A 72,089-nucleotide genomic window follows, 5' to 3' on the forward strand; every position below is an offset into this window, starting at 1 on the left:
ATAAAAGTGACAACACAAGCGGTATTGTTCCAATAATAACACAGAGATGTGTCTCCTCCTGGTTTCCCAGACAAGGCTTAAGGCTAGTCCTAGACTAAGACACGTTTAAGTTGTCTCAACTGAAAATAACTTGCATGTACAGATCTTAAAATATGCCAGTGCCAGTGATTTGTCTCGATACAAACCAGTAACATATTTTTCTGGCATGTTTATAAAAGATGCTTAAACGTTTTAATTTAACTAAGGCCTAGTCCCGGCTTTAGCTAAGCCTTTTCTGTGAAACCAGGCCTATGTGTGTTGTCCCAAAATAACACTGATCTGTTTTAAGAGAGTAGACGTTACTACTTTACTGTCTATGTGATGTCATTAACTTTGTTGAACCAACATAATTTACAAAGAACAATTCCCGCACACTATCTGCTTGCTGAAAAAAATGTATTTAATGACAGTTGCGTTGCAACGTTTCGATCAACTGATCTTCATCAGGCAACTGCAATTGTTACAAACATCATCAATTATAAATGGACAAATGTCCAATCACAATGTAGAAAAACAAATCACATGATAGGTGCATCATTCAAAATAGTCACATGATTACATCTCAATTCAATAAACTCATGATATCATTTAATATATGTAACCCGATACACAACTCATATGTAAGTCTAATACACAATTCAAAGCATCACATTAAAAAGTGCTTCATCATTTAACCCTAAAGGTGATAAAGTTTGAAGAGTATCGATCCAATAGAGTTCACGTCTCAGTAATAGTAAATCAATATCACCACCTCTAGGTGGCATATTCACCTTTTCAATTTCACAAAAGCGTAGTGAGGAAACATCATGATTAAGTGCATTAAAATGGGTCGCTACCGGGTAATTCATCCTTTCTTCTGATTGAACTTTTGTGTTCAATAATTCTTTGCTTAAGTTGACGTGTTGTTTTTCCCACATATCCCAAACCACAAGGACAGCGTATCAAATAAATCACGTGTGTAGAGACACAAGTAATTACTGACTTAATGTCAAACTTTTTTCCGGTTCTAGGATGACAAAAAAAGGAAGTTTTGAAGGTGTTGTTGCATTGTGCACAATTTCCACAGCGATAATTTCCATTAGGTAAAGGGCTAATTAATCTCTGTGAAGGACTCGGAGTATTCTTCTGAAATTGAGCATGTACAAGACAATCTTTTAAGTTCCTAGCCCTTCTAAATACAATCAATGGGGGATCTTGAAAAATGGCACTTAATTCTGAATCGGAAATCCATCCGAGCCGACCATTACCCTTCAGCGCTCTGTTACTTCAGCAGCCCGAGGAGCCGCGAGAGGAGCATCGCGCTCGCGGACACAGAGGAGAGGTGGAGTACGTATCGATCATGGATCTGATGTTGCTACGAGCAGTGATTTCACTATGGACAGTGACTCCAGCGCCCAGGATTCTTCTTCTGTTTTTTTGGACAAACGAACTCCGGGAAACAGACTATACAGAAGAAAAAATGCCGACGAGGCCGTAGAGCTTCAAAGACAGTCACGTCCGTGGACCCGCAACTTCGTAAAGAGACGGTAATTAACATTTCGGACAAAGAACTTTCTGATGATCAAAACAGTATCCTGTCTAATGTCCCGACTAGTGGAATTAATGCATTTGGCCTGAAAGTTGATTTATTTAAATGTTTCAGACAGATTAAATTGCGTTACTTCTTTTCTCAGTCCACTAGTACGTTCTCTTCTAAGACCCCTTTCAAACCTAAGAGCACTTTTTGTCCTTATGTTAATAACCATACGATTCACACCTTTTGTCGGGTTGTTGAACAAGATATTATGAAATCCTGCTCAGTGCCTAAGAAACTGTCTCACAATCTTTCTCTTCCTGAGAAAAAAGCCCTTTCTGAATTGATTAATGACCCGTCGATTATCATTAAACCAGCGGACAAAGGAGGGGCTATTGTAGTCCAAGATGTGACTAAGTATCAGCAAGAATGTCTCTCACAACTACAAAACTTGAAATTCTATAAAAAACTTCCTAATGATCCTACTAAGAGGTTCCAAACTGATGTTCAAAAGTTTTTGGAAAATGCTAAAGCGTTAGATTGGATATCTCAAGCTGAGTTTCAATTCTTGAATTGTTTACATCCTGTGATACCTGTGTTTTACACTCTACCTAAGATACATAAGAGGTTAACAGACCCTCCAGGTCGCCCCATTGTGGCACAGACTAATTCCCTATTAGCTCCTTTATCTCAGTATGTGGACTATTTCATCAAACCTTATGTACAGGCCTTACCTGCCTACATTAGGGACTCAACTGACTTTATCAACAAGATTTCTGAATTACATGATTTACCTGAGAATGCTCTGTTACTGACTTTGGACATTACTAGTCTATATACCAACATCTCACATGAGAAGGGACTAGATGCCCTGAAGTATTATCTTTCTACACGGAGTGATGTTACACCTCCGACTGATTTTTTGATCGATATGGCGAAATATGTTCTGAAATATAACTATTTCAGCTTTGAAAAGACTATTATCTTCAGATAAGTGGTACAGCTATGGGTTCGATTTTTGCCCCCAATTACGCTAATTTGTTTGTGGGTCATTTTGAACATTGTTTTGTGTCTAATCCTGAAAAAAATCCATATTGTTCTCAGATCTTGAAATGGTACAGATATATTGATGATGTGTTTTGTATTTTTTTGGGCAATCACAATGATGTTTGTAAATTTGTGTCTATCTTGAACAGCTTTATTGAGGATTTGGAATTCACTTGTGAGATCAATGACACAAAAGTACATTTTCTTGATATGTGGGTCTTGAAAAATGATGGGAAATTGATTACGACTCTATACACAAAAGACACTGATCGCAACACATTACTTTTAGCTAACAGCTTTCACCCTATCGCTTTGAAAAAGGGCCTTCCAAAAAGTAAATTCTTCAGATTAAGAAGAATTTGCCATTCTGACACTGATTTCATCGAGAAGGCTTTAATTATGAAAAATAAATTCTTAGATCGGGGATATCCCTCTAAATGGATTGACGAAGCTTTTAATGTGACTCTCCATAAGACACGCTCTGAGTTGTTAAAAAAGAAGACCAAATTATCTAAAAAACATTCTTTCCCTTTCATTACTACCCATTCTCCTCAATCTCATCTGATTAGATCGATCTTTAAAAAACATTGGCACCTTTTGTCTTCCGATTCAGAATTAAGTGCCATTTTTCAAGATCCCCCATTGATTGTATTTAGAAGGGCTAGGAACTTAAAAGATTGTCTTGTACATGCTCAATTTCAGAAGAATACTCCGAGTCCTTCACAGAGATTAATTAGCCCTTTACCTAATGGAAATTATCGCTGTGGAAATTGTGCACAATGCAACAACACCTTCAAAACTTCCTTTTTTTGTCATCCTAGAACCGGAAAAAAGTTTGACATTAAGTCAGTAATTACTTGTGTCTCTACACACGTGATTTATTTGATACGCTGTCCTTGTGGTTTGGGATATGTGGGAAAAACAACACGTCAACTTAAGCAAAGAATTATTGAACACAAAAGTTCAATCAGAAGAAAGGATATGAATTACCCGGTAGCGACCCATTTTAATGCACTTAATCATGATGTTTCCTCACTACGCTTTTGTGAAATTGAAAAGGTGAATATGCCACCTAGAGGTGGTGATATTGATTTACTATTACTGAGACGTGAACTCTATTGGATCGATACTCTTCAAACTTTATCACCTTTAGGGTTAAATGATGAAGCACTTTTTAATGTGATGCTTTGAATTGTGTATTAGACTTACATATGAGTTGTGTATCGGGTTACATATATTAAATGATATCATGAGTTTATTGAATTGAGATGTAATCATGTGACTATTTTGAATGATGCACCTATCATGTGATTTGTTTTTCTACATTGTGATTGGACATTTGTCCATTTATAATTGATGATGTTTGTAACAATTGCAGTTGCCTGATGAAGATCAGTTGATCGAAACGTTGCAATGCAACTGTCATTAAATACATTTTTTTCAGCAAGCAGATAGTGTGCGGGAATTGTTCTTTGTAATTTTGAGACTTTTTGTCGTCTTATCCTACGCACCTATTGACTTCAGGTGTGCGACGCTAATTTGTTTGAACCAACATAATTTGAAAAACAATTGTGCAAATGTTGAAAACAGTCGTAAAAGTAGTTAGTTTCTCCAGTGATGCACCGTACTATGTTAGTAAAGCAGAGAGTTACGTCATTATACAGAAAACACACACATATTTAGGGAGATAGAAAAGATTAGAAGAGCTATCAACTTGTTTGGAAGTTTGGGAGAATATTACACCGATAAGGAATATAGAATGAGAATAAACATGATTTTGGATCTTTTAGTAAAGATACAGTATCACGTGGTGTCATTCATTCATGAACAACATGATTCTGGATGGGGTGTAGAATCGCAAGAGAGATTGTAGATATATCAGTGCAGAGTCAGTGGCTAAATTGTATGCGAGCAGTAATGGCATAAACATCAGTGATATGATGTTAATCTTAAAGTTAATCTTTCAGTAGATGAACTGCAGAAATGATTCATCACTGACTGAGCTTTGAGTCTTCAGTACAGCAGTGTGTCAGTACAGAATAGGCTTTATGCCCAGCTGCACTACTTCCTGAACTTCAGCCAGCTCCTTGTTTCCTGTCTGCCATTATTGGACAAACTGATTAATCCAGGTGTGCCTGATTATTGTTGTTGTGACTACTGAGGTCAGGCACACCTGGATTAATCAGTTTGTCCAATAATGGCAGACAGGAAACAAGGAGCTGGCTGAAGTTCAGGAAGTAGTGCAGCTGCAAGCCTATTGTGATGTAATGTCAGTAATTTGTATGTTCTTGGTCCAAGTAAAAATTATGTTAAAAATACAAAATTGTAAAGCTTGCAACAAGACAAATGTATCTCAATTTAATTCACTATTTTGTACATTTTCAGCTTGTGTTAACTCCGTAAATAAATATCAAGGAGATGAATGATTCCTCGTAGACCTGCAGGTGCTGCTGGGTTACTAACAGTTAAAGAAAGATGCTTACTTAGAGTCTGGAACGGTAAAATAACAGGGTTCCCTCTGAACTGGACCAGTTTAACATTTACTTTTGAAGAAGAAATTGTACTTAAAATATGGTGGTTCAGTACGGTTATGGTAGAGAAATTTTGATTGTTTTATCTTACAGATTAGTATAAATGTTTTATATGGTATGCTTTTAATGTGTTTCATAGTTAAGGTCTACATGAATTAAGTTTTAAGTTGTCTCTCTGTCGCTTGCATATGAATGTGTTGTTCCACAGCTGGACCTGGAGGAGATAAGGGTGTCCATGGTAAGGATAGAAAATAGTTGTATGATGTGTTAGAGAACAAAGACACTGTTGATCCTCCTCTTACGCTCTGCAACATAATTAGCAGAATTGGGCATGCCTGAATTTAAAAAGAGTCCCCTACCCACATACCTTGGAGTAATTGATAAAAAATGACAAATTTTTATAGAATAATTAATATTTTGTATTGTATTTGTTAATAAAAATCAGATTTTTATTGTTTTTTGTTTGAAAGTCTATTATTTAGGATCTGTTTGGTCTATGTCCCTACAGAAAATTTCATTTGATTCCACTAGGTGTCAGTAAATCAACAAAAATAAATATATTTCTATTGCCTTCTAAACAAAAGTTATTGAAATTTAATTGAATACAGGCATGTAGAAGAAACTGAAGTTTCCTATTATTCCCATTATTCCAAGTGCAAAATAGGCTTACCTGTTTTTACCACTCAAATAGGCTACTATGTTTACTATGTATTTACTACACTGCACAAGATAATTTTCTAGACTTTATTACCAATCTTGACACATGTCTGGTAGAACTATAAATAAAATATATACATTTATATTGCAGAGAGGAGTTAGGAATTCAAAAATTATTTTATTTTATGTAACATAAATGCAAAATGTATATCACTGGTAAGAAAGCGAAGGTTCTAAGCTTTCCAGCTATCCCATATATGTCTAGTTTTGTGCTCCAAAACTTATGAATGTTTTTAAAATAAATGTGATGATGCAGTTTTGGACCCAATAATAGTCTTTCACCAAGCATTCACCTATTTACTGACAAAACAAGTAGCTTGACCAGAATCATACTCAAACTTCTGTCAAATCATGTTTTAAGCGAACTCCAGGCTAATATTAACTTGTTTTGTGTCTATTTCTTATCCTTTCACCCATGACCAACAGACTCAACTCTGGTTCAGTCTGATGCTCAACCTTGTACAGTCCACAAAATGATGACCACAGCCAGGTGACGGGAATCTGTAATAATCACAGCCTGTGTCTGAAGATCAATGACAATAGCAGACCCTACTCTTATCTTAATCTTATTTGACTTAATGTTCAACATCAGTGCCACAAAACAATGGGTATGCACAAGGACCCAGCAAACAAAATAATATGGACTTTTTTGTCTAGCTTCTACAAACATTGACACAATCCTATTGTCTTTTATTTTTACAGTTAGTAATGTATTATTAACATCCTTTGTTTATTCCCATTCAATATTTATTATCATTTGCATATGTTTATATGTCATGATTTTAATGATTTCATATAATTGTGATTTTAATGATTTTCATATAAAAAGGTATGTTTTTAATCATTGTCTTTGCCAAATGTTATTGTTAATTTATTTAATATTGAAGCAGTCATTTTACATCCATATCTCATTTTAGTAATGGTTTGTTAAATTTGCATAACCATATATTTATTTTGATGTATGTTTTAAACTTAACAATGTGATTTTAATACACATATTTGTTATTGTATGACACCTAATGAAAAAGTAAAAAAACTGTATTTATCCGATGATTTGCAGTTCTGTTAACCGTTAAACCTTATAAAGTGCTGTAAATAAAAAAGTGGATAAATAACAGAAATAACCCTGACCGTTGATAAATTAAAGGTTCTTTATAGCACCACTGAGGTTCTACATAGCACCAAAAAAAGGTTCTGCTATTGTTATTGTTTCGCGAGATAATTTTCAAAAGTATTTTTTACAATTAGAAATAGCATATTTTTTATCCATAATTGTAACAACAGATACAAAATAATAGTTTAATTAAAAATAATGCCATCAGCCTTTCGATTTACATTACCCTCAATTGTGACCCCTGGAGTGAATACGACATCATTTGCAGCAGATCAGTTTACAGCACCATAAACATTCCAACATGTGCGCGAAGGTAATTTTTATGGTTTAAGTTTATGCTATTATTTTTGTTGAAATAAAACGTTGGTTAATATCGACCAAGGAAAACGCAGGAAGGCCAGTAGAGAGGCCAGTGGAGGAGAGAGAAGAAGCAGCACCATCAGAAAGTCCAGCTTTACAATTACAGATGTTTTAAACTCATCTGCTTGAATTCATCAGATACAGTTTGTATTAGGCTGCGTTTACACTTGGCATTAACATGCGACCTGTATCCGGATGTTGTCCACATACACATTGAAAAGACAAGTGTAAACGCGTTTGTGTTCGGAATGTTATCCGATCTGTGTGTCCTGATGCAGAGGTAGTCGAGGACGCTTTGTGATCGGATCTCAGTGTAATGTAAACGCAATCCAGCCATCGTATCTGCATTTGCAGGCCAACGTCACACAAAACCCCGCCCACTATCATCTCATCTCACTGACAGCTGTCAAAAATAAAGGACGTTAGGTCATGGAGCGCAGGTGAGAGACGCACAAATTTATATTTATGGAGAAATGCTAGCTAGCTTATACGTATCTTGAAATAAATCGATATACAAAAGCATTTTAACACTGCTGACTGTATTTAACTTATTCAGTCATATGTTTAACATGTTTCCACTATTTATGGAGGGATTTAATATTTAATGGCAGAATTGAATAAATCGTTATAATGTTTGAGTTTCCATGGTGACATATCAACGTGAATGTTGCGCTTCTTTCTGGTCAGTCAGCATCTCATTTAACACATTTTAAGTTACTTGAAAACACTTACAAACCATAATAACATTAACCAAATACATTTATTCAATGTTGGTTTTATACAAAGTAAGTTACTTATAAATGTGTTTGTAAATTACATTACTATACGACTATAGAGGGAGACATGAACAGGAAATTTAGGAAATTGTTAGCTGTTTTAGTTAAATCATATTCGTAAATCATAAATCAAAAACGTATGAATTCAGGCAGACTAAAAAGTCGGGAAGGTCATCCTAATGTTTCACACGGATTTTGTTGTTGATGAAAAGCATGCGGGTGAAACTCAAGTTCAGGTAACGTTGGTGCATCCTGGCGCGGACGTTGCAGATAAACAAAGATAAAGCCTTGTAAGCTAAAAAAAAAAAGCTTAAAATGTGAACATCACGGTTTTGGGGTTTGCTAGTTATTCTCTGCTGTTTGCTTCTCAGTAACAGTGTACAATACGGGATTGCGGTTACCGCGACAACCCTAAATCATGTGGCGAAAGACAGCTGTAGCCATCTGTGATTGACAGCTATCCACCCAGCGCGCGTCTCCCTGAACGGGATCCGATCACACATCCAGATACAGAAGCCACATTTATGTGACAAATGTAAACGCGCCGTGTCCTGATATACGGATGATCGGATCTGCATGAACGGATCACCGAGATCGCATGTTAATGCAAAATGTAAACGCAGCCTTAGTGACTTCCGGTGATGCTGCTCTGTTGCGACTCGGGCTACCTCGTGCTGCTTTGTGTTTTTTGTTTTAAGTGCTTCGTTTTATTTATTTATTTGTTTTTTTTTTATCGGCATTACGCTAAACGCGGTGCTCGGATGTCACACCATGCTGTTTTTATTTAAAGACTTGTTGCTGATTTCGATTGTATGGATGATTACATGCAAAGCTATGCAGGTGGATCAGGAATTCACGTCGGAGGCGGTTTTACGCTATCCGAGACCAACTATTACTGTTCCGGCCTAGCCATACAAACATCCCCCAGTTACCAAGGGAACTAAAGGTGAGAGCATTGGCGAAAAGTCGTCGGTCACGGATACGGAAAAGGGGAAAGCGAGGTGGTGTGTGGCAGAGAGTATGGAGAAGGGCAGAAAGACCACCACTACCCTCAGTGCTTCTTTGTAACACCCTGCTTTCACACCAGCCACGGTAGAGCCGTTAAGCACGAGTCATTTCAATGTTTAGTCAATGTGAAAACGCGTTGACGCGGGTCTGGAGTTCTCGTGGTGCGAGAATGGTGCTTTTGTGCATTGAAAATTGAAAAATTTGAACTTTGGCAGATTTTCGCACCGCGTTAACCAATCTGGAGCCTGCTTGCTGCTGTGGCGGCAGCCCCGCCCGGAGTCACTTATTCAACATGAAGGAACGCTTGATATTGTCCGTGAGCTGTCACCCGGAGCTATACGACACAATTTCTTATTTCTATAGAGACGGGAATAAAAAGGACCTCGCTTGAAAGTGTGTCAGTGAGGACATTGGGCAACCTGGTAAGTTGTAAATTCACTTTTGAGTCACGTGACGTTTATTGACCCGCGGCATTACCGCCGATTTTTTTACTATTTTCCCCCATATAGTAAGGTGACCAATACAAACCGGTAACTCTCTCGATAAATGCACAGTCAACATCAACCATCTTGCAAACAGACACTGCATAGCACTTGCCCCTCCCACAAGAAGCGGAATTCGCCTCTGACGCGCCTCAAATGCTTGCTTTTTCCGCGCCTCTACTTCACTCTAGACGCGCGAATACATTCAAACTGTTCAAGCGGCAAACTAGGCACGGTAGACGCGATTTTGGCGCCTCAAACGTGGCTGGTGTAAACGCAGCATGAGTCTGAGGCCTTTTTGTCTTCCACATAAATTTGGGAATATTTCATTGTGTAGTGTTTATATTCCACCCAGTGGAAATGCTGCAAATGCAGTTAAATTTACAGCAGCCTGTGTGCACAAACAACTACAACGCACTCCTGAAGCTTCTCGTCTTATTTTAGGAGATTTTAACCATTGTGCGCTTGAAGCTGTGTTGCCTGAATTTTATCAATATGTGGACTGTAACACCAGAGGCAAAAACGTATTGGATAAATGTTATGGAAATGTTAAAAATGCTTATACAGCTGAGGTTAAACTGCCGTCAGGCTCCTTTGATCATAATGCTGTCCATTTTACTTTATAGCCAGACGTCTGTTTGTCCCTGCAAGCTTTGGCTGTCACTTCCAGTTGACCTTTGGTATTCTAAAATGTATCCAGAATGCTGCTGTCCATATGCGGTCCGAAGCTTGGGTGGTTCACCACACAAACGTCCATATCCTCATCTGATGTAGAAATTTCATCCAGAAGAAACTGGCATTTTTGAAATTCTCTACAGCAGACGGACTCCATTTCTGTGTCTGTAGGCGCACAGCGAGAGCACAGGCACAATTAGTCCCTCCCAGCTCGAGTCAGTCCAGGCTCCTCCCCTGCTACAGGCAGGCCTTCTACCTCGTCTTCTACCTTCTACAGGCAGGTCTTCTACCTCGTCTTCTACCTTCTACAGGCAGGTCTTCTACCTCGGTCTTCTACCTCCTGTTCCTCCATCTGCCTCAGCTACTCTTCCCTGTATTGTGGCTCATAAAGATAGCCATGAACATCCGATTCGAGCATCACGTTTTCGAAATCACCCTCTTCCATATCATATTGATAACCTTCCACCATTGTTGAAAAACATCAAGCCTGGCTCCTCAGCATCTGTTAGCTTAGATTCCAAAAAGATGGAAGCTGTATCATTTATTTTAGTGTATTAAGTCCCACCCACTAATCTGTAATAGGTCTATAGTGTCAGTGGGTCCCATACATAGCCCTCCCTGGAAAAATTAGTGTTTGTAGTCTTAAACCCTCAACAAAGATATAGCAATTCCTTCTTTCAATGACGCAAAATTACGATTTTTACATCATTTAAAGAAGGAAGTGCAACCCTGAAATCTGTATTTCTCCCGTCTCAGGGGAAACTGAAAATTATGCATGACCATTCAAAAACATGACTGGGTTTCTAAAGCAACAAAGCTTAATGCAAATGGATGAAGTTTCTCTTTAAAGTTGTAATAGTTGTCATCTGAGGCAATAAAATAATTAAAGTCATTTTGCTGTATTATATTTATTGTGTGACACATTTCCATTGGGAGATCAGGGTTATGTTGAAATCAAAAAGATCCCTAGACCAGTGGTTCTCAAACTGGGGTCCGGGGCCCCCAGGGGGGCCGCAGGATGGTGCCAGGGGGGCCCCAGTTTTATGACATTTTATAAAATACATTATTTATCATGAATTCTGTGAAATTAAACCTAAAAAAATAAGGCAGCACTACTTTGTATAATTTAATGTTTTGTTTAATTAAAGAGCACCTATTATGGGATACACGTTTTTAAACATCCTTTTGTGTGTAAGTGTGCATTAGTACATGCTAACGATATTCAAAAAGTACATACCTCAAAGAAAACGATGACGCGAGTTATCGTCTCTAACGTTCGAGGACTACAAAAAACACTCGGATTGTAGGCAACAGTTTACTTCCTGGGATTAGTGACGTAGATAAGACCAACATTATCATAGTTCAGCCCTCTCTTCTTTGCTTGGGTACGCCCTCAAAGACGAGGGTGGGGTGGGGAGCGCCGAGTCAGAAGAGAGCTAAAATGGCGGAGGTTGGGAGTCCCTGCTTTGACTCTGTTTGCAAACTCTTCTTTCATTGTTTAAGCGATTAAATCTCTCGAGTAGACGCTGTCTCTTTAGATGCGAGGGCAAAATAGCACTTTATGGACTTCCACAGAGGACATCATGTTTAATACGGTTCCGGAAAAATCCAGTCAGAAGTTGTTCACGGAGTTTTCACAATAACTGCTTCTCATGAACCGAAGCTGGATTTGCGCGACGTCTCCTCTTGAAAGTTGGATTACTGTGCACTTCTGGATCACAGACTGTAAGTATTCACGTTTATTATTTGCCTTTTACTGTACATTACGTAACCGGTAACCGGAGATTAACATAATGTGCGTGTAGAGCTAAGCTTGCAAGCTAATTGTTTTGTGTTGTAATACTGTATTTCATAAACAACGTACCATATTTACACACGTGTATGTTGAATTATGCAGGCTTTCGTTTTTTTTATCGATGTTGGTTTAGACATGTTTACAAACTTGCTAAGTTGCTAAGATAAATACAAATACAAATGCCAGCTAAACTGTTACCGGTAAAATTTCTCATGATCAAACTCAAGAAACTCCAAGTACAGATGATTTGTTTAAAGTTATATGTATTTTACTGTTGTATTTACTTGAAGCTTTCTTAGATTTTGAAACGAAGTAAACACGTAATGTGTGTTGCTAATGTTGGGCCATGTAATATGTAATACATTTACGTTTTAATGAATAGTCTAACGATTTATAGTCGTTGTACTCTATTGTTATAATATTTCTTTTTGACTGAATACATGTTTGTTTTATTTGTCTATATCCTAGATTCGCAGCTGTACACATCCTTCTACACTGAATGCAAACATGCAACATCATTACACACAGTACAAGGAGTCAGACTGGCATATGAGGAGCAAAGGTGTTTAACACATTATGTATTTACCTAGTGAAACCACTACCAGTCTTAGATGTATAACTGATGATGACAAAGTTTTTTTTCTCTGCATAATAATAGGAACCCAGACAGTAGCATCGTTTCACAATGTTTCCATCACCATCATCAGTGGATGCCTTTGCCGTCCGTAGCCTGAGATTTCAGATTTGCAGCAAAAAAAATTTGATTTTCTCATTTATTGGAATGCTGTGCAGGTATTTAAGTATTTTAGTAACTGTGTTAAATAAAGTAGTATTTACTTTTACAATAAATTAATTGCTTGTTTATATTTTACAGGTATTTGTACCTTGCAGCCATCCATTACAATGTCACCAAGCCGTAACAAAAGCAGGAGAGGGAAAGTACAAGGCTATGTTCCCAAAACACAAATGACATACCGTAAGCAGTAATGTTTTATTTCAAATACATTTATAATTAAAAACTTAATGTATGAAGCAGGGAAATAAATGATCAAAACAAAAGATTTATTGACTGCAATATTTCTACAGTTATGTGGATGATGTGATCAGGCTTGTGTTTGATGAGGTATTTGAAGATAAGCTGAAGGAAACCCTGATTCCAATGGACCTGGCATCACAGTTTGAGAGACCTTCAAAGGAGGACGTGATTGCATGCCATCTTCAGTGCAGGGGTCGTCGAAAGCCAAAATTCCGATCAGGAAGCTCCAAGCATATCTGGAGAACAACACACGACAGGATGATAACCCTAAAGTGTCATCTTAGATAGCATCAGCTGACAAAGCTTTGATATGCCATTTATCTGAATAGATAGCTGTAAGAAGTGAATTGAACAATTTTTGAAAGAAGAGCACAATATGGTTACTAAAGTATGTTTATTTGTATATTGTTTAACATTTAAATATATATTTGTAATAAATAAACTTTTGACTGACTACTATATTTTCTTTAAAGTTACATCTTTTGTTCTTTTGGGTACTTTGTTACTATAATGATACTTTAGTGTTATTGGTTTAAAAATGTAATAAAACTTACTCTAGTCCTGCACCTCAAAGGCTTATAGTCGGTACAAGAAATGTTCTGTGTGTAGGGATTTAGACAATTTGTGCAAAACCTGGATGATGAATCACGCAGGTAAGAGGCCCTGGAACCTGTTGCATTCTCCTTAAAACCTAGTAAGCAAAAACATAGCACAGTCCTTCATAATAAAGTTTACCATAGTAAAATAATGTAGAACTAACATTCATTTCAATTAATACTTTCTTTGTGCTACATTTGGTGTTTCCATATAGTTTGCACAGTAAAATAGTATGTACGCAGTATTTTATAATTAAGTTTACTATAGTAAAATAATGTAGAAATTACCAAGTGAAATCGTTTTATTATCATTTCAACAAATACTTTATATGTGCTACATTTGGTGTTTCCATATAGTTTGCACAGTAATAGAGTATGTAAGCAGTATTTTATAATTAAGTTTACTATAGTAAAATAATGTAGAAATTACCAAGTGAAATCGTTTTATAATCATTTCAACAAATACTTTCTATGTGCTACATTTGGTGTTTCCATATAGTTTGCAAAGTAATGTAGTACGTTATAATTACCTTTTGGATGTCTTTGCAACACATTTTCGTCTTCGTTTAGCATTCTGGCAGAGCTAAGGACACCTAAAAAAGTTAAATCCAATCGCATTCATTGACGGAGATCGTTTATATCGTAACGGCCTTCTGAACTCTCTGGATCGAGCTCGAAGTGGTAAGGCAGTACAGACACCATCGTTTATAGAGAAATATAACGCTTGTTTACGTTGCCTCTGAGGCTGTGACTCTCAGTCAGAATCTGTGTCAACCCACGCGTAGTCAGGGGCGTAACCTTTCAAACACACACCGAACCCAGCTGACCAATAACAGTTGAGTAGTCATCTGACCAATCCGATTACACTAGACATTTTGGGAGGCGGAGACAGGAACTAAACCGAGTGTTTTCCAGACAGTGGGAAATCGGTGAGGTATGTAAGCAATTTATAAGACTCACAATGCATTAGTTCAAGTTTTAATAACATGTATGTACTATGGGATATTACATTAAAGTGCTAACGTGCTAATTTATTAGCATAATTGGTGCTCTTTAAGATTTAACTTCACTTTAATCCATTGAATTACTAATATTTAGTTGCATAAGCATTGTTGTTAATAATCTGTGTCAAATCAAGTCAACTGACCTCTGGCACCTAGAAATGGGTATTTCAGCCCATAGAAATATCCTAGAAATGGGATTCACAGTTCCTGTCAATTTAAAGGTTTTGCTTCAGAACTGCATTTTTAACGTCACCCCACAAGTTTTCAATTGGGTAAAGATCAGAGGATTAAGTTGGACACTCCATAACCTCAATCCTTTTTGTCTGGAACCAAGATTTTGCCCTCTTGTGTGTTTGGGGTTGTTGTCTTGTTGAAACACCCATTTTAGGGGCATTTCCTCTTCCATGTTCCCTTGTATGCGATAATTAGGCCCAACACGGAGGTATGAAAAACATCCCAATACCATGATTTTTGCACCACCATATTTAGTCTTTTGTGCACCTTGAAATTACTGGGCAACTGTCCTTTAAAAAGACTGCAAATGCAATAGCAAAAAAAAAAAAAAAAAAAACATTAGTTAGCCTAGCAAAATCAGGTTAGTTTTACATTAGACCTGCAGTCTGTCCACGTGGCATTATGTTCTGAAGTATAAGATTAAAATGAGAACCGCTGTGAACATATTAAAAGTCACCTTTATACCGCTTCTGACACATAAACTAACGTTACACAAGACTATACATGTTGAAACAACAAATCAGTAAATAAAGATTAATTACCTACCTTTATACAATCACTGTTGTTAAATGATCCATAATTTTTCAGCAGATTCTTCTTGAAATACCAAAGCACATGCGATTGTTCACCAACAACAACACACCACCGCGCATGCGCGTAAGAGCGTCCAGTACGTAATGGATTTATATTCACTGCGCATGCGTGTTTGAACATCCACTACGTATTGGATTAATCAACTACGTCATCGCGCTGCAGCGAGGGGTGTCTCCACACATACGCAACCCAGGCCACGATGTAGGTTAGTAGACACGCCCCTTACTGCTGATTGGCTACAAGTCTGTTTTGGTACTCGGCCCGACTCCCTTTTCCAAAACATTTTTCAGAAATCGTGCACTCCGCCTTTACATTTTTATTTTGTCTTTCAATAAATGTATGTTTTAAATCCTCTATATTGTGTTCAAGTAATTTATTTATGTATTTGATATATATATTAAAACTCAGCGTGTGTTTTGATGATCGCTCTTAATGGGATCTCTAACAGAAGTCTTGTTTTTTTTTTTTTATTAAATAAAATTATTTTATTAGACTTTTGTGAAAATCATCAAAAATTCTGGTGCTGGCTGGCAATTTTTTTTTTTTTTAATGCTGTGGGGAAAGAGTTAAGGTAGCTTATTTTTATTAAAATATAGGGACTGCGAGAAAATAGTAAATATAAAGAGTGATGCTGGTGTGATGCAGGCGGCAGGGACAGCATGATTATTTCAACCCAGTGATATGATAACACACCTGCCCTTGCAGCCAAAACAGCAGCCCAGCCCACTGGGAGTTCTCTCAGTGCTTCAGATTAGCCAATCAGGGCCTGTCTTTACATGTTTGACGCAACTACCTCCTACAAAAAGTTAAAAGTGAAAGACAATTTAAACTGAAAGTATAGCTCGTATGCCGTTATTTCATTAACATGGTCCCCTGTCAGCACTGAAATATTTTTATAATAATTTAGAGTAAACATGTATATTTAAATATGTACCTGCCTTACTTCTTTTTAATTTCAACATTGATGATGATCGTTGATGGTGGTGAGTACAGCATCTGTTTACTTTAATGGTCTTAACTGCTTCACTTATTTATCTAAATGCAGACAACTTGTGTTATTTTATGCACGGCTACTTATAAATACAGTGTTTTACCTTTTTCCTAAAATCACGCCAACACATTTCCAACTCTTTCTATATTTTAGAAATAAATATATTTTAAAGCATTTATATATACATTGGAAAAAAAATGAACAGGCTTAAAAAAATAAAATATGTTTTAACTGCCAAAGTATACTTACATAGCCTACTTATAATATTTTTACTTATAGGCCTACTTTATTCATTTTATACAAACTTTTATATTTTGCCCCAAAAAACTATATTTTTTCTGTATGGGTTGTAAAATTAGAATTGTGTTCCTCCTGAAATACATTTTGAAATATATGTTAATATATGAAGGTTACAAACAAATATATTAAGCTTTATTTTCTACAACATGTATTTAACAGTTTTTGCCAGGGAAATGTATTTTTTTGCCGTATGGAATTTAAACACACAATCCACTTATTAGACTTATCAGATGGCATGTTGGTGGTGTGCCTCCAGCAACAGGGTTGGGAAACATTCCCACGTTTCCAAAGAGAGGTTTTGTCAGGTTATTCTTACTTGGGAGTACAATTTGTCTACCAAATACATAAACATTCAAAAGAAGCTTTCCTAAAGCATCTTTCAAATTTCATATATGAAAATCTGGACAAATTAGGACAAATTCGGGGTAGCTGCAGGTCGGAGGGTTGGGTGTGCCAACCGGTAGAGGGGCTGTGTCAAAGTTTATGTGATTGCACATCATAGAAGACAATGTAAGTATCTGTTAATTTTAACATTAGGAGAAAACTAGTGAATTTTCAGCTTTTTTGTGATATTTTTGTCTTCTGGGTTTAAAGGGACAGTAAGTGGGATTTACCTCCATCTAGTTGTGAAATTGTATTTTGCATTTGAATAAATAGTGCTCTCTAGCGCCTCGCTTTTCCAAATGCGTGTTGCAACTACGGTAGCCATTATGAACTCACTGACCTCTTTGTCCGTTTCAGCTAGTTCACGTGTTCTAAATGAACACTTACATTTTGATTGTTTTTATATAAAATCTCATTCAGAAGTGGTATTGCCTGAGCTGAATTTGTTAAGTACTTCAGGGACACTCTTATCATTATAAAAGAGATCTGCAGTAGCAATATATTTGTATGTGTGTAAACCAAGCGTGCCGCTCAAGCCCTGAAAAGTAAAGCCAAAACGTCTCGATTGCCCCCCAGTGACTGGTCACAGTCTAGGTCATAAACCCCGCATCCCCAATGTTATTCAGTGGGACTTGAGACCAACTAAACAATTCAATTATCTTTTTTCCGAAGCTGGTTTCTGTCATTTACTGTAGTTTTTATCACGCTGATGTAAATCTAAGTGATTGTTTTTAAAATAAGTTTGTTTTTAGTTTATTTAATGCTATAAAAACGGTGGTGTCACGTCATGATTGACAGCTGTGATATGCACATTCTGCCAGACTAGGGTGGGGCCTTGATTTCACGGATTTACTTCCTGCTCACTACTGCGCAGGACTGGTCCCAAAATCGCAACTGCGCAGACTCAAGAACCAAGATTTCAGCGCCGTATCGGGACACTGGCGGCTTCACCTTTCATCAATGGAAGAGAGCGAACGGGCGTTGTCCATCTTTTTTTACAGTCTATAGACGGTTTCATCGGACGCACGTGATACACGTCTGGATCCGAACCTTACTTCCGGTTTCGTTTTTTTAATGGTCTGACTAGTTGCTAAACTGATCTCTTGAACAAATGCCTCGTCGAAAATAAGAAATGTTTTGGTTTCCTATCTAATCTATGTGTTGTTTTTTTGCTTGTTATATAAATAAACTACGTTTAAAGTACTTTGTTGATATGTATTTTTAGCGGAGTTTACCGGAAGTTACGTGCGGACCGCGACAGCCGCTTGTTTATGTTGTTACTGCTGAAACCGTCTATAGTGTAAACAGGCGGTCTACATCATACAGACAGCTTAGGGGAGCTCTCGCATAGGTCTGCTTAGTAACGCTTTATATTCACAAATTAATGCAGAGAGAAGATAACAGTGATTCAAGATGCTCCGGGAGAAATTAATATATCTTGTTTAATATTCTTTGCAGGTAAGATTAAAGATGCAGTTTGTATTATTTTCGCCGCTAAATGGCGCCAGATCAAACAATAACAATGATGTTGTTTACTGACGCTCTGAAGCAGCGTGGAATTATGGGATTTGTAGTCTTTAACTCAACCACTGATGGCCATCAATCAGACGCGAACGAGAAATCACGAAAGGTAATCAAGTCTTATAAATGTTGCGTTTGATGACATCGTTTATTTCATTATGTAAGTTTATATGTGATGTTCAAAACGAAATTGTTAGTCATATTGATATTACAGTATTAGTCCAAATTCGATGGTAAACACAGCACAGAATTAAGTTTTCAACTTACAATCTACAATAATTTTTCACATAATGTATTGACAGTACAAATCTTATTGTGAAGTGTCTTAAAATGACCATTTATATTGCTGTACAATACCTTTTGATGTGCATATTGTCCGCGGGAAGACGCGCTGATTACAATCAACACACTAATGTTCTGATCAATATAATAGCATACGTTTTTTGAAGGGTTACGAATCAACACAACTCACCCATCGCGTAAAACACAAGCAGGATCAGAATCTCGGTCTAGTTAAATGTTGTCGTGAAGCTCTCTCCATCCAGATAATGCAACAACAAATTGATCCTCCCTCGTTTTGTTCCAAACTCTTCTTGGGTCGTTTGGTTGGCCCGTACGCTTACAGGAGCTGACACAACCAGCGGCAGACGGTGAGGACTTGTTGCCTCGCTGCCTCATGAGGACATGACTTCGGACTCGGAGCCCTGAAGGCCGCTCAGAGAAAGGCTTTCCGACGCACTTTAAAGGCAGCGTGTTTGAAATATAAACAGAGAGCGCCTTTGTGATAACTAATCACATATTTGAAAACTACAATACTAATTTCTCGCTAGAAATGCAATTAAAATGCTTAAAAAGTGAAAATATACGTTTATTTTCACTAAATTTGTGCTCCAGCTGCTTCCTTGGCCGCCATTTTATTTTCTTCGAGCTCGACCACTGTTGTCATGTGGTTTACGTCAGTAAAGGCGGTGACAAAGGGTCACATGGATATTAACGTCATTGACAGGAGACTGCACTGCCCCGTGTCAATGTTTTGAATGGAAATTTTCTCATGATTTACAAGTAGTTGAAAACATTACAGATATTGATAGTAATCAGCTGGACAAAATATATAACACTGGCCTAGTGGTTTTTGGACATTTTACTGCAAATATCTTACAAATTGCACCTTTAATACGAGTATATAACAAGTTAAAAGTGTTTTTGTATGGTTGTCATTAGTTTTTAACGTTTTAAGTGAGTTTTGAACAACAAAACTGTATTTTGAGTACTTGTGAATGTAACACAAACTGAAGTAACTGTCTTGAAAGTTTTAAAAACAAAGATTACTATTGTACACAGATATGAAAGGCCATTACGTTGTTAATGTATTATGCACCGATCGCCTTACGTTTTTTGCTGCTGGTCGCAGTACGTTTTTGAAGGAGCGCTGAGAGCGGAAAAGCAGCCAACGTCATTTGCATCTTTCCATTGTCCAATCGAATGAGGGAAGAGGCGGGCCTTACGTTGTGGTGAGGGAAGTTTACAGTTGCTTTGAAGAACCGGACTCCACTCGGTCAGAGATCAGAGCAAGCGCCCTCTTTTTAAAGTTTCTGCTAATATGACAGTTAACAGCAAAAGAGCGCTCACGCTTCAATATTTGATTGACAAGACAGCTGACTCGGTGGTTGCCTAGCAAAATAAAAAGCTGCGACGCACTGCTCTTTTTTTAAAGGCAGTGCGTCGCGCCTTGCGTTTCCAAGCATTTAAAGCACTTTTGGTGTGATTAGCCCCTAAGGCTCTTTTCTTATTTGTAGGTCAGTGTGTGTTGCATTACATCTCCAGCTCTCTATAAGGTGTGGTAGTTAACCCCGCTCGTACTTATAAATGACAGCTCTTCTCTGACCAGACTTTTCTCATGGTGACAAAATGATTTACGTAAGGTGCAGATGAGCAATTCATATCTGATCATGCATACAGTTTTCTTCATGGAGGCACATCTATTTGCATAGGAAAGGAAAAGACTTAATGGGAACGCAACCTAAAGAGTTTTTACTGCGACATGTGAACGACGTTTTAGATGCGACATGTGAACGGCCCTTTAAAAGTTCAAAATCAAGAATCAATCTAACCAATTTGAAACCAAGTAAATCTTTTTTTCTGCGGCCCAAATTATGTTATAGTAGACTGACGTCGTCATACTCAATTCTAGTCAGAATTTGAGTTTGATACCACTCCATTGGGCTATGATTATAAGGCGTGTCTCAACCGAAAAATGCCTCTGCACTCAATTGGATAGACCAATCAGAGCAACGGAGTGTGTGATGTATGTTGAAATGCCGTCTTTTGCAGCATGACCGAACTACTAGTTATTTAGCTACAATGACACTAACATTGTGATTACACTTAGTCTGAGTTAGCGAACGTACATCAACACCTACTATGTTTAAAACATTTCATTTATATCACAACATTAAGTATTTACTAAGTCATACAGTAAGACTATCTCTTACCATTTGTACGTTAGGTGAACTTCATCCACGACTATACCCATTACGTTGGCTTGAAAAATATCGGAACCTAGTGTCACAGGGTGACGATCGTTTAAACGGAAGCGTTTCTGTCTAGACGGAAGATCACTAACACCGGAACTTCCGGTAAACCCCGCAAGCGCAAAATCAGCGAATTCGTCGCAGGTGCGGCTGATTAACCGTAGCGGTTGGTGATTGGAGGAAACAACAGATCCGGGGAGTATAAAGAGATCATCTAAAAACGCAGTTAGGAGTCGTTTGCTGGAGTCTTTGTTGGTGTGTGTTGGTGTTGCTGTTGTGTTGTGTATACTCTTCAGGCTGGGCTGGCGTGGCTGTGTGGGACGAAGGAAAGCATACTGCTGGAATCTGAAATGAAACCGAGAGAGAAATCAACTTCAGAGTGAGTAATAAATGATCCGAAGGAAGCAAAAGCTACTGACATTACTGGTGTAAACATTGTGTTGTGTGTACACGCCAACTTGTCTGCTGCTGTGGATACGAGCCCGTGTGTGGAGGAGAGGCTGACAACGGAGCATACTGTACGGTGATTGTGAGTACAAACAAATACTTTTGGACACTGGTTGTTAACCCGTTGTGTGACAGGGTGTTTATTGAAAGCAGGACGGCCCTACCGCGGAGCAGTGTGGTGGGAGTGCCGGAAGAAAGCCAGCTCGGTTGACTATAGCTCCCATGAACGTAGACTGAGTCGTATAAACAACGCCATACCGAATTCCGGGAAGGAGGAGAAGACGGGGTTTCTCAGTGCTCACTTGTAGTGTGGTGTGGTGAGTCTATATTGTGTGGAACCTTTCACTTGAAGTGGTGCAGTGTCCTTTCTTTGCTGTGTGTGTGTGTATTGTCTGCCAGACCCCCGCCCCCATCCTCTGAACTGTGGAAAGACGGAAAGGCTGCCGGCGTCAGTCGCTGTATTATCCTAATCTATGCTGTAGGTGAGCCTGAGTGGAAACGCTTGTTGTGGCTGGATATCGACGGACTTCCTGTGGATTTGGGTTGTGTGACGGAGAGGTGGTGAAGCGTTTGACCACAAGAAACTGTGTGAGTAACATGAAGGATACACAATTGCTTGTATGTTGTGATTCATAACCTGTGCTTTGTGGAGTGAGGCGGAGTCGATCTCATCTGTCCCGTAGCCTCTTCCAAAGGGTGCCCCTGTCTAGCGTTCACTAGCTGACGAAGTGGAAAGGAGAGGGCAGCACTCGGCTCGGTGTGACAGAGTGAGTTGTGCCCCCGCAGTAGCAGCAGCCGTCGAGAGGTGTTGTTCCTCGACACCATCATCGTCATCTTGCCTCGAGGCCTTCGGCGAGTTGGGGAACAACGGTCACTGTAAGTCCACCTTTTTCTTCTTTCACTCACCCAAACGAAACGCATGCCTGTATCGATCGTCGACTAGCCACGTGTGAAAGTAAGGGAACTAGAGAAGAGGAGATTATACCTACCATACTTACTGTATGTCGTGTCCGCTGGTGAGGTGAGAGAAACCCCCAGTTGTGTACTTACCCATTCTGTGTGTCCCGGCCAGCAGCCCGTGTGAAGAGGGAAAGAAGGAGAGATTATATCTACCATACTTACTGTATGTAGTGTCCGCTGGAGAGGTGAGAGAAACCCCCAGTTGTGTGCTTAACCATTCTGTGTGTCCCAGCCAGCAGCCTGTGTGAAGAAGGAAAGAAGGAGAGATCATATCTACCATACTTACTATATGCCGTGTCCGCTGGAGAGGTGAGAGAAACCCCCAGTTGTGTACTTAACCATTCTGCGTGTCCTAGCCAGCAGCCTGTGTGGAGAAAGAGAAGAAGAGGAGACCATACTTACCATACTTACTGTATGTTGTGTCTGCTGGAGGGGTGAGAGAAACCCCCAGTTGTGTATTTGACTATTCTGTGTGTCTCAGCCAGGAGCCTGTGTGGAGGAAGAGAGAGAAGAGGAGGCCATACTTACCATACTTGTTGTATGTTGTGTTCGCTGGAGAGGTGAGGGAAACCCCCAGTTGTGTGCATAACCCCTCTGTGTGACCAACCAGCTACCTGTGAAGAGAGAGAGAGAGATACCCGTGATTAGGAGTACGTCCCAGACACCCACACGTTGTTGTCCCAGCATTCATTGTTGTATTCTGTTCTGCCTCCAGGAGGAAGAGGAGGGCGCCACGGGTTCACGAGCCAGGCGGAGAAGCCTGAGGCACACCCCTCCCTTTGTGAAATACGTGAAAGTCCCGGGCACGACCCCCTTCTCCCCCCCCTCTCTATTGGATCTGGGCCACGATCTACCTGGAGAACAGAATTGGAGCATTAGTTTTAAATATCCCCTTTCCCCTGCCCTTCTTAAAAGTCATTTTAATTAAATTAATAAAAGATTATTTTTATACTTATTCACGCTTGTGTTGTTTGGTCATTGGGTTGGCTTTGGGGACCTCCTCGAGGTGAAAGTTAAACAGGGGTGTGGCCTAGTTACATTTGTGGCCACCCCCGGCTTGTGACACTAGCATGTCCTTCCACTTGTTATTCAGCAGCCACGATTCCGGCTTCTGAAAAGATGCTGGCAACGACCTCTAATTATATCCATCTCATCGTGCACACCGAGATGCATCACCGTGATACACATTTCAGTTGCTTCTTTAACTTGGTCCTCCATAAACATGACCAAAGGAGAAACAACAATGACAATAGGGTTTACATGCCCCGACTTCATAGCGACCATAGCTAGCTGATAAATAAAAATTTTGCCGAATCCCGTAGGATGGATGGCAAAAACATCTTTCCGATCAACAAATGCCTTGATCGCGTATCTGTGTTCCTCTTTTAAAATTAATGCTCTGTCGATATCTTTTAGAACAGACTCAATGGCAGAATCAACACATCTGTATTCTCCAGCGCAGCCATTTCATTATAAACAGATTCAACACACGCGCTCTTTGGTGACGTGGTTGATTACGTTACTGTTGATCATCTGTCCATCATCGTATAAAGCCCGCACTGACAATTTGATCAATTTGACCAGCTTTGGGTCTAGCATAGTAGCTCCTCAACGGAGAAACCCCAGACCGATCTTCCCGTTCTCAAAATGTTGTGGGTGGGGCTAAGATCGGCTGGCACCCAGGCTAATGTTATAGGGTAGGCAGCTTGAATCCACAGCCTACACCACTGACGTAGGCTCCCCAGCTAACAATTTTTGGTTCCCAAAACGTTTTCCTAACGTTAGTTTTTGGTTCCCATAACGTTATTTTTTTAAGGTTTGTTTTTGGTTACCCAGGAAAGTTTTCTTTACAGAAATAGAATGTTATTTTTCGGTTAGTTTAACGTTCCCTTAACGTTAGAAAAACTTTAGAATAACGTTAGGAGAACATTAATTTGTAGGTTAGTTTAACGTTATTCTAACGGTATTCTAAAACAGACTCTAATAACAGTATTTATTATCACTATCCTGACTTCTAAGCTCGATCAGGCTTTATTCTATGAAAAATAAATTATCACATTACTGTAATTATATTGGTAACAATTTTTAATAATTAAGTAATGAACTAATCATGGTAATAATTTAAACAGACTCACATGCGCACACACACGCAAACACACACCAGAGTTGTGTTAGCCTAGACATTTTTCAAATTCTGCAATCAATAGGGAATGTGAAGGTGACGTCACGTCATGTTGCATAGGTCCTTTGCCATATTTGCAGGATCGCGCCCTATCCCGCTGTATTTGAGTTTGTTGAGGTTGTGTTTGGATTTTATGTTGAGATTTTAATAAACGTTGATATGATATGTTTGGTCATAACTCGAACTGCAATAGCAGGTCACACAATCATTAAGGGAGGAAACTGGACAACGCAATACGTTTTTCAGCCTTCTATCTTGGAAAAAACAAGGGAAGCCTCTGGAGAAAAATTTGTACTTTTCAAAACATCCTTGCATCAGCGAGAGTGTGTTCGCTGTCATTCAGTAATTTGTGATTAAATAAAACATTACCACCTAAATTGTCTTGTTTTTATGCTAACACTGTCAAGCTAACTTGTAAATGTAAATTATGTATTCATACATTTGTAATCAACATAACCACATAAATTACCATAAGAAGTCAATAAGACAAGCAAAATAAAACTGGGTGTGAAACTGGGGTTATCATCATCTGTGGAATCTTTACCACCGATGGGTATGCCCTGATCTGCATACACCGGAGGAAGTCGGTGAGCTGATCATCTTGGAGCAGCTGCTTCGAGTACTTCCTTATGACAGCCGTACCTGGGTGAAGGAAGACAAACCGGACTCAGTACTGGCAGCGGCAAAGTTGGCACAGCAGTACATGAATGCCCATCGCTCTGGCCCATGCACCCAATCAGCTAAAGGTAAAGTGCGGTTTTCACATTCTGATAAGTCGCAGGAGGCCTCACCTGAATCTAAGCCTGTAACATCACAAAAACTGATCTGCTTCTCATGTCAGCAGCCTGGGCACAAAGCTGCGGTGTGCCCGGCAAGTAAATCAAAGCTGACAGGATTTTGTTATGCTCCCAGAGAGGAGAACACTGAATTAGAGACTGATTTGAGTCAAAATAACAACATGCTTTTGGACATTACAGTGAATGGACATTCATTGAAAGCAATGCTGGACACTGGTAGTGCACTTTCTTTGATTAAATCATGCCATGTTTCAAATGTTGACTATGCTAATTCCACTGATGTACAATGTGTTCATGCTTTGGGACTTAATGTTACTGATTGGCATGTTCCAGAAAACATTGCTGTGCTACAAAGGGAAGATGTGATCTGAAAATCACTATTTGCAAAAGCTGAAGGGCCATGAAAGACTAATGGGGGTGAAGATGAATATGTCATTCATGAATATGTTTTGTATGTTCACACTGATGGTGTTTTAGATTTGGTGTTACAATTGTGTTGTAGACCTCTTGTCTTACAGCTTGCACATACCATTCCATGTGCAGGACATCTGGCACAGCAAAAGACATACAACCTGCATTAGTTCAGGCTTTTACTGGCCAACCATGTACACTGATGTTCAAACATGCATTACATGTTCCATTTGTCAAAAGACCAATGCTAGTCATCAGCGGGGTAAAGCCATTGCCCATCATAACCACCACTTTCCGCAGCATTGCCATGGAAATAATGGGACCACTGGAGAAAAGCAGTGCAGGAAATAGGTACATTCTGGTCATCTGCCACCCGTTACCCTGAAGCCTTCCCACTCCGTACCATCACCACAGCAAAAAGTATACATTCTCTCACCCAGCTGTTTTCCAGGGTAGGCATCCTCGACGAGAAAGGACAGGCCCATTACATCACCACCCTGGACCTGTGTAAGGGCCATTGGCAGGTGCCCTTTGAGCCAAGTTCCAGACCGATGACTGCCTTTCGAACACCTACTGGACTGTAACATTTCACAGTCCTCCCCTTTGGCCTACATGGGGCACCAGCCACCTTCCAGCGTCTAATGGACCGAGTTCTCCAGGGCTGTGAAGCATGGGCGGCTTCCTACTTGGATGATGTGGTCATCTACAGCCACAGCTGGACAGAGCACCTGGACCACCTAAAACAGACCCTGGAGAAAATCCACGCAGCGGGCCTATCCTTAAACGTCACCAAGTGCAAGTGAGTAAGGCAGGAAACCAACTATCTAGGTTACCAACTGGGCAATGGTGAACTGCAACCGCAGGTAGGAAAGGTAGAAGCGAAACAGCGTAGTCCTAGGCCTTGGACGAAGAAGGAGGTTTGATCCTTTCTCAGGCTTGTGGGCTGGTACCACAGATTCATTCCAGACTTTGCTACTCTGACGGCACCATTAATAGATTTACTTACAAAAGCAGTAAAGAACCCGGTGGAGTGGACTGAGGCCTGCGATGGGGCATTCAATGCCTTAAAGGAGAAGATGTGCTCTGAGCCAGTGTTGCAGAGCCGTAATTTTAATCAACGATTTCTAGTGCAGGTGGATGCATCTGACAAAGGAATTGGTGCGGTACTGGCCGAAGGGACTACTGGAGCAGAGAAGCCTGTGGTTTACCTGAGCAGGAAGCTGCTGCCTAGAGAAACCTGGTACCTGGTAAAGTGGGCCCTGGAAAGCCTACACTACTACCTCCTGGGCCGGGAGTTCGACCTGAAGACAGACCATCGGGCACTCACCTGGATTCACACCATGAAAGACCACAATGCACAGATTACCTGATGGTACCTAGCTAGGAGAAACCTTGTGGCCGACTACCTGTCCAGGTTTCCGGACAGTTTGCGGCCTGAAGAGGGATAAAATGATGTGAAGTAAGTTTAATTTAATTTAAGTAGTGAGATTCCTCATCTCCTTCACCACTGCAAGCGACAGCACTGGCACACATACACACACACACATACATACCCTTACTTACTCGTAGATGCCACGCTTGGAGTTGCGTGTGCACACGCATTCCCGGTAGCCTTAGGTTATACTCATCCACCATTCACACTTCCCTTCTGTCATTCATACTAAATAAATCGCACACACTCATTGTCTTGTTGTCTTGCTTTATTGTGAATTATTGTATTGTTTGTCAGAGATGGGACCAAGTCACACATGTGCAAATCTCAATTAAGTCCCAAGTTTTTTTTTCTTGCAAGTCAAGTTAAGTCACCTTATTAATGTAATTTTACCTGCAGAATCTGATCTTAATAAAGTGAAAAAACAAGGTATACAGTAAGTAACTATCAGTAAATTACAATAATTTGGATTTGCATTGTAAATACTCATGTTCAGTAAAATGCATCATGGAATCAAACAAAATTGTAACTTCATACATTGATTATTTTTCACTTTTGCCAACAGTGTTTGAAATGTTTGAAATGTTCAACATAGAGTCCATAAAACAAATAACAGCTTAACATCCAGCAGAATGGCTCTTCAAGTGACAGACGAAATTGGAGGTTGTTGTCTGGGTCAACTTTATTTTTTAAAATAATTTATATATTGTTAACTTTCGTAAGGGAAAATTCATAATGAATATATTTAAAATCATATATAAAATCTATGATTATTTGTACAGGCTTTTAAATATGTGTATTGTCGTTGAGACACATGTTGTCAGGTGTAGGGAAGACAGAACCCAAGTGCAGACAGCTCTCAACCAAAAGACTATTGTTATTATATAACAAAAACACCCTTGAGGGGGTAAAACAAAGACAATAATCCAAATGAATAACATGACACTAAACAGGGCAGGATGAGACAAAACATGAACACACAACATCATCACAGATGAACAATGATCCAGTACGAGACAGCAGACACAAGGGCATTAAATGGGGGAGAACTAAACGAGGACACAGGTGAAGGGCGTTAACTAATAATGAATAATTAACAAGTAAACGAGGGGGCAGGATCAAGACTTAAGACAGGAGAGCACGAGGCACACAAAACACAAACACAGACCACGTGACTCTCCACACAAAACAAGACAATAGTGAGGCCTGCCATGACCCTGTCACATGAAACACATAAAAAGACATATAGGGTTGACAGGATCATGACACATGTAATATTGGACTTGAATGGGGTAAATAGGTTTATATTAAACAATTAATTATATCTGTTTTGTAATCACGCACTTCTAAGCCGATCATAAAACGTTAATTTAGCCAGATTTTCAATAATTATGTGTAATGCTTTTTAGTATACCACACTAATAATCATTTATTTGCATTGGACAATTAGGATCTGTTGTGACAGAAGCGGATAATAGAAATGTTACATTAGTGCCAGTAACATGTTCTTATATGTCCTGTATCATCTAATATAACCAAATATCTAAATTTCCCTTTTGGCTTAAAAATTATAGCTCAGGAAAGCAGCTGCAAAAGGCCCATTATAAAGAAAAAAAGGTGATTTAGAAAAAGACCAACTATAGATCAAATGTAGAGAGGGGGCTAAGGATCTGAAGTGCATGTTTAAGAAATAAATATGATACTAATATGAAAAATATATTTATAAATGTATTTAACTGTGTACATGATTCTAACTGATAATAGGAAATTATGTGGGTCAGTGTTAAATCATGCCTGTGCTTCACCTGTGTCATTCTGTGGGTCAGTGTTAAATCATGCCTGTGCTTCATGGGTGTCATTCTGTGGGTCCGTGTTAAAATCATGCCTGTGCTTCACCTGTGTCCTTCTGTGGGTCAGTGTTAAATCATGCCTGTGCTTCGCCTGTGTCATTCTGTGGGTCAGTGTTAAATCATGCATGTGCTTCGCCTGTGTCATTCTGTGGGTCCGTGTTTAATCATGCCTGTGCTTCGCCTGTGTCATTCTGTGGGTCAGTGTTAAATCATGCATGTGCTTCGCCTGTGTCATTCTGTGGGTCCGTGTTAAATCATGCCTGTGCTTCGCCTGTGTCATTCTGTGGGTCGGTGTTTAATCATGCCTGTGCTTCGCCTGTGTCATTCTGTGGGTCGGTGTTAAATCATGCCTGTGCTTCGCCTGTGTCATTCTGTGGGTCAGTGTTAAATCATGCATGTGCTTCGCCTGTGTCCTTCTGTGGGTCAGTGTTAAATCATGCCTGTGCTTCGCCTGTGTCATTCTGTGGGTCAGTGTTAAATCATGCATGTGCTTCGCCTGTGTCATTCTGTGGGTCCGTGTTAAATCATGCCTGTGCTTCGCCTGTGTCATTCTGTGGGTCGGTGTTTAATCATGCCTGTGCTTCGCCTGTGTCATTCTGTGGGTCGGTGTTAAATCATGCCTGTGCTTCACCTGTGTAATTCTGTGGGTCGGTGTTAAATCATGCCTGTGCTTCACCTGTGTCATCCTCCGGAGCCTCATTTTATTAACTAAAATGAACTTACCCTGCATCATAACCTGCTCCGGAGCCCACAAACGTAAAAAATAAATGAAGTCAAATTTGTACAACAACCTGGTGTATTTTAATCTTTGTTTGTTTCAAAATTTTTACTCATTCTTTTATAAATATGACATGTTTTAGGGTTTACACTGACGGGTTCCTCAGGTCCTCTGGTTGTTCCTTTGGGAGGTTCAGTGGTTCTTCCCTGTTCTGTTGAGACACCCTTACCACTGGAGGATCTGGAAATAGATTGGAAAAGATCTGATAAAGAGACTCTGATTCATCTGTATCAAGATGGAGATATTAGACCAGAGGCTCAACATCAGGATTATCATGATAGAGCTCATTTCTTCCCTGAAGACATTAAACATGGAAACTTCTCACTCCTGTTGAACAATCTGACAGCTGAAGATGAGGGACAATACACGTGTAAAGTTTACTCTGGAAAAGAGGCTGAGGAAACTGTGGTTGAAGTTCAAAGTGGTGGTGAGGAACACACTTTTAGTGCAAATATCATTTGAAATGCTCTGTATATCCAATTGTTGGTACAGTAGTGAAATTTTAAACGTTTTAATTCTTAGAACGTTTGACCGTGTCAGGATCAAACCACTCAATATCTGCATATGAGGGTGAAGACGTCACTCTGAACTGCTCTGTGAACTCTCACATCAAACCCAAAGAGGTTGAAGAGGTTTCGTGGAAGAAAAGAGATAAAGATGAAGAAATCCTGGTTCTTCTGTACCAAGACAACAAGACTTTACCAGAGGCATCAGATGATCGATACAGAGACAGAGTTGAGTTCTTCACTGATGAAATCCACAGAGGAAACTTCTCTCTCAGACTGAAGAGAGTCAGAACTGAAGATAAAGGACTTTACATCTGTCGAGTGTTTACTGAACGACTTTCAGCAAACACAACTGTTATACTGGAACAACTTGGTTAGTAACAGAAACATTTGTAAAAATCACTGATTTGCTAAAAGAACATTTGGAAATGGCATGTAATTTGTTTTCACTGATGCCTCACAGGTTTCTCTGGTTTACACATATTTGTGTTGCTTCTCTGTATTGCTGCAAGTGGATCTGCTGTTATAATTAGCTGTCTCATCTACTGGAAAGGTACGTTTGGAATGGGAATATTCTTAAAGGGATAGTTCACCCAAAAATGAAAATTCTGTCATAATTTACTTATTCTCATGTTGTTACAAACCTGCATAAATTACTTTGTTCTGATGAACACAAAGGAAGATATTTTGAGAAATGTTTGTAACCAAACCATTCGTGGACCCCATTTACTTCCATAGTATTCTTTTTTCCTCAACATTCAAACACAAGGACTCTTAAATAAGGACAAAATAATTACATACACCTGAAAAGAGTCACAAGTAAGGGATCAGGGAAAAAGTGATGAGACCTGGGAAATGCGTGGTCAGAATAAACCAATACTAAAACCAAGCATCTCCCACATAGAACATTGTACTGTCAGAACCCTGCCATACTGACTAGATCTAAATACAAGGATCTGTAAGGTTTTGTTATGTGTTCTGGTTGTGTTTTGTGTTTTGTACTTTTATTTTGATATAAAAGTAGCCTCGTTTGCTAAAATCATGTGACTTGTGCCAGTTTGAAACAAGCTCCGAAACCACTGATTCGAAACAAAAGATTCGTAAATGTTTCGAAGCCTCATGAAGCAGTGCTTCGAAAATGACCATCACTACCTGCACCTGAGCCACTACACAAAATGGCTGTCACACTTGAACCGACTGCTACGGAGGTATGTCTTATGAACATTGCACTTCCTGCATTTGCAATGGCCCTGTGGTGTGTGTGGTCTGCATTCTGCTCTTTTGTTTCCTGTGTTCCTCAAGACCCTGAATCCCCTGGCTTACCCGAACCGCCTGATTCGCCGCGTTCACCCGAGTCGCCTGATTCGCCGGGTTCACCCGAGTCGCCGGGTTCGCCTGGTTCACCCGAGTCGCCGGGTTCGCCGGGTTCACCCGAGTCACCTGGTTCGCCTGATTCACCCGAGTCACCCGAGTCACCGTCAAGACTATCGCCACCCTGGTCAGCGGTAGCTTCCCCAAGTTTTTTTTTGAGGGGGGGTAGTACCGGGACACAGGAAGGAGGCAGAGGACACCGAGGAGGAAGCCGAGGTGTGCCCAGATCTATGCCTGCCTCACAACCCTGGTACACTTCTGCCCCATGATCCAATTCCACGTCTGCCCCACGATCCAGTTCCACGTCTGCCCCACGACCCAGGTCCACGCCTGCCCCATGACCCAGGTCCACGCCTGCCCCACGACCCAGGTCCACGCCTGCCCCACGACCCAGGTCCACGCCTGCCCCACGACCCAGGGCCACGCCTGCCCCACGACCCAGGGCCACGCCTGCCCCTTGACCCTGGACCACCTCTGGACTGCACCGCCCACCCACCTTTGGACTTTGTATTATTTATGTGTTGGGCTCCAGGAGTCGCCCTTAAGAGGGGGGTTCTGTAAGGTTTTGTTATGTGTTCTGGTTTTGTTTGTACTTTTATTTTAATATCCTGTTCTATTCTGGCTTTTATTTTGATATTCATCTTGCCATGTCTCACTTCCCACTTCCTGTCTGTTTTGTATTTAACCACTTCCTGTAAACCAGTCCATTGCTGATTATTACTTTGTATGCCCAGCCTGTTATCGGTTATCTGTTACCTGTTTACCTGTGCCCTGTTTTGTATCTGTCTGTTTTTGACCTGTGCCTGTTATTTGGATTTTGCCTGTTTTGCCGCCTGCCCAGACCTTTTTGCATGTTATTTGATTATGTTTTGTGGATTGCCCTTATCGGATATGTTTGCTGGCCCTTTTTGGGATTTACACTAATAAAACCTCATTTGCACATGGATTCATCTCTCCTTTGCTTTCTTCAAGCAACCCACGTTACAGAATCTGGCAGGATCCTGACAGAATCCTTACAATATGTAAACATCTGATAAAATAGCATTTTCAGGGCAGTACAATTTTTTTTATTTTATTTAGAGCTTCTGCATGGCATATGTGAACATACAGTACTACCTCATCTCTATTTCCTACGTAAATTAATGACTACATACATAAATATGAAATCTTTTTTGTGTACATTAGCAGTCAATACTGCTTTTGTTTATTATGGTCCAATTACAATCTTAAAGATTTCACATTAGTATTACTTATTATTTTATTCTATTAGGAAATACATTTAAATAACCCATTTACATTCTAAACTATATTCAAAAATTACCATGCTTTTATTGTTTCAGATTTTTCTGTATTTTCTTTCTATTCCCTGTAAAGCTGCTTTGTAACAATTGACAATTGAGAAAAGCACTAACATAAATACATTTAAATTGATTACTTAAACTACTAGTCCATTTTTAGACACAAGAAAATAAAACTTCAATCACAATAAATGTTTCCACATTTAACACAGTTTTTTGTATCTTTTGTTTAGACACCAGCAGATGTGTACCGGCTCTTAAGGTTTCTCTTGTCATTTGTCCAAACATTTGTATGTTCATTGCTTTCATCATCTGGGGTGTTACTGAGGGTGAGTATTGTTCTTTATTGGTTTAAGTTATATTTGTCAGCCTATAAATCACAAATCTAAAATAGAAAATATATATTTTTGTTTTTCACCTGCTGTTAGAACATTTTGCATAGGAAATACGTAAAAGTAAAAGTTGGAATGATAAGATCACGAGTCATTTGGGCAGCTTGGTTTCAATAAAGTTTGTTCTTGATCTATGTGTCTTTTGATGACATTCATAGTTTTAAATCCTTTTAACAAAATAAGGGCACCATTTTAACTAAGCGCATTGTCTAAAGCGCACGGTATAAATGGGAGTCTCCAATACCACTTTTGCTAATTTAATGATAGGAAAATATTTTGTGCGCCCCGCACACGGTCGAAAACCTTTTTCTTTCAGTCATGGAAGTAAAAATAGCAAGCTTTTAATTGCTGTAAATGTATTGATATCATACATAATCATTGTAATCTCATAAAATTATTTGCAAATATGCAAGAAAAGGTTTGTACTCTAAAAATATGAACAAGAGATAAATAATTTACAAACGTGCGGAGAGCAGAAGCGTTTCAGAACTTGGACAGCGCCATGAGTTTCATTAAGCATTACTTAAAAAAAAAATTCTCATCTCATCATATCCACAGGTACAGAGTCATCATTTACAATAAATCAATGGGAAAGCATTTAAAAAACATTTAAAAACAGATGCATTTGTTTAAAGAAAAGCATTTATTTACCTACCAGGCTACAGGTGAAGCAGCTCTTTGTGACTTCTAACGTCTCGTACTCGGTCTTCATTTATGTCCAAGAGACTCAATAATAATCTTTTACATTTAAATCCTTTAATTTTTCATATTTAAAAGCGTTTTTGTGCTGCTGCGCATTCATGTATGTGATAAGCAAACCCGCGTTGTTGCCCCGTTTATAGGCGCATATTTCTAACGCGCTCTTTAAATAACAAAAAAACATATTGTGCCATTGACTTTAGACTTTAGAGCAGGTTTTTGTTGGTCAATGGCGTAGTCTATTTTAGTTGCCTCAAAATAGCAACACGCCAACAATGCGCCTGAACACACCTCGTTTTCAGATCAGAACACCCATAAGCGCAAAATTGGACGCAAATGCATTTTCTATTTAAACAAGGTGGCGCTAAACATGAAAATTATCATTGTGTCGGGTTGAAAAAGACACTTGCGTCGTGCATTGCGCTGCATTGCGCCAGGTGTATGATAGAGCCCAAAGTTTTTTAAAATTTTATACCAACATGTCTATTTGTCTTTTATAGGATCTTTTAAAGAGAGTGTCACATGCTGTGCTCTTTATATTCTGAGACCTGTAACATTGTTTTGGGCTGTCCCCGATTTAGATGATCTTCAAGGTATGTTTTAGTGTGGAAGGGGTTTAAGTAAATCAGCAAATGCTTGGTGCACATTCATCTATAGGTATATTTGTGGTAAAAGATTTTATGATACAGTACAAGTTAAATCATGCAGCTATTTGTGTTATAGTGATGTTGAGCATTCATTTTTTCCATTCTTTAATTGATGTGTTCAATCCTTCTTATTTACAGACCGCACTAAACCATGGATTACATTTTCAACTATATCAAGTGAATTTGCTGCATTAACAGTCATAGTTTACTCAGGTGGGCAAATCCAAATGTTACACATTTCTAATGAATGTTATTATTGTGGCAGTGTATTTTTTAATAGTAAAACAGACATTTTGGATGTGTGAATTTTAAAGTAATATTCTTAATATTCTTCAAAAGTGTCATATATAACATCAGATTTTTTTATGTACATACCACTGTCTGGCATTTTTATGTTCTTTTTGTCTCGAAAAATCAGCTCTGTGGTTATGTTACTGGTCCAATTAATTATTTTTTGCAGACAGTCCATTTAAAAAAAAAAATAAGATATGTAATTGTATTGCACAGTAAAGCCTGTAATGCTTGTCTACTTTGTATCTACTCCTCTTACAGTTCTCTTTACATATGCCTGGAAACGGACTGAAAATTTTATACAAAAGGGTGCTTCAGTTTTACTAGGAATATGTTTTGGATTACTGCTACTGTTGTGTCTGTGCATTTTCGCTGGAGGTAAGAGTCTCTGTATCATAGTTCCCATGCATTATTATAGCTTTGTTGTGCATAGCTGCTGTGTAATGAAATTATCATACAATTATCATAAAATGCCTACTTATTGACCTAAAACATATTAAAGCACTGTACGTTTTCAACAAAGTTTAATGTTTAATATAATGAAAAAAGAATGTAAAAAGAACAGAGTTACAAGTGAAATAAGTACGTACACTCTAAAAAAATTCTGTTTTGTTATCAACCCATATTTGGATGAAATATGAACAAACCCATAGTTATTCAACTATGGGTTGAAACAACCCAGAATTTAAATGGTGTCTGTAAGCACCGGGGTCTGAGAGTAACGCAATTTCGATTCTCTGCGTGTATGTACTGTATATGTGGAAGAATTGACAATAAAGCATACTTGAACTTGATATACAGTGTGAAATAATGTTTAGAATGTTATGGTGAGTTGTCACATTTTTTAAAAACATAATGGCCCAGTTTCACAGACAATGTATAGATTAATCCAGGCCTTAGTAATATTAGGAAGTTCTCTTGGAGTATTGTTTAATATAACTTTTCTGTGTGTTTGGTTTTTAAACAGGATTTTGTGGAATTAAACAAACAAAGAACATATTTATTATGTTTTTGCTCCTCACACAATTTTTATTTTTGCTGATTTTATTTAATGTTCCGAGTCCAGGTAAGTGACACTCTGATTGTGTAATGCTATCATTTCATATCTTTTGATATTTTAATATTCCTCTTTTCATTAACATTGCTGTTAACCTTATGGTAGCCTCTTTGATGAGCTAAGTAAGCTTTTTGTTTGCTGTTTTACAGATTTGATGGATTTGACCTGTGTTGTGTTTGTGGCAGTTTTGCTTATCCTGGTGGTCTATGAAGACAAAGGGCATGGTACAGTCTCTATCATATCACATTTAGGGTCCATGACATTTCTTTCACCTCACAACTTTACCAATAAGAGACGGACGTAGTTTCAAAATAGACACTATAAATAAGGGGTGATAAACCGGCTATTCTTGTTGGTTTGATTGTGTTTATTACTATCAATATCTCTAATGTTTTCAACTTGTAAATGATGAGAAAATTGCCATTCTAAACAAAGACATGGAGGAGTGCAGTTGCCTGTCAATGACGTTAATATCCACGTTCCCCTTTGTTACCGCCTTTACTGACGTAAAAACACATGACAACAGTGTCGTGGACAAATGTGAAAGTATGCATTAGTGTCTGTCGGGCTACGCAGTTATTTATGGACTATGATTACTCTTCACCCTCTGCCGCTGGTTGTTTTTTATCAAGATTATAAGTAACTGTTTTTGTGCCTTTAGATCAATCATTAGCAGCATTGAAATCAGTTGAGAAATGTAAACTTAATTGTGCTTTTTATCCAGATAAAGCAGCTCCCTCGTTCACTTTTATGTTTAGGGCAGTGTTGCCCTCCACAATATGATGAGCATGTTGAGGTACACTCTTAAATATAAAGGTGCTTAAAATGTTCTTTACAGCGATGCCATAGAACCATTTTTGGTCCCTTAAAGTGAAGTGAAAGTGACAAGCTTTTCAAGTATGTATTTTCAAGTATGCATTTAACGCATTTAACACACCTAAAGCAGTGGGCAGGGAGCAACTGGGGATAAGGTGCCTTATTCAACTCTTTACCATTCTTGCCATCATAAAAAAACAATGTTTTTTTATGGTAAAAGTGGAGCAAACAAAAGGATTTTCTTAATGAGTAATGGGTGCGTTTTAGGTGTAACGTGCAATAAACCAATGAGAGTCTCCTCTCCCAACTTTAAAAGCCATTTGCGTTCGTGCCATGACGGTTTCCCTATTTACATGATGGAATCTGTAAGCTGAAACACTAAGTGAGGAAGAAGACCATCAGTTTAAAATTTATATTAAAATAATTTGTTTTGTTTTTTATTTACAAAAATGTTTTTTAATAAAAGCTTTGGTTTTCCTTTTTGGTTCTTATTTTTTTTCAGTCATGGGGAAATAAGTAAAAAAGGTTTTAATTGCTAAAAAGTATTGATACATGATAGGTGTAATTAAGAATAATTTACAAATATGTAAAAAAAGGTTTGCACTTTAAAAATACTTTATTTGTAACAAATCGTAGATAAAGAATTTGCATGTTTCAAAAGCCGAAATATTTTAGTAGGAAATGTTACTTTGTACTTATGTTTTAGTCAGAAATTATTTTCTCAAGATTAATATGAATTTTCAGATTGTCAGACTAAAATGTGATGTGATGTATTTGTTTTCACAGGGCTTGTCCCAATGTACATTCACTTAAAAATGGAAATGTCGGTTTCCAAGATTTCAAAGTTGTCTGATACATAATTTGTGCTTTTTGCATTTCTCTGCTTTTGTGTCATTTGGTATTTGATTATTTTATTTGTTTGGTTTGTGTTATAGTCCATCTGCACAATAGATTTGTGCTCATATTTGGAGCGGTTGGTATCATTTTGTTGAACACTGCTACACTGGCAGCAGAACTGTTTCTAAAAAAACGTAAGTGAACGCAATCTTTGAACATCATTCAGTGACATTTTTCATATAGTCTGCTGAGCAAGCAAAAATATAAATACAACATTGAATTATTGAAATCCTACACATTGTCTTGTTCTGTTGTTTTAAGAAATATTTTAAAGAAGTACTTACCTAAAATTAATTTTATATCCTTTATTGTTGTGTAATTGTCACATTCATGTTTTTAGGAAATGGTGAGCGTGCATTGGGAGATCTCAGAGTCATTGTCTTTCCATCAGAATGTGCTTTTATCTTATGCTGGCTGTTGTTTTCAACATATGCTTGGTGTAAGTATCTCTTTTAAAGATTTGATTTGTTATTCCATTTAAGATGTTTGTTATGACATTTCTTACAATTTCTTATTTTAGGTTTCTCAGCATTTTATTTTATTGAGGAAACATAGTTGACTGTACTGTATACAGGACCACAAGCTTGTCACACTGATAACTGCAAAAATTGTGCAAAATTAGAACTTTTTTTACTTTTTACTTGAGTACATTTTTCTGTAGTTGTATTTTAGCAGAGTTTTACTTTGGAAAGCTTACTGCATCGGAGGAACTGTAACTGCTTCGGCTCCATAATTTAAGAAATATTCCTAGAAGTGTGGTATTTTGCATAGTTATAAAGAGCACAATCTAAAACGCTTAATGTGCTGAATGCTTAATTGTGTAGCTAACAATAACAAAGGCGTTTGGTAGCACAGGGAGCCACAAACATGAAGTGTGTTTTACAGCTTAAATTCATCGTTGTATCCAATACCAAAACAATTTTGTGCTGGCATCTGGTCAGGGTAGGTCAAATAATAATAAACGCGATGAACTAGGTACTAAACAGATTATAGAAAGTGACTGGTCTGACTAATGTCAGAAACAGTTACAGTGTACTGTAATATTTCATAAAGAATTCACAACAAATATGGAACAATGATTGCACGACTAACGATTCGTCAGCAATTAAAATGATCTGTTGCACCCCATATGACACCACAGACTACATGCATTACCAGTACAGTAAAATCACTGGTGAGGCTAACATCACTTTGTAAAACTGCAAAAGTGATTCATTAACAAAAACAACCTATTCTTTATTATAAATCAAGATCAGATACAAAAAGTAAACTTTACTTACTGGTTAATGTAATTTTGCAGAGAATGTCCCACTCTGTGTTCTAAATGCACAGACTGCACAAAAGTCTTCTTGATTCAATTAAGGAGCGTTATGATTGGTGAATTTAAAGCTCAATGAGATTGGCTAAAAGTCATCCAAAAATATTTATGAATCACAACATGGCAAGAAGGTCTCAAAAATCACACACAAATTCAAAGCAATCCACACACGTGACGACTTTGAAATGCAGATCAAATTATCCATAAATAAATGTAACAATATTTATAAATGTGTGATGATAATTAATATAATATATACATATTTGTGCATTGTACATGTCAAATGTATCTGTGTGAGCATTTGGGGAAATACATGTGCATTCGCTTGTGTGTTTATGAACTGCATTTTCAATTTACGAATCTGATTTTGTGAATGTGAATTGGGCATTTATGAATTATGTTTTGAAAATGTATTATATTTGAGACCAGTCTGGCCTCGTAACTGTCCACCACTGCGTATATAAAGTCTGACATGAGCAATTACAACACAAAGCTAATTGAGAAAGATTATGTAGTGTAATATTTAGCACATATTCAGACATTACACAGTCTGGTTTTATTGGTATGATTCCTTTCTTGTTGGTTGATCAACGTTAAAAATGTAATTTTCTTACTCTCTCTGATCTTATTACATAGGTCGTGGAACTGAGTAAGTTCAATTATCTATACCTCTAATGCTTTTAATATACTATTGTTCTAATATCTGTATTATTTGATAAAAGTCTGTACATCAGTATAAAGAATTGTAATTATTTTGCATAATTTAGATCTGTTCGCAATACAAGGACGCAAGGACAACAATTATCAAGGGTATTGTATTTATTTTTCAAGATGAATCACATGATCAGTAAAATTATTTTTTGAGGATCTTAATGTTAATTGTATTGATGTCATATAACATTTTTTCCAATCACAGAACACACAGACGAGTCATGAACTGAACTAATTGTCAGCACCTGCTCCCTAGAGTTGTAGACATGGTAATAAGAACAGACTCAGGTTTATGTAAGCTGTGCCAGGTTTGGAGTGCTATGACTGCAGATGGATGAATCTCTCCTGATGCTCCTATTTTGGCCTTCTAAGTCTTTAATGTTTTGTATTTCTCGCATGCCTTTCTCACCAAACTTTTGTGCTGGGTAAATTATATACAATACATTTTAGGTCTGCTCTATAAAATAGACTTATTGAATAATGCCACTGTATGTAAATTAAAGGTTATGCCTTTTTATATTATTATTTTTACAGTACTACAACACTCTAAAAATGTCTGGGTTATTTCTAACCCATAATGGGTCAATATTGGACAGAACACACCGCTGGTTTAAAATTGACCCAATGCTGGGTTGTTTTAACCCAACTGCTGGGTTATTATACCCCATGGTTGCATAACAACCCAACATTGAGGCATTTTTAACCCAGCATGTGTTCTGTGCAATATTTACCCATTATGGGTCAGAAATAACTGCTATTTAGAAAATGATTTTTTTTATTGTATTGTGGATTTAACTACTGTGTTTATCAGAGATAAAGTACACTCTAAAATGCTTGGTAAATATTGAACAGAACCAATGACTGGGTTAACCAATGATAAAATTCCCTGTTTTAGCCCATTATTGGGATACAAAAAATGCCTGTTCATTTAACACCCATACTGGAAATAAATAGCTAAATGCTTATGCTGGTTTTAGCTGGTCTGCCAGGTTTGAGCTGGTGTAGCAAGCTGATCTATGCGTTTTGGTAACTCTTTAAGCTGGTCAAGCTGAACTTAGCTGTCACTCAGCTGACCCACCACCTTTGCCAGGCTGGGAGGACAAGCTTAAACCTGCTATCACCACCTTAAACCAGCATATGCTTTACTGTACAGCTAGAATGTTAATTTTTTGACCAATATAAACCCCTTTATTTTTTATTATATTTCCTTACGGATGAGCTAATAAAATATATAAAATCTGCATTTTGTGTCCATGTATTTACTCGTGGCAAGTAGATTGTAAAAAAAGGGGTTAGTGCACTGCTAGCCAGTTGTAATTGCAATTAAATCCTTCCAAGGTAATACAATACCTATCTGCTTCACTTCATTGTCCTCACAGGAATTCTGCTATAATAACAGTTAAAGGGGCCGAATGCACCAGCCAAACGCAAAAAAGTTGTGTGTAAGCCTACGTCGGGCTTTGCGAAAAATATTAACTGTTGCACCATCTAAAACTACGAACAGGCACAGCTACGCTCTGCATAGACGATGTGCGTCCCTACGCATGCGTTTAACCAGAGGGGCAACCTTCCTATCTCTCTGATAAATCCAATACTGAAGTGACCTAAACTGCAATTCAATCGTGTTTTTGGTCTATATAGCTACTTTTGCCCTTCATGACAACTGTGAGGGAATACATTTTTTTGGAACCCATCCGTTTTAATTACATTGAGCCTTAAAGTTCTGCATAATTAAGGGCGTGGCCACTTGAGTGACGGTTGAACAGCCACTGCTGTCACTAGAGTCCAACTAGGCAGGCATGGCTTCAGCAACCAGCCACCTCAGCTTCACCCACGTCCCGCCTTTTTACCCATTTTTAGTTATCTCTGAGTGACTCCCAGCCAACATGGCGACGGCAGGAACTGCCTTGTAACATTTGGCTTCAAAAAAGCTCTTCACAAACCTATAAGTGATGTCATGGACACTAAGTCCATATTTTTTACAGTCTATGGTTTAACCGCAGTAATTTTAAGACGCCATTTACGTTGCTATGGTTATAAACTTACATTTACTGCTGCCATGACAATAGAGTTTTTACTTTTGCCAGTGCGCACTCCCGATTTTAACACAATTTGTTATCTGTGGATAAATGAACATGTCCTTAGCTACGTCAATTGTTTTTACCATTGAAAATGCTACAGAAATTGCTAAATTGAAAGACAAGAAATCCTGATTAGGGCAGCAGGGTCACAAAAAATAGGATGAAAGTAAAAAATATATACAAACATTTATGGTAGTTATTAAGATTGCTGTGGTTTGGAATTGGTAAAAGGTGTTCAGAAAAAAATGATCAAAATATCTAGGTACCTAATAATTCTGCAAACACTGTAATTGCACTCGTGGATCTGCTACATTGTAACATTTACCAGGTCTAAGTGTTATCATAAGGTGGTTAGTTTACACATTGTTAACACTGGCTAAGACAATTTTAAAACCTGCAAAGCCTTTTACAGTGCTCGCATTATATTATTTTAATGTCACGTGTCAGCTCTTTTCTGCTTAATCATGTTATGGCTTTGAGTTGATATCCATAGTCAACTCAGTATTTGTGATCCTAGTTGGCCAGTCTCCAGGCCGGTAAAATAATCTAAGTAGTTTTAGCTAGGCTAGATCCTCCTAAACTGACACCACATTGCACAGGAAAAGGATGTTAAAAGAAATGCTTAGTTTCACAAGTTACTGAGAAGGCATTTTAGTAGCACAGCTATAATAACTCATGGAAACAAATGATACAGAGTCTTACCTCCAGGGCACATGCATAGACAGAATAGTTGCATAAATGCAAAGGATCCTCCAAAGATAACAGGTATAACTTCTTATATAATGTGCTATCTGTTTCCAGGCCTGTGTAAAGATAACTGGCAGATGCAAAGTAAAAAAACATTACATAATTTACTGTGCTATAAAAATTCAGTGAGGCAAATGTGCAATTTCTGCAAAAATGTTTTTCACTGAAAGCTGCAATCAGTAACTTTTTAAGTTGAAAATAAACAAAAATCTGTTTTAAGCAAGACAAAAAAGGGTGTCTCTTTGCATTATGATAAGCATTCTGACATGCCTTTCTACCAAGTATGTCGACCAAGAACCCTCATGGAAGGAGATCAACGATGTCCTTAAAAGGGCAAGGGCTGGATCAGCACCGGGACCCATTGGGATCTCATACAAGCAATGTGAGTGGCTGAGGAGGAGACTCTGGAAGCTGTTGAAGGCGATGTGGAGGAGGAATCATCTTTCAGATGAGTGACTCATTGCAGAGGGGTGTTTTATCCCCAAAGAGGAAATCTCATCGAGCATAAAGCAGTTCCGTACCATCTTCTTTTTGAAAATGGAGCAAGGCAAGCAAGGCTGTGGCAGATACAGAGACAAGGCTATGCCACAAAGACATTGTGGGGACGGTCAACAAAGGCAGGCTGGGCCTTGGAGTTATAACCAGAGCTATGTGGAGGGATGCTAATGCCAAAGATCGATGCAGCCTAGTCCAGGAAGAGCTCTGTATGGTGGAGAAGGAGGATAGGCAAGCGAGAGCAACAGCAATAAAAAGCCAGGGGAGGTGGACATAGTGGGGGCGGTGTTCAAGGAAGATCATTGGTGTGGAGACATGTGTGAGGCATGGAGGAGAAGAGGATAAAATTCCTCCTGTGCTCCACATATGATGTTCTACCAACACCAGTGAACCTCCATCATTGGGGGTTGGCTGAAAGCCAAGACTGCATTTTGTGTGGGAAACTGGCAAGCCTTAAACATGTGATGTCATCGTGTCAGGCTAGCAGCTGAGAATATTAGGCTGCAGCATATACACTGTTTTTGCCTAAGTGTCCTCAGCTTAATTAATGGTTTTGGGTGCCGGCCGTGGCATTAAGCCCCCATCCCACTACCGTTCCCTTCTGAACTACACAGGGAATTTACTATCTCCTAAGGTACGGTTTGGTGCCATTCGGGGTTGTGATTTCAGTCGCTCTCACCTCCCTTGATGGCGTGTCAGCCAAGGGATATGTTGGTGTACCCAGATGAGCATGCTGTTGCGGTGCATACATGCCTGCATACGGCTGCCATCTGACAGCACCGACCAAGTCTTCCTTCCAAAGCCTGTAAGTTTTTAGGCATTTGTGTTGAATGCTTGCATGGCTACAGGTAAGCCGCCTCTGCCCTGCATGCCATGGTCATCCTGCATTAGACCAAGGCATTTAAAACATCTGCATGAGGGTAGGTCAGACTTGGTGATGTGGCAGGAACTGCGTGCTGTCATTGACCTCGCCCTTCGGTGATGAGTTGAGTGATGTCCACTCTTGTGGTCCAAGAGATCTCTGGCTTTACTTGCACAGATGGGAGATGCCGAGAAGGTTTGCTTTCTTGTCATTCCCATCTCACAAATAAGGCTTTTTGGTATACTGCGCAGGATTCTGCTCTTGTTCTACATAGTAAGGAAGCAGATGGAGGCTGTTAAACATGTTTCACCTCGGTGTGACCTGACTGTTCTCACTATCGAAGTTTCGTCTGTCGTCTGCTCCGAGGCAGCCTCTGCTTCCTGCAGTACTGCCCTCGCCTTCAATCTATGGAGATGGCCAGCCCCAGAAAAGATCTACCTGCAGGAAGACAGGTCGTTAGGTGACTGTGAAAGACCCTTTTTGGTTCCTGAGCAGCCCTGCTGTCCCGTACCAGGGAGGAAATCTCGACCAGCGGGCTTGGCACTATGAGCCATTTTTTTTGGTTTGCCCTGACAGAGGGTACCCTCGGCATGGAAGCCTTAGCTCACCCATGGCCACGTCATCTGAGGAAGTACGCCTTCCCCCCAGTGAGCCTCATTGCTCATGCACTGAGCAAAGTCAAGGAGGAAGAGCATCAGATTCTTCTGGTAGCACCCCTTTGGCCCAACCAGACCTGGTACTTGGAGTTCTCACTACTAGCGACTGCCCCTCCTTGGCCGATTCCCCTGAGACAAAAGGTCTGTGCTCAGTATAGTACATTTGTCTGCTTTTTATAATTTGGTATTTGAATCTTTGATTTGTGTTATAGTCCGTCTGCATAATGCACTGTGTTCAATCTGTTGGTATTATTTCATTAAACTCTGTTACACTGGAAGCAGGGATGATTCTTAAAAATACGTAAGTCAACAATAATTATAAACTACCCAGTACAACCTTACATTATTAAAATGCTACTTGTATGCATTATCCTTTTGTTTTAAGATATGGGTGTCATACAATTTGCTTTATTTCCATTATTGTTGTTTCATTCAGTCAAATTAATGTTTTTAGAAAATGGTGAGCGTGCAATTGGAGATCTCAGAATCATTGTCTTTCCATCTGAATCTGTTTTTGTCTTATGCTGGCTGTTTTTTCATCATATTCTGCCTGTACGTATGTTTTTAAAGATTTGATTTGTTAACATTCAAAGGTCCTGTTCTATACATTAACTAGGGTTTAAAAAAATGTGATCAGAAAGAACGTGACCTTTAAAACTATGTCTTATTGTACGTATGTTTTTAAAACATACATATTTATTTTAGGTTTCTTTGCATTTTAGGAGGAAAGTCTAACAAGTCTAACATGGACAACTAGTTTATTACTTTTTAGGATGCCCTTATGTAAAATTACAGATATATTAAAGAGCTTTAAATATAAAATCTGATGCAAACATATAATCAAGTGAAAAAAATGACAGTAATAATTGTTTTTCATGTTCTAAAAATAATTTTCTTCCTTTCTCTGTTCTTATTACATAGGCTGTGTAGCTGAGTTAAAAATGTGTATACCTCTAATACATGTAATAACTACAGGAATCTGTTCAGAATTATCTTAATGAACTAATGCAGCGAGGACCAATCATGTAAACTGCGCTGTTTGTTTATTCAGAATAGAAACGTAGCCTAATAAAAAACATGTAAGCGGACGCGAAGCGGAGGGTCTTGTATCACACTGAAGGGGCTTATTTCCCGATAACTACCGGCTGCCTCTACATTATCCCGCTTATTACACGGCTACTTGCCACATAAGAAAAAAAACTGGACATGAATATGAATTTGAAACATTTTATTGGCATATTTGTTTTAAATTAACATTTTTATCCTTCCGCGAAACTTTGCACAGATGCATAAAATGATCGTAATACCTTATTAAGATCCTCTGCTTCATACTTGTCTGTCTCCATTTTTTCTCTTTTAGCCAGTCTTTGAGAAGTTTTATTGCCCATTCTGTATTTTTTTGTGTGTTGGCTTCGTAGCTGTCATGCTTTATTTTGTCAAGTTCAGTCTCAGTAAGCTGTCTGTGTCTTGTCGTGGTTGTCCAGTGTTTGTCACAAGATGGCGCCAAACAGTAATCTTTATTGATCTTTATTGGCGTGGAGCGATTTTACTCGTACAAGTAGTACCGGCTATGCGTTATTACTTTGGAGCGGTTATTATTTGAAAAGAACGAACCTGCAAATGTCTCAACTGACCAATCAGAATCAAGCATTCCAGAGAGCCGTGTAATAAGCAACAATAATGCACACAGAAACAGAACAAGAATGAACTGTGGAGAAGGCCTATAGGAGAAGGCAATAATTTAACAAGGTTTTAAAATATATTTTAAACAAAATATGTTGGCTATATGTTCAGGAAACGATTTTCTAGTTCGTCATCTTTTCAAAAATATTTAAAAATATAGCAAAATTGTTTCTCAGTGTTTAACGCACATGTAAATGTTACAGAACATGTGCTTTATTAAATGAAAGTAAAAACGACTGAATTTAATGATTAAAACGACGTGAAAGGAACTAAATTGTAAAGCCTCGATGTACAATAAGGGACATGCGACATTTGTGATGGGTATTTCAAAAATGTATATAAATTATTCCCATGCATCGATTTTAATGTTAAACATCTGTAAATCAAAATGAATCCATATGGAATATATTCTGCAGTTTAAAGGAATAGTCCATTTTCTTAAAAGAAAAATCCAGATAATTTACTCACCACCATGTCATCCAAAATGTTGATGTCTTTCTTTGTTCAGTCGAGAAGAAATTATGTTTTTTGAGGAAAACATTGCAGGATTTTTCTCATTTAATGGACTTTAATAGAGCCCAACATTTAATACTTAACTCAACACTTAACAGATTTCTTCAACGGAGTTTCAAAGGACTCTAAACGATCCCAAATGAGGCATAAGGGTCTTATTTAGCTTTTTTTCAGAGGAAGGTCATCCGCTCAGGTACTTAGCAAAAGTGTAACATAAAATCACAAATTGCACTTGGCATCTTATAAAGTTTCATATCGTACTGCCAAAGAAAAAGTGCCATATACAATTTGTAAGAATTAATATTGCCTGCTGCAATAATACAGTTCTGGATGACAAGGTATCTGAAAAGCTAAAACTAATTCCTCTTAGTGACAATACAGTGTCGCGTCGAATTGGGGATATTGCCCAAAATTTGGAAGAACAGCTTATAATGAGACTTAAGTCAGCAAAGGATTTTCCTATTCAGCTGGATAAGAGCACCCATGTTTCAGCAAGTGCTACGTTACTAGTTTATGTTTGGTACATTTGGCAAGGGGGATTTGTTGAAGATTTTCTGTGCTGCCTAACATTGCCTTCTAGCACGTCAGGAGCTCATATTTTTGAAGAGTTAAATGCGTTCATGACAAAATGTGATCTGGATTGGGCCAACTGCAAAGGCATCACCAGCGACGGAGCGGCCAACATGACTGGCAAACACAGCGGAGTTGTCAAACTAATTAAGGATGCAGCAGGACCAGACATTGTTTGGAATCATTGTTTTATTCATCGCGAAGCTTTGGCATCAAAAGGAATCCCACCTGAACTTAAAATAGTAATGAGAGACATTGTGAAAGTTGTGAACTGTATTAAAGTTAATAGCTGACTCTTCGAGGCATTGTGTACTGAAATGGAAGCCGAGCACATACATTTACTCTTTCATACAGAGGTGAGATGGCTGTCGAAGGGCAGAGTGATCAGCCAAGTGTAAGAGTTAAGGGATGAAATACATGCTTTTCTAACTGAGAAACAGTCACCTTTTGCAAGCTCATTCCGCGATGAGAAATGGCTTTTAACCTTGTCTTATCTTGCTGACATATTTTCTGTTCTACGGGAGGACATTGCAAACAAATTCTTTTAAAAAAATCACTCGAAATCTGTCAGCTGCGACTCAAAACCACAAGCTACTATATGTTCCCTACAATGATGAGACACATTGAGGAAAATAACGTTTCTAAGAAATCTGTCGGCAATCTAACATGTCTCATTCATTCACATCTGGACGCACTGACTGGGAATTTTTCCCGCTACTTTCCCCAGGAAAAGTTAAATGAACTAAAAGACAAGCAGTGGGTGAAAAATCCCTTTGACTTTGAAACTCCAGAATCAAATGCTGAACTAATTTAACCCCTTAAGAAGAATCAGAAATGCTTCAGCTAACTTGTGACAGGACATTGAAAACTCACAAAACAGAAAAACTGTCTTCGTTCTGGATTGGCCTCTCCACTAAGTATACCACGTTGAGCAACGCAAGCATTTTATTACTATTACCCTTTTCCGTTTTAACCAAAATGAAGACGAGACAATGAAACAAACTGGATTATTCTCCTAACATGCGTGTTGCCCTTTCATCCTGTGAACCGGCTTGAGACCAGATTATGCAAAATAAGCAGGTCCACCCTTCTCATTAGTCATGGGCGGGCCCGCCCTGTGAGTCACTAGTGCCCGCCCTGGACGAGCATGTGGTCTGCCTTCACCTGTTCACCAGCTCCATGTCCCACCATACACTTTTTTATAAATAGGCTATTGTAATTAAAAGTTTTTTTATTGTTATTATATATGTATACACTCCTAAATAAAATAAAAATGTGTTTGGTCTGATTTAAAATATAATATATATATTAAATGTATTTGATTGGTTTGTCGACAGTGAGCGTGGAAATGTTTGGTTGTTTGCTAAGCATAGTGCCACCACCGCTTAACATTAAGAGATGGTTGAGTGCTGCAGTGAGACTGACACTAATGTTGTAGTCAAGACCACCTAAACCAAGCCCAAGTCATGACCAAGACCAAGACAGGCCGAGACCAAGTGTGTGCGTATGTGTGTGTGTGTGTGTGTGTGTGTGCGCGCGCGCGTGTGTGTGTATGCCATCAAAGAAGTTGATATAATCATCAAAGGCATTGCAGAAATGTGGGAATTTATCTTTGTCTATAAGCAAATAAAAGTGAACAAACACTAAAGAGCTGAAATCAACAATTTATCTTAAACTGTCTTTCGATGGCTTGCCATCCACTTAAAGATACAATTTGTATTTATGTGCCGAAAGAAGGCGCCAGATCAAACAAAAACAATGATGTTGTTTACTGACGCTCTGAAGCAGCGTGGAATTATGGGATTTGTAGTCTTTAACTTTAGCCATCAATCAGACGAGAACGAGAAATCACGTTGATGGATAAGGTAATCAAGTCTTATAAATGTTGCGTTTGATGACATCGTTTATTTCATTATGTAAGTTTATATGTGATGTTCAAAACTAAATTGTTAGTCATATTGATATTACAGTATTAGTCAAAATTCGATGGTAAACACAGCTCAGAATTAAGTTTTCAACTTACAATGATTTTTCACATAATGTATTGACAGTACAAATCTTATTGTGAAGTGTCTTAAAATGACCATTTATATTGCTGTACAATACCTTTGATGTGCATATCGTCCGCGGGAAGACGCGCTGATTACAGTCTACACACTAATGTTGTGATCAATATAATAACATACGTTTTTTGAAGGGTTACGAATCAAAACAACTCACCCATCGCGTAAAACACAAGCAGGATCAGAATCTCGGTCTAGTTAAATGATGTCGTGAAGCTCTCTCCATCCAGATAATGCAACACCAAATTGATCCTCTCTCGTTTTCTTCCAAACTCTTCTTGGGTTGTTTGGTTGGCCCGTACGCTTACAGGAGCTGACACAACCAGCGGCAGATGGTACAGAGATATCCATAAGTTCATAAGCAAGCGCATAGTTCCGCATTTGTCCACAACACTGGCTCGCTGCGTCCGAAAACTCAAGGCAGTGAGGACTGTGAGGACTTGTGGCCTCGCTGCCTCATGAGGACATGACTTCGGCCTCGGAGGCCTGAAGGCCGCTCAGAGAAAGGCTTTCCGACGCACTTCAAAGGCAGCGTGTTTGAAATATAAACAGAGAGCGCCTTTGTTATAACTAATCACACATTTGAAAACTACAATACTAATTTCTCGCTAGAAATGAAATTAAAATGCTTAAAAAGTGAAAATATACATTTATTTTCCCTAAATTTGTGCTCCAGCCGCTTCCTTGGCCGCCATTTTATTTTTTCGAGCTCGACCACTGTTCTCATGTGGGTTACGTCAGTAAAGGCGGTGACAAAGGGTCACATGGATATTAACGTCATTGACAGGAGACTGCACTGCCCCGTGTCAATGTTTTGAATGGAAATTTTCTCATGATTTACAAGTAGTTGAAAACATTACAGATATTGATAGTAATCAGCTGGACAAAATATATAACACTGGCCTAGTGGTTTTTGGAGATTTTACTGCAAATATCTTACAAATTGCACCTTTAACACAGTGCAGGTGTTTTTAGTAATAAAGTCAGAAAAACTGTCATTTGGAGAAACTTAAACAATGCTTAAACAATGCCAACATCAAATGCCAAACCTGAATAAACTGCATAAAATTAATGATAAAAAATGTATTTGTGATGTGCCATCAGTTGTGGTCTTGACCAGTCTTGAAATAAAATTCTGAGTCCTCTTTGTCTGAGACCGAGACGAGGCCGAGTAAAAATGCGGTTGATTCCAAGATGAGACCAAGACCTTTAAAAACTGGTCTTGAGACTCATCGTTACAACTACAACACTACGAATTATTACAGGTTAAACATTTAATTTTTGCACTGCTTGTGGCGCTATAGAATTTATGCTAGAGATCCCATTTTTGGTCACATTGGTCCTATGTCTCTATAGCAGAACATAAGCCCAGTCTAAAATTAAATCATGTATTTTAGGGATGTCACAAATCCAAATTAATCATGCACATTAAAAAATACCCCATAACAACATTTAACATCATTGTGTAAGACTTAGCTTAAGAAGAGAATGATATGTTTTGATTAACATTCACCTTATTACACACCATATAATGTTATAAACATAATCAACAAGTGTATTTTGTGCATATAGCCTAAGTGGTGCAGTAAAAAGAAAATATTTTAGGATGTTATTTAATAAATATGACAAGACCATCATGTAATATAACCTTGAACGTAGATATAAAAATGAACACTTTTCAGAAGTTTAAACTGTGATTCTGTTAAGCACAAGCAAACATGCTGAGAGAGAAAATACAGGAAAGTTAGGCTAGCTAGTGGAGTAACGTTATATCAAAAACCATCAGGACATCAACATGGCCATGATTTAGTGCATCCTCACCTCCAGATGAAGTAATAAACTGGACTGATGATTTAAATGTTGACATAATCATATGTGCATTGTTAACTCTCCAGATTTTGTTATGTTTCGTAGCTCTGCTCCACTCGTTTACTTTTCCACAGAAACTGTTTGGTTACAGGGTCGTGTGAGCTGCAGACTGCGAGCAGATTGGATTTCATTTGGCGCTACGCAGACCGCTTGGTGATAATGTCAAAGTACCGCGAGAGCGATTAGAAAGCCGACATCTCCGTGTGATTTCTCAATCGCTCTCGCGGTACTCTGATGTCATTTTTTTTGGCCGTTGTTGAACCACATGACTACACCCGTCTGCTTTACAGTCAGTTTTGCGCCGTGATAATTTGATTTCATATAAAGATCGGATCGCGCAGTGCCGCATGAAGTCAAATGCACCAAATACCAAATAGCCGACTGTATATGAGGTTAAACCCGCCAAAGTAGCAAGTGGAGCATGCGAATGGTGAGTGATTCAGATGTCAATTTATGAATGAAAGTGTCAAAGATTTGTCACACACTTTTAAGTATTTTAACGCTTTTTTAAATGGGTATACGGAAATTCTTGACCATTAGTGGGTATACTGCGTATACCTGCTGCGTATCACGTTAGATTACAAACAAACAAGAAAAAACAGAGTTACAAGACCATAGCCTACTCTAGTAATCTTTTCGGAGTAATACGGAGCGCTTCATTTTCCCGTTGCTCTTTCTCGTTATCTGTAAAGCTCATTTATTACTCTCATTTCGCGTATTCGCTATTATATTAGCATATATGGGTTTCAAAAGCAGTAAACTCATCGCGTCATATTCAGCACCAAGATGACTGACATATATTAACTAATTAAATGCAGTACCAAACAATTCCGAACCAACCAATAGGCTGTAAAATAAAAAAATGAAAACGACTGAACAAATCAAACCAACGCAAGCCAGCACGGAGGCCCCTATTGGCCGGGGCAGCCCATCCTCACCCCATGGCGTCAATATTTGACGCCACTTGACCATGCGTCAATATGTTACGCGGAGGGTATACCCTTCGCGTCATTTTTTGACGAACTGGGGACTTCAATACTATTGAGTCCGTTGCATTCTCTTTCCTATTTTCGTACCATTTTCTTACCATTTTCGCGTCGGTTTAGGGTTAGATTTACATAATGACATCCCTACCCAAACCTATCCCTAACCCCAATGTCAGGCGACAACTGTTTAATTTCGCGTACCTAATAGTATTGAAGTCCCCAGTTCGTCAAAAAATGACGCGAAGGGTATACCCTCCGCGTAACATATTGACGCATGGTCAAGTGGCGTCAAATATTGACGCAATGGGATGAGGATGTGTTGGCCGGGGCCCCTGGGCTCAAGCCTAATCAAGTCCAATGGTAAGTCCGGCCATGACCACCACTACAACTGTGCCAAATTTCATCATTTTCCTATGAACAGTTCATAGGGCTGCCATAGAGCCTACTGTATGGCTAAGAAGAAGAAGAAGCAGAATAATAATAATACTAACAATTCCAATAGGTGTCTCAGGTGTCTTGACCCCTAATGTTGTTTTATAAACAAGGTTTGGGAGGAGCCAATCAGTCAATGAACACGGCTGCCTCTCAATCACTAATCAACATAACAACTCAGCACCAGCTCGGAACCCTCGCCTTCAGGGTTGTGGAGTAGGATCTAAAATGACATGATATACACACTCCAGTACAGTAGGTGGCGGCATGCATCTAAACGGTGTTTGCAGTCCGCCATTAAATAAGAGAAGAAGAAGAAGGAACCCTTGCCACGGGACAGCACGCCAAACACGCATATCAGCAGTCCCACTTTATTGTCAGTGAGGTGAACTATTAAACTGAACAATGAAGCAAGAGTTGTGGATGGTGCACACACACACACACACGCACGCACGCACGCACGCACGCACACACACACGCACGCACGCACACACACACACACACACACACACACACATTCTGGTTTCCATTATATTCCCTGACCCAAACCCTAAACCCAACCATCACAGAAAACTTTCTTGTACCTTATATTTTCAAGAAACATCATTGTTTGATTTATAACCTTGTTTCCTCATGGGGACATCAAAATGTCTGGCCTGACGTTGTCATACTCAATTCTAGTCAGAATTTGAGTCTGATACCGCTCCATTGAGCTATAATTATGAGGCGTGTCTCAACCGAAAAATGCCTCTCCACTCAATTGGATAGACCTACAACCAATCAGAGCAACGGAGTGTGTAACGTATGTTGAAATGTCATCTTTTGTAGCCTGACCGAACTGCTAGTTATTTCGCTACAATGACACTAACATCATTGTGATTATACTAAGTCTGAGTTAGCGAATGTACATCAACACCTACTATGTTTACAACATTTCATTTATATCACAACATTAAGTATTTACTAAGTCATACAGTAAGACTATCTCTTACCATTTGTACGTTAGGTGAACTTCATCCACGACGATACCCATTAACGTTACGTTGGCTTGAAAAATATCGGAGCCTAGCCTGTCCCTCCACTTATTCAGCAGTCACGATTCCGGGCTTCCGAAAAGAAGCTGGCAACAACCGCTAATTATATCCATCTTGTCGTGCACGCCGAGTTGCATCGCCGTTACACTCATTTCAGTTGCTTCTTTAACTTTGTCCTCCATAAGTGCGACCAACTTTTGCCGAATCCCGTAGGAAAGACGACAAAAACATAAACAAATGCCTTGCTCGCGTTTCTCTGTTCCTCTTTTTAAATCAATGCTCTGTCGATATCTTTTAGAACAGACTCAATGTCAGAATCCACACATGTGAATTCTCCAGCGGCAGCCATTTCGTTGTAAACAGATTGAACACACGCGCTCTTTGGTGACGCGGTTGATTGCGTTACTGATAAACATCTGTCCATCATCGTATAAAGCCCGCCCTCACAATTTGATTGGTTCGACCAGCTTTGGTCCAGGGCTGGACTGGGACAAAAATTCGGCCCTGGCATTTTGGCCCAAACCGGCCCACACTACATACACTGCAAAAAAAAAATTCATGAAAAAAAATTCTTAGTAATTTTGTCTTGTTTTCAGTAAAAATATCTAAACATTCTTAAAATAAGATGGTTTTTCTTGATTAGCAAAATGACCCAAGAAAATAAGTCTAGTTTTTAGAGCAAAAATATCAAATTTAAGTGATTTTGTGCATAAAACAAGCAAAAAAAAATCTGCCAATGGGCTAAGCAAAAATTTCTTGAACATTTTTCTTAAACACTAAATGCAAGAAAAATTTGCTTACCCCATTGGCAGATTTTTTTGCTTGTTTTATGCACAAAATCACTTAAATTTAAAATTTTTGCTCTAAAAACTAGACTTATTTTCTTGGGTCATTTTGCTAATCAAGAAAAACCATCTTATTTTAAGAATGTTTAGATATTTTTACTGAAAACAAGACAAAATTACTAAGAATTTTTTTTCATGAATTTTTTTTTTGCAGTGTATAATTACAAATACCACCCATCTTTGCACGCCTGTAGCCCCTTATGGAACGGCAGAAATTCCACAAGGGGGCGCATTTGTTCCTCAGACGTTGCACAATAAACGTGACATCTGAATATATTCATTATAAATCGTGACTGGAAAGTGAGATTCGAACGAATGTCCGTTATTGAACTAATTGTATACACTATTTATATCGTAATTCGGTCAGAAATGTCAAGATTGTGAGATGAACAAATCGCTTTGGATTAAAAGGCTTGGATATTCCATTTCATTGGACTTTTGGGGATTTATGAACAATTTGTTTTGGACAATTTCACCGAAGTGGATAATGGGAAGACTTTGAAGGTAAATAAATATCCTAAATCGGCGCCGCCCGATTCAGGTAACTAACAAATAGATTACAGTTTTATGACTGCTAAAAATCATATTATGCTTTGTGTGTGCGCTTAATGGAATTCCGAAAGTCTAAGCTTTACAACGATGTGCCGCATGACCGTATATTTTGAAGATTTAATGCTTCAAAGTTACAATGACGTTATGCAGCCTCACGTGCAAGGGAGGGGGTGTACCGTGTACGGCACAGTGTTCCTTATCAGGTTAAATATGTATAGCAATAATAACTCCAATTCCACAAAAGCACTAAACCCAATTAATAGCAGGTAGAAAAGAGTGAGAGTTGACACAACAAACACTGCTAGAACGTGTTATTTATTAATGCAATAAAACTGTATAATCCACACTTATGAATCCTAAAACAAGCTTCATGCAATTGGCAAAATTTGCCATTGGATTGCTGACTTATTACAAAATACAAGTGCTGCTTACATTAATATTGAAAACTGATTATTACTTCCAGTACTTACAGGAAAGTATTCACTACATTCACTGAACTAAACTAGTGTGATTACAGTAATAGGGATTTTTAACATTATCTGTCAAGTGTGTTGTTATACAATAAATATACAAAATATTTTTCTGTAAGCAGATCTCCTCGATTGTTTGATTTTGCTTGAAGAGAAATGATACGTTTTGAAACAGACAATCAACGAAAAATCTACGAATCAGATACACTCGTAGCGACAGAGCAAAGAGTGCAATTATTTTAGTGCAGCTTTATCACCATATTTTGTGTTTTTGACTCAGCTTTATCAAGGGGTATCCATCTAAACTTGTGTTTTGAAAGCAGTTCTGCTTACCGCAGGCACTACACTCACTTCTCCCTCGTCTCTCTCCCTCTCCTCACTGACCCTTGCGTGCTGGTGCTACCAGTGCCACCGCCGCCGCCACCATCATCATCACCAGCGACGCAAGATGAAGGTCTTGTTGCCGCAGAAAACATTTGTGTGTTTTTAACACATTTTGCAGCGTCTGCCTGAAGAGCCTGCTTCTTTTTGTCGCGCAGTTTTTCTGCGCCTCCCTTGCGTTTTCTCTCTCTCTCTCTCTCTCTCTCTCTCTGTTTTGACACGTGAACTGACTGACGATGCACGCTCGCTTGCACAGAGACCAAAGCGGTGATTGGGCCAGCCTAATGTCATTAAAAAAAAAATAACCAATGGGCTGCTGCTTAAATGTGAGTGGGCCGGTCTATCTAGGAAAAGAAAGTATGATGACTGTGCTGGTCAGTCATTGGGCCAGCTTAATGTTGTTTAAAAAAATAACCAATTGGCTACTGCTTAAATGTCAGTGGGCCGGTCTGTCTAGAAAAAAAAGACGCTAACTGGGCTGCTCACACAAACATAGTATGAGATCTATGAGATGTATCGGCCCAAAAAGTACGTCGGCCCACCGGGAAACTGCCCGGTTTGCCAGATGGCCAGTCCGCCCCTGTTTGGGTCTAGCATAGTAGCTAACTAGTAGGAACATTTTTTGTGGCGAGTTTTTTGTGGCGAGTAAGTAGTAGTTAATAGTAACATTTGGTAGTTTTGCAAAAAAAAAGTATTAATATTATTAATATTATTAAAAATATTAATCTGAATCTGAATTTTTACAGCTGTTTAATTTAGTGGCTTTTTTGGCCACGAACACCCCTAAAGGGTAGTCAATTTGAACAACCCACAAGGGTTAAAAAATTACGGTTGTTGTATTTTATCTCACAAACATTATTTTAGCTTTTTTAATTTATAAGTTAAATATGTGAGAAAGAAAATATATTTTGGTGATTTCAGATCGATTCGACACGTCTATGAGAATATAGGAGAATATGATGTTTGTTAGTGAGAAGCTTTCGATTGTTGTTTCTAAAAATGGAGAGGAGGCTAATCTGCAGTGGATCTGTTAGTTAACGTGAATTAAAGGCAGGGTACATGATCTCTGAAAGCCAATGTTGACATTTGAAATCATTTAAACAAACACGCCCCTACCCCAATAGAATCTGGACCTTCTTTTGATAAGCCCACCCCGCACATACACAACCCAGGCAACGATGTCAGTTAGTAGACACACACCTTACTGCTGATTGGCTACAAGTGTGTTTTGGTACCCGGCCCGACTCCCTTTTCCAAAACATATTACAGAAATCGTGCACTCCGCCTTTAAATTTTTATTTTGTCTTTCAATAAATTTATGTTTTAAATCCTCTATATCAAGTAATTTATGTATTTGAAATATTAAAACTCAGCGTGTGTTTTGATGACCGCTCTTAATGGGATCTCTAACAGAAGTCTTTCACAAAAACACAATTATCTCAGCTATTTTTTGTTTGAAAGCAGAGGGTTTGTTCTTTTATTTGATATATTGTATGTTTACATATTTAAAGAAGACTTTTGTGAAAATCATCAAAAATTCTGGTGCTGGCTGGCACCTTTTTTTTAAACGCTGGTGGGGAAAGAGTTAAGGTAGCTTATTTTTATTAAAATATGGGGCTGCGAGAAAATAGTCAATATAAAGAGTGGGGCTGGTGTGATGCAGGCGGCAGGGACAGCATGATTATTTCAACCCAGTGATATGATAACACACATGCCCTTGCAGCCAAAACAGCAGCCCAGCCCACTGGAAGTTCTCTCAGTGCTCCAGATTAGCCAATCAGGGCCTGTCTTTACATGTTTGACGCAACTAGCTCCTACAAAAAGTTAAAAGTGAAAGACAATTTAAACAGAAAGTATAGTTGGTATGCCGTTATTTCATAAACATGGTCCCCTGTCAGCACTGAAATATTTTTATAATAATTTAAAGTAAACATGTATATTTAAATATGTACCTGCCTTACTTCCTTTTAATTTCAACATTGATGATGATCGTTGATGGTGGTGAGTACAGCATCTGTTTACTTTATGGGCTTAACTGCTTCACTTATTTATGTAAATGCAGACAACTTGTGTTATTTTATGCATGGCTTTTATAAATACAGTGTTTTACCTTTTTCCTAAAATCACGGCAACACATTTACAACTCTTTCTATATTTTAGAAATAAATATATTTGAAAGCATTTATATTCACATTGGAAAAAACTTAACAGGCTTGAAAAAATGTAAATTAAATATATTTTAACTGCAATAGTATACTTATATAAGCCTACTTATAATATTTTTACTTATAGGCCTACTTTATACATTTTATACAAACTTTTATATTTTGCCCCAAAAAACTATATTTTTTTCTGTATGGGTTGTAAAATTAGAATTGTGTTGCTCCTGAAATACATTTTGAAATATATGTTAATATATGAAGGTTAAAACCAAATATATTTTCAAAATCAAAAATATATTTAATTAAGCTTTACTTTCTACAACATGTATTTAACATATATTCAAAACAGTTTTTGCCAGAGAGATGTATTTTTTGCCATATGGAATTTAAACACACAATCCACTTATTAGACTTATCAGATGGCATGTTGGTGGTATGCACTTGGAGGTGTGCCTACAGGAACAGGGTTGGGAAATGTTCCCACGTTCCCAAAGAGAGGTTTTGTCAGGTTATGCTTACTTGGGAGTACCAATTTGTCTACCAAATACACAAACATTCAGGGTTTTCCGTGAAGCCTTTTTCAAATTTCATATATGAAAATTAGGACAAATCGGGGTAGCTGCAGGTCGGAGGGTTTTGCGTGCCAACCGGTAGAGGGGCTGTGTCAAAAGGTTTATGTAAAAGCTTAGTTGTGTTACACATCAATGTTAGTATCTGTTAATTTTAACATTAGTAGAAAACTAGTTAATTTTAATGTTTTTGTGATATTTTTGTCTTCTGGGTTTAAAGGGACATTAAGTAGGATTTACCCCCATCTAGTGGTGAAATTGTATTTTGCATTCAAACGAACAGTGCTCTCTAGCGCCTCGCTTTTCCAAATGGGTGTTGCAACTACAGTAGCCATTGTGAACTCACTGATCTCCTTGTCCGTTTCAGCTGGTTCACGTGTTCTGAATGAAAACATGTTGTGGAAACGCGTTGGTAGGCTAGTGCTTTTTGTCCCTCTCTGCTATTATAGTTTATCAATACGGCAGAACGACATGGAAGCCTCCTTGGACTTACCCGTTCAATGTAAGTAAAGAGAAGAAATTCTAAGTTGTTATGCATCTCGCGCATTTGCATGCATATGATTAGAAACAAGTACCAAATAGCACAAATCTACTTAACAAAGACGAGTGGATGTTATTTTCTGTGTGTGTCTGCTTCGTAACTTTTAAAAATCCTGCGTCAAAATGAACAGAAACTAAATGACTCTAGTGGACATTCCATTGAAAGCTGCAACGATTTTTACCAGGAGTATTGCATTTCAGGTTAAGTAGGCAGAGGTACATATCGTGAGTGAGCCTGGGTTGGAAATGATCACTGACAGTGCATCTTATTATTAACTCTTTCACCACCAGCGTTTTTAAAAAAAAGTTGCCAGCCAGCGCCAGCGTTTTTGTTTAATGCCTTCCAGAAAATGTTCTTCTTTAAATATATAAACATACATGAAAGAACAGACCCTCTGCTTTCAAAAAAAAAAAAAAAAACGTTTCATCCTACCTTCAGTGGTTCTTTTGTAATCAGCTTTTGAATATGGGTAGGTTTCTGCAAAAACACCACATTTTGAGCAAAAAGCAGAGATAATTCCATTTTTGTGACTGACTTTTCACAGAGATCCAATTCAGAGCGATCTTTAAAACAGACACGGACATGCAGCCGCTTGCCATAGGCAGGGCCGGCCCTGGGCATAGGCGGAATAGGCAAATGCTAAGGGCGCCGCCGACCCCTTGGGGCGTCCGTGCGCCCAAATTATTATTTTTTTTTAATATATGTATATAAACATTTTACTATAAATATTTAATTCTGCACAAGAAAACAGCAGTTATTAATGAATTATTAGTATCTCGGAAGATCGTGCTTGTTAAATAGCTCTATACTGCACTGAAGCGGCAGTTTAAAATATAAACCCAGAATTCAGCGAACGTCAAGACAAAGAAAACGGAAACAACAATCAGACCGAGATGCAGAATTTACATAATGTTACACAGACCATGTTTAAATTTCAATGTTTCTGGACAGAAATACCAACTTGTTCACTTTGTTTGGTAAGTGCTGGCCGCGGTGCTGAAGACGCGCTCGGACGGAGTACTGGTGGCACATGCACAGATATTTACGTGCAAGCCATTGGAAACTATTATTCGTTATTATATAATTATTATTCGTTATTTAACTTTATTACTTTCACTTAAGAAGAGTTCTGCACTTTTTATTTCAACATTTCTCTTTATATAAATTCTATTTTGTACTTAAATCTATAATTTCGTTACTAACCCAACGAACTCATCTGCGCTTTCCGATAGGTTGCACGTAAGGGGAAAAGTATAGCTTTCTTCTACTTGAAAAGAGTTGTGCATTTTTAAACTTTAAAAAAAAATATCTCTTTACCAAAAACATTTTTTTCTTCTATTTCAAATCTATAGTTTCGTTATTTTACTAACCCAACTAATGACTCGTCCGCTTTCCAATAGATTATGCAATATCTGTGCATAAGGTTTGTATTTTAAACTGCCGCTTCAGTGCAGTATAGCCACATATTGCGGATAATAGCGGTATTGCGGAAAGACGGAAAATCTTGTCATTGGCGGGGAAGCGTTTTCTCTTAATTGACCAGATATCTCGTCAATGGCGGTGAAAGAGTTAAGTGTTTTGTTAGTTCCAAAAATGTAACACTTACGAATGATCAAGCTGCAAATGTTTAGCTCTCCAAATTTATTTTCCACTTCCTTCCCTTCATGCCATATTAACACCAAACACTGTTCTTTCCAATTGTTCCCAAGACCTTGTGGATGGCATCTCCAGGTGTTTTGCCTCAGAGGAGGCTTAGGTAATGGACCTATAATAAAAAATAAATTAATATTACTTTGGAACAGATAGCTTCTTCAATTCATAATCCATGTACTGTGGATACTTGCAATTAAAAATGTTAAAAAAGTAACCCAGGTAAAAAAAGTATTGAATGTACCAAAAATACACTTAAATGCCAGCAAGAACTGTCAGGATCCTGCCATAAGAGTCTTGTTTTATGTTTATGTTTTAGTATAATGGCAGGGTTCTGACAGCCTCATGTTCTATGGCTCATAGCCAGAGGCGCACCTTGTCAACAGGCAAGGCAGGCAACTGCTTGGAGCCCCGAGCCACTAGAGGGCCCCCGAGTTTGTTTCTCGGATGGCCAGCTACACCCGGTAGATGAACATAGATACTCAACATGACTGCATATCAAAATTCCGATTGGATGGAATGTTGATTGACATTGGCTTAGCCCAGTCAAAATCCAACCCAGGTGGATAACTTGCCAGTTTCGAAAATGAACGTAGCGAATGGGTGACGTTGTATCGTTCAGTCGTGCTGTCGCAGTTGATCCGTACGGATCACGACCCACGGTTTGGCTTGCGATTGCCAGATTAATACGCAAATTTAAATAGGAAAAGTTTATTATTTGCACGTGTTTCAAAGGCTTGCAAATGCTAACACTCAAGTGATTTAAAACAATTTAACCGCAAAAAGGCGCTAAAGTGAGCAGCCTCGTACCCACATGCGGTTTAATGTGTCCGGTCCAGCTCCAGTCAGGCACGTGCCCAAGTGTAAATCTCATGTTCAAATTTAAGCAGTTAACTAGTGCAATCCTTTACAAAGACAATCGCGGCAAATACGGATATGCAATGTAGTTACCAATTTATGCTTGTAAAAGCAACAAAGCAGTCGCAATGACGCGTACACGCACATATTCATGTCCGTGCGCGTCTTTGCGTTCATTCGCGCACAACCGCATTCAAAAGACGCCACGCGAGTGAGTTAGCTTATGAAAACATGACGAGACTAAAGGGAGTTTCTAAATAACAATGCAAATCCTATTTTGACTCGATCATTATTGGCTTCTGTAGATGGACATCAGAAATGTTTTGTGCACAGCAGGGAAAGGAAAGCAGAAAGGAGAGATGATAAGTTTAAGGGAGGTAAGACAAACTACATCCTCACCCTGTCAGGTCTCAAACATTATCAAACAAATCTCAGGAAAACCTCTTGTCAAGTCTATAGAATTGCATTGTTGCTGAGAAAATCAACATACGTATGTGTTATACTGTTCTGTATTTTCAGATATGAAATTAATATTTAGTTTACTAATATTTAACTCTAGGACACTAACTTACATAACAGTTAGCAGTAACTTTACTGAGATTATTTAGTATAGCAGTCATAAAATGACTGGTTTCTTAAAACATTCTTGTAAAAAGAAGTTATTAATCATTGCTATCATTGTATAATGTAGAAAATATTTCTCTGCTGTCATTATTTCCAAACATGTTATGTCATTTATGCCTCCAAACATGTTAATAATGTTAGGTATGATGAAGATTACACTTGTATATATGTATCTTTCGCAGTAACTGTTGCACTGTAGAATAGTGGGTTAAGCAAAGGACATTGTATAAAAGTTTTGCACACTTCTTGCACACAGAGATTTTTCTGCTTGGGGCCCCCATAGACCCTAGAATCGCCTCTGCTCATAGCCGTGCCATGGCTATGGCCTTGTATATTGGGTCATGTGCCTCCGGTGTCTCGTCTCTTGTCTCCGCCCCCCCTGTTCTCCCAGCTCATCATTTAATCATTAGTTCCGTACCCTCACCTCTTTCCCCTTGTTATCCTGTTTAGTTGTTCATATTTAATGCCCTCATGTTCTCAGTCCTCTGCTCGTTCGTTTTGTATCACATATGTGTTATCTTGTATAGTGTTTATATCGTTGTCAAGTTTAGTCTAAGTCATCTGTTAGTATTTCGTGTTTGTTGTATTTGATATAATGCCTGTATTCCCTGAATACCTTGCATCTACCTGATTCAACAATAAATCATCCCCCAACACATGAATGAATGTACTATTTTAATACATCAAAGTCACAGTGTTTAGAAGTAGGTCTTTCTTACCGTTGGGTTGAGTGTGTAGGTAGGTATTCAGTAACCTTGGGCGGTGCCAGTACCAGCCTCAGCCAGGTTCAACCTCGGAGCTCAGATTTAAAGTCTTGTTCAATTATGAATTATAATCTTATAATGAATAACTTCACTCAGAGACTCATTTAAAGAATATTTTACGAATCACCATTAATAGCTGGCTTCAGTTTAATGAACAAAGTTTTCCATAACAAACAATAATGAATCAAAACAATAATGCGATCAGTCTTCACCACGAAGTTCGGCCCCGATCCCTTTGCAACATCAGTATTTATAGACTCCAACCCATGTGTAATTGCAGAGATGTTTCCTACACCCCCCCACACTCAGGCGTATGCACTTTTCACCTTTCGACTCTTTGGGTGACCGAAACCCGAACTCACACTTACATACATACATATCAGTAAAATAAAAATATAATTGAACTTCAGTTCACTCCTTTGTGGGTTTGTCACATCTCCCACCCAACATGTTGTTTTAACTATCCCACAGTTTAAAGAGACAAATATGTCTCGTGTACACACATCTCATCAAAGAAAAACAGGAAAAAACATACATGATTGGCATGAGCGAGTTTCACACCCTCGCTTCTAAAAGCTTTTCCCACTCCACTTCTATATGAAAAGCGTATCTGTTAAAAGCCACAGATATGATCATACTAACACCTTTGTATTTTAATATGCAAAGCCTATTTGCTAAAAACTATAGATATCTATAGTTTTTAGCAAATAGGCTTTGCATATTAAAATACAAAGGTGTTAGTATGATCATATTAACACTCACACCCAGCCGGCGTTGTATCTTTAGATTCTCAAAGATGCAACCTCGCCTGTTACAATGTTCACCTCTGTTCCAATAGAGAAGTTACTGACTTGGTCAATTCTCGTATCATCCTTATCAAAACCCTGTTTTGTTGTTCTTGTTTCTTAATTACTTTAATCATCAGGCTTGTAGTCTTGATGAATTCTTCTTTTGTTTATTAAAGCGTTTTCTTCCCCTCTTGTCTCTTCTCTGCTCCTTTTTAATCCATCTGTCTTTTTCTTTTTGCAGACCTTGATTGATCAAATCATTAACATTAATTTCAACCTGCTGTGGGCAACTAGTATATTGCATTTCATCTTGTATACCATCTGATACAACATGTTTCATGTACAGGGTCGTATGTTTTGCTCCCATGTGGGCTTTTGTTTTGTCAGTGTTTTCTGTTCAACCCCAAGATCGTCTGCATTTGGGTTCATCTCTCCAACAATCCTCACAAGAACATCTGAACAAAGGTGAAAAGAGTAATAAAATATTCTACTTAAGAAAAAGTACTGTTACTTTAATAATATTTTACTTGAGTACAAGTGAAGTTACTGGTTCAAAAATCTACCTAAGTAAAGGAAAAAGTAGGTCATTTTAACTTTACTCAGTAAAATTTTAAAGAGTTACTTTTTTACAGCGGGGTGAAGTGGGGGATTCTAGTATAGTTCAAATAGGACAAGGGAATATAAATCCCAAACTAGTAGTAACACCTTAACAAATAAAGTGCAATAACAAAAAAGTAAATAAAATAAAAAACTTTTTTCTAACTAGGAAACAGCTGGACGACTTCTCTAATCTAAAATGACGTATCTTGTTTATCATTTGTTTCGACCTTGTTTCTCATAATAATCGTGGTGAGAACAATCGTGGCATAGTCGTAGCATTGCACCTGGGCTCTTTTAATTATGAAACTAAACTGAGAAAACAAAAGTTTAACCGGGTGTCATCATCATAAACTTGTGTAGAAACAATAGGCCTAGTATAATATTAATACAGTGTATGATCAGTAATATACCCAACAAAAACTACTATCGTAGTTTCCGTCGTCTGATTGGTCTGATTGCCCTTTCGCAAGGACTTCTGTGTTGGCAAAGTGCGCGAAGCCTGCTGCAGTGCGGGCTTCGCTGAAGACCGCATCAAGGGGGAAAGGAGGCGCTGATGAGCACACTTCAAAGCGTAAAAATGACAGATGGGACACCCTACGGACTCGTAGACTAAGCGAGAACGCGCAATTTAAGGTCACGAGACCGAAAGTCCACATGAAGTGCGCCATTTGGGACAGGGCCTATATATTCCCCCCTCATGGACTTCTGAGTCCATCAAACATGAGGGGGTACTTTTAAGAAAACCATCACATAATGAGAGTGCTGCAGCAGAACGTTGTCGCACATAATGTTAGTACATGCTAAGAGCTTTCATGGATCAAAGGTTCCATGCAGATCCTAACACAGACGCAGTTAAGAACAGAAACAAGAACCAAAAACCTTCCCAAAATGGTACAATTTTTGTTTGTTTAAGTGAGTATATTAGATTAAAGGAAAGGAAAAAAGCTTCTTGGACCCTGTACATTCTAAAGGAACCCAAATATGAAAATGTTCAAAAACAATTCATATCTCATTATTTGTTATTAAGAAAAAGAAAGGCACATGTCAAATTCAGTAACTTTAAAAGGTGTAAAACTTATCATCACTAAAAATAATGCAGAAAGAAACTATATTTATCAAAATAAGTCAGTATGAATGCAGGTAAAGAAATACTACAATAGTGTAATAGAACAGTAACATTTCAGTATAGTACATATCAGTAGTCAAAGTATCTAGATAATCTACTTTAGTAATATAATGGTGTTGTGTGTGTGGTTTTGGTGCAACGAGTATGATTCCAGTGGCTCCGTGGTGATGGAACCCAGAGATTCTTCGTTCTCAGAGGAACCCCTGGCTTTTCTGGTCACCAGGGGCGCTATCTGAGACGCTCTTTAGTGTAGTTGTTGGTGTGAAGTTGTGCTCTCATATCTGTGTTTATAATTTGTATCTATGTGTATTATATGGTATATTTCACTTCTTTACATTGTCCCCAGTTGTGCGGCCGAGCTAGACAATTTGTCACCTGGATTTTATATCTAAAAAAGACACCAGGACCTACAGTCACCACACAAGAGGGGAAATTAAAGATGAAAACAAAGATAAAAACAAAATGTATCTAACTTCCTGCCTACTCAGGACTAATGATTTGTAACTAATACTGAAAAAAAAAAACTATAAAAGAAATACAATTACAATCTAGCTCCCTCACTTACCAAAAACAAATCACAAACGGGTGTAAAGTAAAAACAAAACAAAGTGTTGTGACATTTTAATTCATAGTTTTATAAGCATAGTCGGGCAGTGGTGTAGGCCGCCACAATTAACACAGCCCAAACCCTTTATTCATTACAATGTAAATATGAAAAATTCCCATTTGAAAACAAGTTTATATTTAACGCTGCATTATTGTCACTGTAATAATGTGCGATGTGCATGTCCACAGGTTCTGCGTGTCATTATCAGACTCTGAGATCGTTGTACCTGCAACCTGTTGCTCTCTCTCATCACTTGCTCAAGTTCATCCCTCAAGTGCAGCAGCTCCGCTGTTTACATATTTCAGCTATGTAAATAATAATAACGGAAGTTTTTACTCGTATTCGCAGGTGCAAGAACTGGACAATACATTAACCTCTCAATCTGTCACCCAACAACAGAAGACAGAGAAGTGGGCAAATGACTAATCTTCTGGTAGATTTTACCGTTAAAAAGCTTAACATTTCCATTCATGATATCAACAAGAAAACTAAAATCTTACTTGTAACTGTACAAATCACGTTTCTGCCGCTGTGGCAATTACTTGAAGTAAACTTCGGCTTATAGAGATGTTCCCTGGGTTGCTTTAAATGCTCTTATTTATTTATATTCATAAAACGCATCAACAAAACATACTTTAAAATTAAGAAACAAATGGTATGAAACGAAATTCGTTTCAAAGAAGTAAACAAAACTTATTAAGTGGTCAACGATTATGTCTGACCCTTGATCATATTAACCTTCAATCCATTACAACGCCCCATATGACGTTTAAAATTACTTTTTGTCTTTCTTAATAAGCAAATTTATTTGAAACAAATAATAAAAAACATTACAACAATATTCAAACACAACACAACAATACTCAAACATAAATATAAAACAAACATAATTTCTTTCAGAATCCATGTTTAAAACAAGCTAGTCTAGCGTTTATAATCTGTGACAATATTTGGTGGCACTTGGTTTACTATTTTGAGCAAAACCTCCATTGCAACAATCCATTTAACGGAACTGGTGCCCTCAATTTCATGACAAGCTCAATGCCAGTGGGCGGATCCTCCCATTTGAGATGTACACAAAACTTCATTTCTAGTAATTTAATTATTTAATTATTAGTAAACTATTAGTATTACTATTAGTAAAATCTTTTGGTTGCATATGAATGATGATAATAGAGCACACACGCCACATACACAACATATGGTAAATAAGATTCACAGTTCACCACTTGGTGTTTATAGAATAATTAGTGGGGGCATGATTTATTATTGTTTGCTAAACCCCAACGCAACCTTTGCACCCTAAATTTGAAGTGGATATTGTAAAGTTACCTAATTGAAATAAGCTTGTGCCTTAAAATCCCTTAATGTCTTAAAAGGCAGTCAAAATGTTTATCTTTTGCATAATTGTTTTGGCAAAACATCTGTCATAGCCTTGTTTTAGGCAGGCACGCACGCACACATACAATTATATTAACGCATTTATGGTTAATGAACTCAAACGCGTTAACGTATCAATGCAAAAAATTAATCTAATTTATTAGAGGCTTTGTAATTAATCGAAATTAATCACATTTTAATTGCATATAAATATTTGCCTGAGAACATTGGGAAGTTATTTTTTACATGGATTCTTAGTATACCATTGAATAATGACTGAATACATAAACTTAAGCAACAAAATATTGTTTATTTTTGTTCAACAAAGTCGTTGTACTCGGAGTCGGGCTAACGTCCATGCTAGCTGCTATATGTTTTGAATTGAGATGATACACATAAAAATGTGAATATAAATTTTAAGGTAAATAAATCGATTACAGAAATGCTGTCAGATTTAATAAAACTCTGATGAATGAAAATGTGATATATTTTACATTTGAACAGAAAAATAGATTATGTTATTTAATGAATATGTGTAATACTGATCATTTATTCCAGTGTTGTTTTCCACAGCAAGCCACTGTTTTGTTTGTTACTGGAATGTTACTGGGATCACATTAAACTTTAGCTTGTGTCGCTTTAATAGAAACACACCTCTCATAAGTTTCCTTCAGGTATTTATTTTTACTTCTAGTTAATATTTACATTAACAGAAAAAAAAGAAGATTCAAACAGATTCAAGTAATAAAAAGGGAAGTGTTTTAAGTCTCGATTAGGCCAATACAAAATCGATTGTCTCTGTAACACTCATGTGATCTGACTGCAAGATGTGCAGACATGTGGACCATTCACAAAGCAAACAGAAAGTATAATTACAAACATCATTAATTCACAAAAAGACAAAAATATGCGTTCTAAGCGTAAGACGTGGTGTATGTTAATGACAAGACACACAGATCAACTAAATAACAAATAAAGCTTAAATAGTGGCATGCCTATAAATGACCGTAAACAACAAAATAGGCACGCATCAGGATCTCCTTCACGGCTTGCTTGACTGTGTATTTATAAAACTTTAGTTGTATTGACCGTAGCCAAAAGATTTGCCTATATGCCACTGGATATGACTGGAATATAGGCAAATTATTTGTTATTATTTGTTTTTTATTACTGACCATTTACTTGTCTTTAAGAACAAATTCATCTTGAATAAAAAAGCATTTAGGTCAGGTCAACGTTTCTAAATAATTTTTGGTCCCAATTTTACTGGTAGACCACTGTTTGAAGAATTTGTTGGGTCTAATATGTCACAGTTTACTTTATTTTGCTATATGTCCTTGTCCCCCTCAGTTTTAAAATTGTAAACAAACCGATCAGAGGCCCCATTGACTTCCATAGTATTCTTTTTTCCAACAGAAGACAAAAGAAAAATCACTTCTGTATCTTTAAAAATATACATTTATTTAATTTATAGAATGAAAAAAGAAGAGTTATTATTGATTTAATTCTATACATGTTTCTTAATACTACTGTATTTATAACTTTATTATCAGTTTTGTATAATTTCTAGATTTGTTTTTATTTGATTTTTCTTACTTCCCTTATTTCTGAGGCAGTGGCGGATGCAGAACGTGACATATGGGTGGGCATGGATTAGTCCGGGTGGGCCTGAATCTATGGGTGTCACTTTTGAATAAGAAACTATAACAAGTCTATAAAATTCGTCAAAACTTCAGGAATCACAAGCGTATTGGTGAGAACACTAATTTAAACAGCATACACACACACCCGAACTGCACCTCACATTTTTGACATTATTGATATACTTTAAATTGTAATGCAACATGACATTAATTAAGCCTTTTGGGTAAAAAAAATTTTTGGGGTGTCATAGCCTACAAAAACGAACCTGCACACAGTGACAAGAAATATATATGAACACAAAAAAACTAATACTTTTTAAAATAGCCTATTAAAACTGTTGAACTCCGAGTGTGCAGTTTTATCATAACTCGTGTGAAAACAAACAGACGTTACACCATCTCATCACTTCAGCATCCACTGCTTTATTTTTGCTTTATTATGGCAGAAGAACATGCCTGGACATACAGCGTAAACACGTAGCGGCGTAATGACGTAACAACATGATGTCATCACGCATAAGCGCAATACAATGACAAGAGTGCAATACTTTAACACCCCCACTCGCTCTTGGCTCATTGTGTCATTTAGAAAAACAATAAACAAAAGAAAAACAAGTCTTCACTTTAGCACAAATAATGTAAACATACATTTTCACATTTTTATGTACCAAACATATCTTGAACAAAACTCTTTAGTTTTTGCCTTGTAGGTGGCTTTGTCATAATACTGTGGGACAGTATTCCAAAATGACTTTACCATCATTCAAAATGTCTCTTATAAAATGGTATTTGATATCAATGTGCTTGCACCTTTGCCTAGAGATTGGATTTCTGGCTAGTGCTATGGTACCTTGATTGTCCTCATACACCTTTGTTTGTGTATATTGATATGTGTCCATACACTTGAGTAGCTGTTTTAAGTAGATACATTCCTGCATGGCTAATGCCAAGGACATGTACTCCGCTTCACAAGTAGATAAGGCCACTGTTGATTGTTTTCTGGTTTTCCATGAAATCAAAGAACTTCCTTCACTTAGATTGACACAATATCCTGAGGTACTACGTCTGTCTTTTGTATCTGACGCCCAGTCAGCATCACTATATACTCTTAGACCTAGTTTCTCTGTGTCATTTCTTCTGAAGCATAGTTCCTGTTTTGTTGTACCTTTAAGGTATCTGAACACATGCTTTACTGTGTTCCAGTGTTGTTCTGTTGGTTCAGCAAAATGTTGAGATAGTTTACTGACAACAAAACTTAAATCTGGTCGTGTGCAAGTGGACAAATAGATTAAACTTCCCACTGCCTCTCTGAACTTCTTTGGCTCTTTCATTTTTTCAGCATCTTCTGAATAATCAAGCTTAGGTTCACATGGGGTTTCTCTAGATTTACAATCCTGCATACCAAAACGATCTAGTATTTTACACACATATCTCTCCTGTGACATTTTGACTAGACCATCTGTTTATTCAAAGTCTATGCCCAAGAAATGTTTCAACCTTCCCATATCTTTCATTTTGAACCTTTCAGTTAGCATTTTCTTTACACTTTTCAGAACACTTTCATTGTTAGCAGCTATAATTAGGTCATCAACCCATACAATCAGTATTACTTTCTCATTATGCTTTTCCTTTGTATATACACAGTTATCAGCTGAGTTTTGTTTAAAACCATTCTCAGTTAAACAAACATGTAACTTAGCATTCCAGTTTCTACCTGATTGTTTGAGGCCATAGAGAGATTTCTCTAATTTGCATACCAGTTTTTCACCAGTCTTAGATTTTTGTTCATAACCTTCCGGTTGTTCCATATATATTTCGTGGTCAATTTGTGCATGCAAATAAGCTGTCTCAACGTCCATTTGATGTAAGATCAAGGGCCCTATTTTAACGATCTGAAACGCAAGTGCGAAGCGCAACGCGCAAGTGAGTTTGTGGGCGGATCTTGGGCGCTGTTGCTATTTTCCCGGCGTGAGAAATAACTCTTGCGCCGGGCGCAAATCAATAAGGGGTTGGTCTGAAGTAGGTTCATTATTCATAGGTGTGGTTTGGGCGTAACGTCAAAAAAACCAATTAGAACGCTAGCCAACATTCCCTTTAAACGCAAGGGCGCAAGTTCCATGGCGGGTTGCTATTATTATGACGGATTTACCAGGCGCACGCCAGGAGCGGTTCACAGCCGAGGAGACCGACGTCCTTGTACGGGGGAATCCCACGCTTGCCAGCATAAATCGGGCACGCCGTGTAACGGGAGGTGGATCTGCCTCAGGACTTGACGCCAGCAGAGGACATCGCTGCGTCCACCCTCACCGCTGAAAGGGTTTGGGGGCTTTGAAATCGGACCCAAGAAACGCAAGCAAGGTCCAACCCCAAAGTACTCTTACAAATCAAGTTCATATACATTAAGGTTTCTTATGAAAACATTTTAATTAT

General features: G+C 38.2%; 1 protein-coding gene and 1 pseudogene across 2 annotated transcripts; both read left to right on the forward strand.

Moving 5' to 3' along the window:
* The first annotated feature begins 16,070 nt into the window (after positions 1-16,070).
* Positions 16,071-41,349, forward strand: LOC135733856 (uncharacterized). 2 transcript variants are annotated; one of them, XM_065252634.2, is made up of 15 exons: positions 16,071-16,504; positions 30,188-30,532; positions 30,628-30,984; positions 31,075-31,164; positions 33,514-33,609; positions 34,872-34,964; positions 35,157-35,231; positions 35,571-35,687; positions 36,277-36,375; positions 36,516-36,590; positions 38,118-38,213; positions 38,420-38,518; positions 40,034-40,046; positions 40,165-40,207; positions 40,314-41,349. In XM_065252634.2, the coding sequence occupies exons 1-15, from the start codon at positions 16,450-16,452 to the stop codon at positions 40,341-40,343; spliced, it is 1,683 nt and encodes a 560-aa protein (XP_065108706.1). In that variant the 5' UTR covers positions 16,071-16,449; the 3' UTR covers positions 40,344-41,349. The 2 variants fall into 2 exon arrangements, with proteins under 2 accessions (XP_065108706.1, XP_065108707.1); XM_065252635.2 differs by lacking the exons at positions 40,034-40,046; positions 40,165-40,207; positions 40,314-41,349 and adding an exon at positions 38,600-39,399.
* A 16,821-nt stretch (positions 41,350-58,170) lies between these two features.
* Positions 58,171-72,089, forward strand: part of LOC135768410 (uncharacterized) — a 48,044-nt pseudogene continuing 34,125 nt past the window's right edge.

The sequence above is a fragment of the Paramisgurnus dabryanus genome, chromosome 3 (assembly GCF_030506205.2).
Source record: "Paramisgurnus dabryanus chromosome 3, PD_genome_1.1, whole genome shotgun sequence".
Taxonomy (NCBI): domain Eukaryota; kingdom Metazoa; phylum Chordata; class Actinopteri; order Cypriniformes; family Cobitidae; genus Paramisgurnus; species Paramisgurnus dabryanus.

Bases quoted from the DNA above. Each gene is read 5' to 3' on its own strand.
- LOC135733856 (XM_065252634.2), top strand. From the start codon at position 16,450: ATGTACCTGCCTTACTTCTTTTTAATTTCAACATTGATGATGATCGTT. The intron at 34,965-35,156 runs GTATGTTTTAGT...TCTTATTTACAG, and splicing joins CGATTTAGATGATCTTCAAG to ACCGCACTAAACCATGGATT. The intron at 38,214-38,419 runs GTAAGTGAACGC...TCATGTTTTTAG, and splicing joins AGAACTGTTTCTAAAAAAAC to GAAATGGTGAGCGTGCATTG.